The sequence below is a fragment of the Schistocerca cancellata genome, unplaced genomic scaffold (genome assembly GCF_023864275.1).
Source record: "Schistocerca cancellata isolate TAMUIC-IGC-003103 unplaced genomic scaffold, iqSchCanc2.1 HiC_scaffold_1151, whole genome shotgun sequence".
Lineage (NCBI taxonomy): Eukaryota > Metazoa > Arthropoda > Insecta > Orthoptera > Acrididae > Schistocerca > Schistocerca cancellata.
In genome coordinates, this window is record NW_026047150.1 from 5,753,248 (window position 1) to 5,825,336 (window position 72,089).

Consider the following 72,089-nt stretch of genomic DNA (forward strand, 5'->3'; position numbering starts at 1 on the left):
GTAGTGACTCTGCATACCGCATCACGCGACAAGGGCTTGCAGACGATAAATGTAACCGTTTCAGAGAGAAAAGCGACCACTGTGACGATCTGGCGTTATGTCGATTCGATAGTAAATGACGGAAACGGGAGATTTTCTTAGGTTTTTACTACATATTAACACTTTACACAATTTCTCGTGTTACCTGGCTGCCAGTCCTCGGTTCATGCAAAATCTTAAGCTCCTCGGTCTGGTCCAAGGCACCAAACCGCCCAATTATTCATTAATCGATAACTAAAACTTGAAATGTAGCTCTACTTACTGGGCGATTGCATAAACTTAGATGCTTCTTAAGTGTTCTGCTATGCCGCTTGTAGTGACTCTGCATACCGCATCACGCGACAAGGGCTTGCAGACGATAAATGTAACCGATTCAGAGAGAAAAGCGACCACTGTGACGATCTGGCGTTATGTCGATTCGATAGTAAATGACGGAAACGGGAGATTTTCTTAGGTTTTTACTACATATTAACACTTTACACAATTTCTCGTGTTACCTGGCTGCCAGTCCTCGGTTCATGCAAAATCTTAAGGTCCTCGGTCTGGACCAAGGCACCAAACCGCCCAATAATTCATTAATCGATAACTAAAACTTGAAATGTAGCTCTACTTACTGGGCGATTGCATAAACTTAGATGCTTCTTAAGTGTTCTGCTATGCCGCTTGTAGTGACTCTGCATACCGCATCACGCGACAAGGGCTTGCAGACGATAAATGTAACCTTTTCAGAGAGAAAAGCGACCACTGTGACGATCTGGCGTTATGTCGATTCGATAGTAAATGACGGAAACGGGAGATTTTCTTGGGTTTTTACTACATATTACAACTATACACAATTTCTCGTGTTACCTGGCTGCCAGTCCTCGGTTCATGCAAAATCTTAAGGTCCTCGGTCTGGTATAAGGCACCAAACCGCCCAATAATTCATTAATCGATAACTAAAACTTGAAATGTAGCTCATTTTCCTGGCCGATTGCATCAACGTAGATTCTTATTCTGTCTTCTAGTGTGCTGCTTGTACTGTGTCTGCATACCGCATCACGCGACAAGGGCTTGCAGATGATAAATGTAACCGTTTCAGAGAGAAAAGCGACCACTGTGACGATCTGGCGTTATGTCGATTCGATAGTAAATGACGGAAACGGGAGATTTTCTTAGGTTTTTACTACATATTAACACTATACACAATTTCTCGTGTTACCTGGCTGCCAGTCCTCGGTTCATGCAAAATCTTAAGGTCCTCGGTCTGGTCCAAGGCACCAAACCGCCCAATAATTCATTAATCGATAACTAAACCTTGAACTGCAGCTCTTCTTACTGGCCGATTGCGTCAACGTAGATTCTTATTCTGTGTTCTAGTGTGCTGCTTGTTCTGTGTCTGCATACCGCATCACGCGACAAGGGCTTGCAGACGATAAATGTAACCGTTTCAGAGAGAAAAGCGACCACTGTGACGATCTGGCGTTATGTCGATTCGATAGTAAATGACGGAAACGGGAGATTTTCTTAGGTTTTTACTACATATTAACACTTTACACAATTTCTCGTGTTACCTGGCTGCCAGTCCTCGGTTCATGCAAAATCTTAAGGTCCTCGGTCTGGTCCAAGGCACCAAACCGCCCAATAATTCATTAATCGATAACTAAAACTTGAATTGCAGCTCTTCTTACTGGGCGATTGCATAAACTTAGATGCTTCTTCAGTGTCCTACTATGCCGCTTGTAGTGACTCTGCATACCGCATCACGCGACAAGGGCTTGCAGATAATAAATGTAACCGTTTCAGAGAGAAAAGTGACCACTGTGACGATCTGGCGTTATGTCGATTCGATAGTAAATGACGGAAACGGTAGATTTTCTTGGGTTTTTACTACATATTAACACTTTACACAATTTCTCGTGTTACCTGGCTGCCAGTCCTCGGTTCATGCAAAATCTTAAGGTCCTCGGTCTGGTCCAAGGCACCAAACCGCCCAATAATTCATTACTCGATAACTAAAACTTGAAATGTAGCTCTTCTTCCTGGCCGATTGCATCAACGTAGATTCTTATTCTGTGTTCTAGTGTGCTGCTTGTACTGTGTCTGCATACCGCATCACGCGACAAGGGCTTGCAGACGATAAATGTAACCGTTTCAGAGAGGAAAGCGACCAATGTGACGATCTGGCGTTATGTCGATTCGATAGTAAATGACGGAAACGGGAGATTTTCTTAGGTTTTTACTACATATTAACACTTTACACAACTTCTCGTGTTACCTGGCTGCCAGTCCTCGGTTCATGCAAAATCTTAAGGTCCTCGGTCTGGTCCAAGGCACCAAACCGGCCAATAATTCATTAATCGATAACTAAAACTTGAAATGTAGCTCTTCATACTGGCCGATTGCATCAACGTAGATTCTTATTCTGTGTTCTAGTGTGCTGCTTGTACTGTGTCTGCATACCGCATCACGCGACAAGGGCTTGCAGACGATAAATGTAACCGTTTCAGAGAGAAAAGCGACCACTGTGACGATCTGGCGTTATGTCGATTCGATAGTAAATGACGGAAACGGGAGATTTTCTTAGGTTTTTACTACATATTAACACTTTACACAATTTCTCGTGTTACCTGGCTGCCAGTCCTCGGTTCATGCAAAATCTTAAGGTAATCGGTCTGGTCCAAGGCACCAAACCGCCCAATAATTCATTAATCGATAACTAAAACTTGAACTGCAGCTCTTCTTACTGGCAGATTGCATCAACGTAGATTCTTATTCTGTGTTCTAGTGTGCTGCTTGTACTGTGTCTGCATACCGCATCACGCGACAAGGGCTTGCAGACGATAAATGTAACCGATTCAGAGAGAAAAGCGACCACTGTGACGATCTGGCGTTATGTCGATTCGATAGTAAATGACGGACACGGGAGATTTTCTTAGGTTTTTACTACATATTAACACTTTACACAATTTCTCGTGTTACCTGGCTGCCAGTCCTCGGTTCATGCAAAATCTTAAGGTCCTCGGTCTGGTCCAAGGCACCAAACCGCCCAATAATTCATTAATCGATAACTAAAACTTGAAATGTAGCTCTTCTTACTGGCCGATTGCATCAACGTAGATTCTTATTCTGTGTTCTAGTGTGCTGCTTGTAATGTGTCTGCACACCGCATCACGCGACAAGGGCTTGAAGACGATAAATGTAACCGTTTCAGAGAGAAAAGCGACCAATGTGACGATCTGGCGTTATGTCGATTCGATAGTAAATGACGGAAACGGGAGATTTTCTTAGGTTTTTACTACATATTAACACTTTACACAATTTCTCGTGTTACCTGGCTGCCAGTCCTCGGTTCATGCAAAATCTTAAAGTCCTCGGTCTGGTCCAAGGAACCAAACCGCCCAATAATTCATTAATCGATAACTAAAACTTGAAATGCAGCTCTTCTTACTGGGCGATTGCATAAACTTAGATGCTTCTTCAGTGTTCTACTATGCCGCTTGTAGTGACTCTGCATACCGCATCATGCGACAAGGGCTTGCAGACGATAAATGTAACCGTTTCAGAGAGAAAAGCAACCATTTTGACTGTCTGGCGTTATGTCGATTCGATAGTAAATAACGGAAACAGGAGATTATCTTATATTTTTACTACATATTAACACATTCCACATTTTCTCGTGTTACGTGGCTGCCAGTCCTCGGTTCATGCAAAATCTTAAGGTCCTCGGTCATGTCAAAGGCATTAAACCGGCCATTAATTCAATTTTCGATAACTAAAATTTGAAGTGTAGCTCTTCTTTTTGGCCGGTTGCATCAACGTAGAATCTTATTCTGTGTTCTAGTGTGCTGCTTGTACTGTGTCTGCATACCGCATCACGCGACAAGGGCTTGCAGACGATAAATGTAACCGTTTCAGAGAGAAAAGCGACCAATGTGACGATCTGGCGTTATGTCGATTCGATAGTAAATGACGGAAACGGGAGATTTTCTTAGGTTTTTACTACATATTAACACTTTACACAATTTCTTGTGTTACCTGGCTGCCAGTCCTCGGTTCATGCAAAATCTTAAGGTCCTCGGTCTGGTCCAAGGCACCAAACCGCCCAATAATTCATTAATCGATAACTAAAACTTGTAATGTAGCTCTTCTTACTGGGCGATTGCATAAACTTAGATGCTTCTTCAGTGTTCTACTATGCCGCTTGTAGTGACTCCGCATACCGCATCACGCGACAAGGGCTTGCAGACGATAAATGTAACCGTTTCAGAGAGAAAAGCGACCACTGTGACGATCTGGCGTTATGTCGATTCGATAGTAAATGACGGAAACGGGAGATTTTCTTAGGTTTTTACTACATATTAACACTTTACACAATTTCTCGTGTTACCTGGCTGCCAGTCCTCGGTTCATGCAAAATCTTAAGGTCCTCGGTCTGGTCCAAGGCACCAAACCGCCCAATAATTCATTAATCGATAACTAAAACTTGAAATGTAGCTCTTCTTACTGGGCGATTTCATAAACTTAGATGCTTCTTCAGTGTTCTACTATGCCGCTTGTAGTGACTCTGCATACAGCATCACGCGACAAGGTCTTGCAGACGATAAATGTAACCGTTTCAGAGAGAAAAGCGACCACTGTGACGATCTGGCGTTATGTCGATTCGATAGTAAATGACGGAAACGGGAGATTTTCTTGGGTTTTTACTACATATTAACACTTTACACAATTTCTCGTGTTACCTGGCTGCCAGTCCTCGGTTCATGCAAAATCTTAAGGTCCTCGGTCTGGTCCAAGGCACCAAACCGCCCAATAATTCATTAATCGATAACTAAAACTTGAAATGTAGCTCTTCTTCCTGGCCGATTGCATCAACGTAGATTCTTATTCTGTGTTCTAGTGTGCTGCTTGTACTGTGTCTGCATACCGCATCACGCGACAAGGGCTTGCAGACGATAAATGTAACCGTTTCAGAGAGAAAAGCGACCACTGTGACGATCTGGCGTTATGTCGATTCGATAGTAAATGACGGAAACGGGAGATTTTCATAAGTTTTTACTACATATTAACACTTTACACAATTGCTAGTGTTACCTGGCTGCCAGTCCTCGGTTCATGCAAAATCTTAAGGTCCTCGGTCTGGTCCAAGGCACCAAACCGCACAATAATTCATTAATCGAAAACTAAAACTTGAACTGCAGCTCTTCTTACTGGGCGATTGCGTAAACTTAGATGCTTCTTCAGTGTTCTACTATGCCGCTTGTAGTGACTCTGCATACCGCATAACGCGACAAGGGCTTGCAGACGATAAATGTAACCGTTTCAGAGAGAAAAGCGACCACTGTGACGATCTGGCGTTATGTCGATTCGATAGTAAATGACGGAAACGGGAGATTTTCTTGGGTTTTTACTTCATATTAACACTTTACACAATTTCTCGTGTTACCTGGCTGCCAGTCCTCGGTTCATGCAAAATCTTAAGGTCCTCGGTCTGGTCCAAGGCACCAAACCGCCCAATAATTCATTAATCGATAACTAAAACTTGAAATGTAGCTCTTCTTACTGGGCGATTTCATAAACTTAGATGCTTCTTCAGTGTTCTACTATGCCGCTTGTAGTGACTCTGCATACCGCATCACGCGACAAGGTCTTGCAGACGATAAATGTAACCGTTTCAGAGAGAAAAGCGACCACTGTGACGATCTGGCGTTATGTCGATTCGATAGTAAATGACGGAAACGGGAGATTTTCTTGGGTTTTTACTACATATTAACACTTTACACAATTTCTCGTGTTACCTGGCTGCCAGTCCTCGGTTCATGCAAAATCTTAAGGTCCTCGGTCTGGTCCAAGGCACCAAACCGACCAATAATTCATTAATCGATAACTAAAACTTGAAATGTAGCTCTTCTTCCTGGCCGATTGCATCAACGTAGATTCTTATTCTGTGTTCTAGTGTGCTGCTTGTACTGTGTCTGCATACCGCATCACGCGACAAGGGCTTGCAGACGATAAATGTAACCGTTTCAGAGAGAAAAGCGACCACTGTGACGATCTGGCGTTATGTCGATTCGATAGTAAATGACGGAAACGGGAGATTTTCTTAGGTTTTTACAACATATTAACACTTTACAAAAATTCTCGTGTTACCTGGCTGCCAGTCCTCGGTTCATGCAAAATCTTAAGGTCCTTGGTCTGGTCCAAGGCACCAAACCGCCCAATAATTCATTAATCGATACCTAAAACTTGAACTGCAGCTCTTCTTACTGGGCGATTGCATAAACTTAGATGCTTCTTCAGTGTTCTACTATGCCGCTTGTAGTGACTCTGCATACCGCATCACGCGACAAGGGCTTGCAGACGATAAATGTAACCGTTTCAGAGAGAAAAGCGACCACTGTGACGATCTGGCGTTATGTCGATTCGATAGTAAATGACGGAAACGGGAGATTTTCTTGGGTTTTTACTACATATTAACACTTTACACAATTTCTCGTGTTACCTGGCTGCCAGTCCTCGGTTCATGCAAAATCTTAAGGTCCTCGGTCTGGTCCAAGGCACCAAACCGCCCAATAATTCATTAATCGATAACTAAAACTTGAAATGTAGCTCTACTTCTTGGCCGATTGCACTTCATTAATCGATAACTAAAACTTGAAATGTAGCTCTACTTCTTGGCCGATTGCATCAACGTAGATTCTTATTCTGTGTTCTAGTGTGCTGCTTGTACTGTGTCTGCATACCGCATCAGGCGACAAGGGCTTGCAGACGATAAATGTAACCGTTTCAGAGAGAAAAGCAACCATTTTGACTATCTGGAGTTATGTCGATTCGATAGTAAATAACGGAAACAGGAGATTATCTTATATTATTACTACATATTAACACTTTCCACATTTTCTCGTGTTACGTGGCTGCCAGTCCTCGGTTCATGCAAAATCTTAAGGTCCTCGGTCATGTCAAAGGCATTAAACCGGCCAATAATTCAATTTTCGATAACTAAAATTTGAAGTGTAGCTCTTCTTTTTGGCCGATTGCATCAACGTAGATTCTTATTCTGTGTTCTAGTGTGCTGCTTGTACTGTGTCTGCATACCGCAGCACGCGACAAGGGCTTGCAGACGATAAATGTAACCGTTTCAGAGAGAAAAGCGACCAATGTGACGATCTGGCGTTATGTCGATTCGATAGTAAATGACGGAAACGGGAGATTTTCTTAGGTTTTTACTACATATTAACACTTTACACAATTGCTCGTGTTACCTGGCTGCCAGTCCTCGGTTCATGCAAAATCTTAAGGTCCTCGGTCTGGTCCAAGGCACCAAACCGCCCAATAATTCATTAATCGATAACTAAAACTTGAAATGTAGCTCTTCTTACTGGCCGATTGCATCAACGTAGATTCTTATTCTGTGTTCTAGTGTGCTGCTTGTACTGTGTCTGCATACCGCATCACGCGACAAGGGCTTGCAGGCGATAAATGTAACCGTTTCAGAGAGAAAAGCGACCACTGTGACGATCTGGCGTTATGTCGATTCGATAGTAAATGACGGAAACGGGAGATTTTCTTAGGTTTTTACTACATATTAACACTTTACACAATTTCTCGTGTTACCTGGCTGCCAGTCCTCGGTTCATGCAAAATGTTAAGGTCCTCGGTCTGGTCCAAGGCACCAAACCGCCCAATAATTCATTAATCGATAACTAAAACTTGAAATGTAGCTCTTCTTACTGGGCGATTGCATAAACTTAGATGCTTCTTCAGTGTTCTACTATGCCGCTTGTAGTGACTCTGCATACCGCATCACGCGACAAGGGCTTGCAGACGATAAATGTAACCGTTTCAGAGAGAAAAGCGACCACTGTGACGATCTGGCGTTATGTCGATTCGATAGTAAATGACGGAAACGGGAGATTTTCTTAGGTTTTTACTACATATTAACACTTTACACAATTTCTCGTGTTACCTGGCTGCCAGTCCTCGGTTCATGCAAAATCTTAAGATCCTCGGTCTGGTCCAAGGCACCAAACCGCCTAATAATTCATTAATCGATAACTAAAACTTGAAATGTAGCTCTTCTTACTGGCCGATTGCATCAACGTAGATTCTTATTCTGTGTTCTAGTGTGCTGCTTGTACTGTGTCTGCATACCGCATCACGCGACAAGGGCTTGCAGACGATAAATGTAACCGTTTCAGAGAGAAAAGCGACCAATGTGACGATCTGGCGTTATGTCGATTCGATAGTAAATGACGGAAACGGGAGATTTTCTTAGGTTTTTACTACATATTAACACTTTACACAATTTCTCGTGTTACCTGGCTGCCAGTCCTCGGTTCATGCAAAATCTTAAGGTCCTCGGTCTGGTCCAAGGCACCAAACCGCCCAATAATTCATTAATCGATAACTAAACCTTGAAATGTAGCTCTTCTTCCTGGCCGATTGCATCAACGTAGATTCTTATTCTGTGTTTTAGTGTGCTGCTTGTACTGTGTCTGCATACCGCATCACGCGACAAGGGCTTGCAGACGATAAATGTAACCGTTTCAGAGAGAAAAGCAACCATTTTGACTATCTGGAGTTATGTCGATTGGATAGTAAATAACGGAAACAGGAGATTATCTTATAATTTTACTACATATTAACACTTTCCACATTTTCTCGTGTTACGTGGCTGCCAGTCCTCGGTTCATGCAAAATCTTAAGGTCCTCGGTCATGTCAAAGGCATTAAACCGGCCAATAATTCAATTTTCGATAACTAAAATTTGAAGTGTAGCTCTTCTTTTTGGCCGATTGCATCAACGTAGATTCTTATTCTGTGTTCTAGTGTGCTGCTTGTACTGTGTCTGCATACCGCAGCACGCGACAAGGGCTTGCAGACGATAAATGTAACCGTTTCAGAGAGAAAAGCGACCAATGTGACGATCTGGCGTTATGTCGATTCGATAGTAAATGACGGAAACGGGAGATTTTCTTAGGTTTTTACTACATATTAACACTTTACACAATTGCTCGTGTTACCTGGCTGCCAGTCCTCGGTTCATGCAAAATCTTAAGGTCCTCGGTCTGGTCCAAGGCACCAAACCGCCCAATAATTCATTAATCGATAACTAAAACTTGAAATGTAGCTCTTCTTACTGGCCGATTGCATCAACGTAGATTCTTATTCTGTGTTCTAGTGTGCTGCTTGTACTGTGTCTGCATACCGCATCACGCGACAAGGGCTTGCAGGCGATAAATGTAACCGTTTCAGAGAGAGAAAAGCGACCACTGTGACGATCTGGCGTTATGTCGATTCGATAGTAAATGACGGAAACGGGAGATTTTCTTAGGTTTTTACTACATATTAACACTTTACACAATTTCTCGTGTTACCTGGCTGCCAGTCCTCGGTTCATGCAAAATGTTAAGGTCCTCGGTCTGGTCCAAGGCACCAAACCGCCCAATAATTCATTAATCGATAACTAAAACTTGAAATGTAGCTCTTCTTACTGGGCGATTGCATAAACTTAGATGCTTCTTCAGTGTTCTACTATGCCGCTTGTAGTGACTCTGCATACCGCATCACGCGACAAGGGCTTGCAGACGATAAATGTAACCGTTTCAGAGAGAAAAGCGACCACTGTGACGATCTGGCGTTATGTCGATTCGATAGTAAATGACGGAAACGGGAGATTTTCTTAGGTTTTTACTACATATTAACACTTTACACAATTTCTCGTGTTACCTGGCTGCCAGTCCTCGGTTCATGCAAAATCTTAAGATCCTCGGTCTGGTCCAAGGCACCAAACCGCCTAATAATTCATTAATCGATAACTAAAACTTGAAATGTAGCTCTTCTTACTGGCCGATTGCATCAACGTAGATTCTTATTCTGTGTTCTAGTGTGCTGCTTGTACTGTGTCTGCATACCGCATCACGCGACAAGGGCTTGCAGACGATAAATGTAACCGTTTCAGAGAGAAAAGCGACCACTGTGACGATCTGGCGTTATGTCGATTCGATAGTAAATGACGGAAACGGGAGATTTTCTTAGGTTTTTACTACATATTAACACTTTACACAATTTCTCGTGTTACCTGGCTGCCAGTCCTCGGTTCATGCAAAATCTTAAGGTCCTCGGTCTGGTCCAAGGCACCAAACCGCCCAATAATTCATTAATCGATAACTAAACCTTGAAATGTAGCTCTTCTTCCTGGCCGATTGCATCAACGTAGATTCTTATTCTGTGTTTTAGTGTGCTGCTTGTACTGTGTCTGCATACCGCATCACGCGACAAGGGCTTGCAGACGATAAATGTAACCGTTTCAGAGAGAAAAGCAACCATTTTGACTATCTGGAGTTATGTCGATTGGATAGTAAATAACGGAAACAGGAGATTATCTTATAATTTTACTACATATTAACACTTTCCACATTTTCTCGTGTTACGTGGCTGCCAGTCCTCGGTTCATGCAAAATCTTAAGGTCCTCGGTCATGTCAAAGGCATTAAACCGGCCAATAATTCAATTTTCGATAACTAAAATTTGAAGTATAGCTCTTCTTTTTGGCCGATTGCATCAACGTAGATTCTTATTCTGTGTTCTAGTGTGCTGCTTGTACTGTGTCTGCATACCGCAGCACGCGACAAGGGCTTGCAGACGATAAATGTAACCGTTTCAGAGAGAAAAGCGACCAATGTGACGATCTGGCGTTATGTCGATTCGATAGTAAATGACGGAAATGGGAGATTTTCTTGGGTTTTTTCTACATATTAACACTTTACACAATTTCTCGTGTTACCTGGCTGCCAGTCCTCGGTTCATGCAAAATGTTAAGGTCCTCGGTCTGGTGCAAGGCACCAAACCGCCCAATAATTCATTAATCGATAACTAAAACTTGAAATGTAGCTCTTCTTCCTGGCCGATTGCATCAACGTAGATTCTTATTCTGTGTTTTAGTGTGCTGCTTGTACTGTGTCTGCATACCGCATCACGCGACAAGGGCTTGCAGACGATAAATGTAACCGTTTCAGAGAGAAAAGCAACCATTTTGACTATCTGGAGTTATGTCGATTGGATAGTAAATAACGGAAACAGGAGATTATCTTATAATTTTACTACATATTAACACTTTCCACATTTTCTCGTGTTACGTGGCTGCCAGTCCTCGGTTCATGCAAAATCTTAAGGTCCTCGGTCATGTCAAAGGCATTAAACCGGCCAATAATTCAATTTTCGATAACTAAAATTTGAAGTGTAGCTCTTCTTTTTGGCCGATTGCATCAACGTAGATTCTTATTCTGTGTTCTAGTGTGCTGCTTGTACTGTGTCTGCATACCGCATCACGCGACAAGGGCTTGCAGACGATAAATGTAACCGTTTCAGAGAGAAAAGCGACCACTGTGACGATCTGGCGTTATGTCGATTCGATAGTAAATGACGGAAACGGGAGATTTTCTTAGGTTTTTACTACATATTAACACTTTACACAATTTCTCGTGTTACCTGGCTGCCAGTCCTCGGTTCATGCAAAATCTTAGGGTCCTCGGTCTGGTCCAAGGCACCAAACCGCCCATTAATTCATTAATCGATAACTAAAACTTGAAATGTAGCTCTTCTTCCTGGCCGATTACATCAACGTAGATTCTTATTCTGTGTTCTAGTGTGCTGCTTGTACTGTGTCTGCATACCGCATCACGCGACAAGGGCTTGCAGACGATAAATGTAACCGTTTCAGAGAGAAAAGCGACCAATGTGACGATCTGGCGTTATGTCGATTCGATAGTAAATGACGGAAACGGGAGATTTTCTTAGGTTTTTACTACATATTAACACTTTACACAATTTCTCGTGTTACCTGGCTGCCAGTCCTCGGTTCATGCAAAATGTTAAGGTCCTCGGTCTGGTGCAAGGCACCAAACCGCCCAATAATTCATTAATCGATAACTAAAACTTGAAATGTAGCTCTTCTTACTGGGCGATTGCATAAACTTAGATGCTTCTTCAGTGTTCTACTATGCCGCTTGTAGTGACTCTGCATACCGCATCACGCGACAAGGGCTTGCAGACGATAAATGTAACCGTTTCAGAGAGAAAAGCGACCACTGTGACGATCTGGCGTTATGTCGATTCGATAGTAAATGACGGAAACGGGAGATTTTCTTAGGTTTTTACTACATATTAACACTTTCCACATTTTCTCGTGTTACGTGGCTGCCAGTCCTCGGTTCATGCAAAATCTTAAGGTCCTCGGTCATGTCAAAGGCATTAAACCGGCCAATAATTCAATTTTCGATAACTAAAATTTGAAGTGTAGCTCTTCTTTTTGGCCGATTGCATCAACGTAGATTCTTATTCTGTGTTCTAGTGTGCTGCTTGTACTGTGTCTGCATACCGCAGCACGCGACAAGGGCTTGCAGACGATAAATGTAACCGTTTCAGAGAGAAAAGCGACCAATGTGACGATCTGGCGTTATGTCGATTCGATAGTAAATGACGGAAACGGGAGATTTTCTTAGTTTTTACTACATATTAACACTTTACACAATTTCTCGTGTTACCTGGCTGCCAGTCCTCGGTTCATGCAAAATCTTAAGGTCCTCGGTCTGGTGCAAGGCACCAAACCGCCCAATAATTCATTAATCGATAACTAAAACTTGAAATGTAGCTCTTCTTCCTGGCCGATTGCATCAACATAGATTCTTATTCTGTGTTCTAGTGTGCTGCTTGTACTGTGTCTGCATACCGCATCACGCGACAAGGGCTTGCAGACGATAAATGTAACCGTTTCAGAGAGAAAAGCGACCACTGTGACGATCTGGCGTTATGTCGATTCGATAGTAAATGACGGAAACGGGAGATTTTCTTAGGTTTTTACTACATATTAACACTTCACACAATTTCTCGTGTTACCTGGCTGCCAGTCCTCGGTTCATGCAAAATGTTAAGGTCCTCGGTCTGGTCCAAGGCACCAAACCGCCCAATAATTCATTAATCGATAACTAAAACTTGAAATGTAGCTCTTCTTACTGGGCGATTGCATAAACTTAGATGCTTCTTCAGTGTTCTACTATGCCGCTTGTAGTGACTCTGCATACCGCATCACGCGACAAGGGCTTGCAGACGATAAATGTAACCGTTTCAGAGGGAAAAGCGACCACTGTGACGATCTGGCGTTATGTCGATTCGATAGTAAATGACGGAAACGGGAGATTTTCTTAGGTTTTTACTACATATTAACACTTTACACAATTTCTCGTGTTACCTGGCTGCCAGTCCTCGGTTCATGCAAAATGTTAAGGTCCTCGGTCTGGTGCAAGGCACCAAACCGCCCAATAATTCATTAATCGATAACTAAAACTTGAAATGTAGCTCTTCTTCCTGGCCGATTGCATCAACGTAGATTCTTATTCTGTGTTCTAGTGTGCTGCTTGTACTGTGTCTGCATACCGCATCACGCGACAAGGGCTTGCAGACGATAAATGTAACCGTTTCAGAGAGAAAAGCGACCACTGTGACGATCTGGCGTTATGTCGATTCGATAGTAAATGACGGAAACGGGAGATTTTCTTAGGTTTTTACTACATATTAACACTTTACACAATTTCTCGTGTTACCTGGCTGCCAGTCCTCGGTTCATGCAAAATCTTAAGGTCCTCGGTCTGGTCCAAGGCACCAAACCGCCCAATAATTCATTAATCGATAACTAAAACTTGAAATGTAGCTCTTCTTACTGGCCGATTGCATCAACGTAGATTCTTATTCTGTGTTCTAGTGTGCTGCTTGTACTGTGTCTGCATACCGCATCACGCGACAAGGGCTTGCAGACGATAAATGTAACCGTTTCAGAGAGAAAAGCGACCACTGTGACGATCTGGCGTTATGTCGATTCGATAGTAAATGACGGAAACGGGAGATTTTCTTAGGTTTTTACTACATATTAACACTTTACACAATTTCTCGTGTTACCTGGCTGCCAGTCCTCGGTTCATGCAAAATCTTAGGGTCCTCGGTCTGGTCCAAGGCACCAAACCGCCCATTAATTCATTAATCGATAACTAAAACTTGAAATGTAGCTCTTCTTCCTGGCCGATTGCATCAACGTAGATTCTTATTCTGTGTTCTAGTGTGCTGCTTGTACTGTGTCTGCATACCGCATCACGCGACAAGGGCTTGCAGACGATAAATGTAACCGTTTCAGAGAGAAAAGCGACCAATGTGACGATCTGGCGTTATGTCGATTCGATAGTAAATGACGGAAACGGGAGATTTTCTTAGGTTTTTACTACATATTAACACTTTACACAATTTCTCGTGTTACCTGGCTGCCAGTCCTCGGTTCATGCAAAATCTTAAGGTCCTCGGTCTGGTCCAAGGCACCAAACCGCCCAATAATTCATTAATCGATAACTAAAACTTGAAATGTAGCTCTTCTTCCTGGCCGATTGCATCAACGTAGATTCTTATACTGTGTTCTAGTGTGCTGCTTGTACTGGGTCTGCATACCGCATCACGCGACAAGGGCTTGCAGACGATAAATGTAACCGTTTCAGAGAGAAAAGCAACCATTTTGACTATCTGGAGTTATGTCGATTGGATAGTAAATAACGGAAACAGGAGATTATCTTATAATTTTACTACATATTAACACTTTCCACATTTTCTCGTGTTACGTGGCTGCCAGTCCTCGGTTCATGCAAAATCTTAAGGTCCTCGGTCATGTCAAAGGCATTAAACCGGCCAATAATTCAATTTTCGATAACTAAAATTTGAAGTGTAGCTCTTCTTTTTGGCCGATTGCATCAACGTAGATTCTTATTCTGTGTTCTAGTGTGCTGCTTGTACTGTGTCTGCATACCGCAGCACGCGACAAGGGCTTGCAGACGATAAATGTAACCGTTTCAGAGAGAAAAGCGACCAATGTGACTATCTGGCGTTATGTCGATTCGATAGTAAATGACGGAAATGGGAGATTTTCTTGGGTTTTTTCTACATATTAACACTTTACACAATTTCTCGTGTTACCTGGCTGCCAGTCCTCGTTTCATGCAAAATGTTAAGGTCCTCGGTCTGGTGCAAGGCACCAAACCGCCCAATAATTCATTAATCGATAACTAAAACTTGAAATGTAGCTCTTCTTCCTGGCCGATTGCATCAACGTAGATTCTTATTCTGTGTTCTAGTGTGCTGCTTGTACTGTGTCTGCATACCGCATCACGCGACAAGGGCTTGCAGACGATAAATGTAACCGTTTCAGAGAGAAAAGCGACCACTGTGACGATCTGGCGTTATGTCGATTCGATAGTAAATGACGGAAACGGGAGATTTTCTTAGGTTTTTACTACATATTAACACTTTACGCAATTTCTCGTGTTACCTGGCTGCCAGTCCTCGGTTCATGCAAAATCTTAAGGTCATCGGTCTGGTCCAAGGCACCAAACCGCCCAATAATTCATTAATCGATAACTAAAACTTGAAATGTAGCTCTTCTTACTGGGCGATTGCATAAACTTAGATGCTTCTTCAGTGTTCTACTATGCCGCTTGTAGTGACTCTGCATACCGCATCACGCGACAAGGGCTTGCAGACGATAAATGTAACCGTTTCAGAGAGAAAAGCGACCACTGTGACGATCTGGCGTTATGTCGATTCGATAGTAAATGACGGAAACGGGAGATTTTCTTAGGTTTTTACTACATATTAACACTTTCCACATTTTCTCGTGTTACGTGGCTGCCAGTCCTCGGTTCATGCAAAATCTTAAGGTCCTCGGTCATGTCAAAGGCATTAAACCGGCCAATAATTCAATTTTCGATAACTAAAATTTGAAGTGTAGCTCTTCTTTTTGGCCGATTGCATCAACGTAGATTCTTATTCTGTGTTCTAGTGTGCTGCTTGTACTGTGTCTGCATACCGCAGCACGCGACAAGGGCTTGCAGACGATAAATGTAACCGTTTCAGAGAGAAAAGCGACCAATGTGACGATCTGGCGTTATGTCGATTCGATAGTAAATGACGGAAACGGGAGATTTTCTTAGTTTTTACTACATATTAACACTTTACACAATTTCTCGTGTTACCTGGCTGCCAGTCCTCGGTTCATGCAAAATCTTAAGGTCCTCGGTCTGGTGCAAGGCACCAAACCGCCCAATAATTCATTAATCGATAACTAAAACTTGAAATGTAGCTCTTCTTCCTGGCCGATTGCATCAACGTAGATTCTTATTCTGTGTTCTAGTGTGCTGCTTGTACTGTGTCTGCATACCGCATCACGCGACAAGGGCTTGCAGACGATAAATGTAACCGTTTCAGAGAGAAAAGCGACCACTGTGACGATCTGGCGTTATGTCGATTCGATAGTAAATGACGGAAACGGGAGATTTTCTTAGGTTTTTACTACATATTAACACTTCACACAATTTCTCGTGTTACCTGGCTGCCAGTCCTCGGTTCATGCAAAATGTTAAGGTCCTCGGTCTGGTCCAAGGCACCAAACCGCCCAATAATTCATTAATCGATAACTAAAACTTGAAATGTTGCTCTTCTTACTGGGCGATTGCATAAACTTAGATGCTTCTTCAGTGTTCTACTATGCCGCTTGTAGTGACTCTGCATACCGCATCACGCGACAAGGGCTTGCAGACGATAAATGTAACCGTTTCAGAGGGAAAAGCGACCACTGTGACGATCTGGCGTTATGTCGATTCGATAGTAAATGACGGAAACGGGAGATTTTCTTAGGTTTTTACTACATATTAACACTTTACACAATTTCTCGTGTTACCTGGCTGCCAGTCCTCGGTTCATGCAAAATGTTAAGGTCCTCGGTCTGGTGCAAGGCACCAAACCGCCCAATAATTCATTAATCGATAACTAAAACTTGAAATGTAGCTCTTCTTCCTGGCCGATTGCATCAACGTAGATTCTTATTCTGTGTTCTAGTGTGCTGCTTGTACTGTGTCTGCATACCGCATCACGCGACAAGGGCTTGCAGACGATAAATGTAACCGTTTCAGAGAGAAAAGCGACCACTGTGACGATCTGGCGTTATGTCGATTCGATACTAAATGACGGAAACGGGAGATTTTCTTAGGTTTTTACTACATATTAACACTTTACACAATTTCTCGTGTTACCTGGCTGCCAGTCCTCGGTTCATGCAAAATCTTAAGGTCCTCGGTCTGGTCCAAGGCACCAAACCGCCCAATAATTCATTAATCGATAACTAAAACTTGAAATGTAGCTCTTCTTACTGGCCGATTGCATAACCTTAGATGCTTCTTCAGTGTTCTACTATGCCGCTTGTAGTGACTCTGCATACCGCATCACGCGACAAGGGCTTGCAGATGATAAATGTAACCGTTTCAGAGAGAAAAGCGACCAATGTGACGATCTGGCGTTATGACGATTCGATAGTAAATGACGGAAACGGGAGATTTTCTTAGGTTTTTACTACATATTAACACTTTACACAATTTCTCGTGTTACCTGGCTGCCAGTCCTCGGTTCATGCAAAATCTTAAGGTCCTCGGTCTTGTCCAAGGCACCAAACCGCCCAATAATTCATTAATCGATAACTAAAACTTGAAATGTAGCTCTTCTTACTGACCGATTGCATCAACGTAGATTCTTATTCTGTGTTCTAGTGTGCTGCTTGTAGTGACTCTGCATACCGCATCACGCGACAAGGGCTTGCAGACGATAAATGTAACCGTTTCAGAGAGAAAAGCGACCACTGTGACGATCTGGCGTTATGTCGATTCGATAGTAAATGACGGAAACGGGAGATTTTCTTAGGTTTTTACTACATATTAACACTTTACACAATTTCTCGTGTTACCTGGCTGCCAGTCCTCGGTTCATGCAAAATCTTAAGGTCCTCGGTCTGGTCCAAGGCACCAAACCGCCCAATAATTCATTAATCGATAACTAAAACTTGAAATGTAGCTCTTCTTACTGGGCGATTGCATAAACTTAGATGCTTCTTCAGTGTTCTACTATGCCGCTTGTAGTGACTCTGCATACCGCATCACGCGACAAGGGCTTGCAGACGATAAATGTAACCGTTTCAGAGAGAAAAGCGACCAATGTGACGATCTGGCGTTATGTCGATTCGATAGTAAATGACGGAAACGGGAGATTTTCTTAGGTCTTTACTACATATTAACACTTTACACAATTTCTCGTGTTACCTGGCTGCCAGTCCTCGGTTCATGCAAAATCTTAAGGTCCTCGGTCTGGTCCAAGGCACCAAACAGCCCAATAATTCATTAATCGATAACTAAAACTTGAAATGTAGCTCTTCTTACTGGGCGATTGCATAAACTTAGATGCTTCTTCAGTGTTCTACTATGCCGCTTGTAGTGACCCTGCATACCGCATCACGCGACAAGGACTTGCAGACGATAAATGTAACCGTTTCAGAGAGAAAAGCGACCACTGTGACGATCTGGCGTTATGTCGATTCGATAGTGAATGACGGAAACGGGAGATTTTCTTAGGTTTTTACTACATATTAACACTTTACACAATTTCTCGTGTTACCTGGCTGCCAGTCCTCGGTTCATGCAAAATCTTAAGGTCCTCGGTCTGGTCCAAGGCACCAAACCGCCCAATAATTCATTAATCGATAACTAAAACTTGAAATGTAGCTCTACTTACTGGGCGATTGCATAAACTTAGATGCTTCTTCAGTGTTCTACTATGCCGCTTGTAGTGACTCTGCATACCGCATCACGCGACATGGGCTTGCAGACGATAAATGTAACCGTTTCAGAGAGAAAAGCGACCACTGTGACGATCTGGCGTTATGTCGATTCGATAGTAAATGACGGAAACGGGAGATTTTCTTGGGTTTTTACTACATATTAACACTTTACACAATTTCTCGTGTTACCTGGCTGCCAGTCCTCGGTTCATGCAAAATCTTAAGGTCCTCGGTCTGGTCCAAAGCACCAAACAGCCCAATAATTCATTAATCGATAACTAAAACTTGAAATGTAGCTCTTCTTCCTGGCCGATTGCATCAACATAGATTCTTATTCTGTGTTCTAGTGTGCTGCTTGTACTGTGTCTGCATACCGCATCACGCGAGAAGGGCTTGCAGACGATAAATGTAACCGTTTCAGAGAGAAAAGCGACCAATGTGACGATCTGGCGTTATGTCGATTCGATAGTAAATGACGGGAGATTTTCTTAGGTTTTTACTACATATTAACACTTTACACAATTTCTCGTGTTACCTGGCTGCCAGTCCTCGGTTCATGCAAAATCTTAAGGTCCTCGGTCTGGTCCAAGGCACCAAACCGCCCAATAATTCATTAATCGATAACTAAAACTTGAAATGTAGCTCTTCTTACTGGGCGATTGCATAAACTTAGATGCTTCTTCAGTGTTCTACTATGCCGCTTGTAGTGACTCTGCATACCGCATCACGCGACAAGGGCTTGCAGACGATAAATGTAACCGTTTCAGAGAGAAAAGCGACCACTGTGACGATCTGGCGTTATGTCGATTCGATAGTAAATGACGGAAACGGGAGATTTTCTTAGGTTTTTACTACATATTAACACTTTACACAATTTCTCGTGTTACCTGGCTGCCAGTCCTCGGTTCATGCAAAATCTTAAGGTCCTCGGTCTGGTCCAAGGCACCAAACCGCCCAATAATTCATTAATCGATAACTAAAACTTGAAATGTAGCTCTTCTTACTGGGCGATTGCATAAACTTAGATGCTTCTTCAGTGTTCTACTATGCCGCTTGTAGTGACTCTGAATACCGCATCACGCGACAAGGGCTTGCAGACGATAAATGTAACCGTTTCAGAGAGAAAAGCGACCACTGTGACGATCTGGCGTTATGTCGATTCGATAGTAAATGACGGAAACGGGAGATTTTCTTAGGTTTTTACTACATATTAACACTTTACACAATTTCTCGTGTTACCTGGCTGCCAGTCCTCGGTTCATGCAAAATCTTAAGGTCCTCGGTCTTGTCCAAGGCACCAAACCGCCCAATAATTCATTAATCGATAACTAAAACTTGAAATGTAGCTCTTCTTACTGGCCGATTGCATCAACGTAGATTCTTATTCTGTGTTGTAGTGTGCTGCTTGTACTGTGTCTGCATACCGCATCATGCGACAAGGGCTTGCAGACAATAAATGTAACCGTTTCAGAGAGAAAAGCGACCAATGTGACGATCTGGCGTTATGTCGATTCGATAGTAAATGACGGAAACGGGAGATTTTCTTAGGTTTTTACTACATATTAACACTTTACACAATTTCTCGTGTTACCTGGCTGCCAGTCCTCGGTTCATGCAAAATCTTAAGGTCCTCGGTTTGGTCCAAGGCACCAAACCGCCCAATAATTCATTAATCGATAACTAAAACTTGAAATGTAGCTCTTCTTACTGGGCGATTGCATAAACTTAGATGCTTCTTCAGTGTTCTACTATGCCGCTTGTAGTGACTCTGCATACCGCATCACGCGACAAGGGCTTGCAGACGATAAATGTAACCGTTTCAGAGAGAAAAGCGACCACTGTGACGATCTGGCGTTATGTCGATTCGATAGTAAATGACGGAAACGGGAGATTTTCTTGGGTTTTTACTACATATTAACACTTTACACAATTTCTCGTGTTACCTGGCTGCCAGTCCTCGGTTCATGCAAAATCTTAAGGTCCTCGGTCTGGTCCAAGGCACCAAACCGCCCAATAATTCATTAATCGATAACTAAAACTTGAAATGTAGCTCTTCTTACTGGCCGATTGCATCAACGTAGATTCTTATTCTGTGTTCTAGTGTGCTGCTTGTACTGTGTCTGCATACCGCATCACGCGACAAGGGCTTGCAGACGATAAATGTAACCGTTTCAGAGAGAAAAGCGACCAATGTGACGATCTGGCGTTATGTCGATTCGATAGTAAATGACGGAAACGGGAGATTTTCTTAGGTTTTTACTACATATTAACATTTTACAATATATCTCGTGTTACCTGGCTGCCAGTCCTCGGTTCATGCAAAATCTTAAGGAACTCGGTCTGGTCCAAGGCACCAAACCGCCCAATAATTCATTAATCGATAACTAAAAGTTGAAATGTAGCTCTTCTTACTGGCCGATTGCATCAACGTAGATTCTTATTCTGTGTTCTAGTGTGCTGCTTGTACTGTGTCTGCATACCGCATCACGCGACAAGGGCTTGCAGACGATAAATGTAACCGTTTCAGAGAGAAAAGCGACCAATGTGACGATCTGGCGTTATGTCGATTCGATAGTAAATGACGGAAACGGGAGATTTTCTTAGGTTTTTACTACATATTAACACTTTACACAATTTCTCGTGTTACCTGGCTGCCAGTCCTCGGTTCATGCAAAATCTTAAGGTCCTCGGTCTGGTCCAAGGCACCAAACCGCCCAATAATTCATTAATCGATAACTAAAACTTGAAATGTAGCTCTTCTTACTGGGCGATTGCATAAACTTAGATGCTTCTTCAGTGTTCTACTATGCCGCTTGTAGTGACTCTGCATACCGCATCACGCGACAAGGGCTTGCAGACGATAAATGTAACCGTTTCAGAGAGAAAAGCGACCACTGTGACGATCTGGCGTTATGTCGATTCGATAGTAAATGACGGAAACGAGAGATTTTCTTGGGTTTTTACTACATATTAACACTTTACACAATTTCTCGTGTTACCTGGCTGCCAGTCCTCGGTTCATGCAAAATCTTAAGGTCCTCGTTCTGGTCCAAGGCACCAAACCGCCCAATAATTCATTAATCGATAACTAAAACTTGAAATGTAGCTCTTCTTACTGACCGATTGCATCAACGTAGATTCTTATTCTGTGTTCTAGTGTGCTGCTTGTAGTGACTCTGCATACCGCATCACGCGACAAGGGCTTGCAGACGATAAATGTAACCGTTTCAGAGAGAAAAGCGACCACTGTGACGATCTGGCGTTATGTCGATTCGATAGTAAATGACGGAAACGGGAGATTTTCTTAGGTTTTTACTACATATTAACACTTTACACAATTTCTCGTGTTACCTGGCTGCCAGTCCTCGGTTCATGCAAAATCTTAAGGTCCTCGGTCTGGTCCAAGGCACCAAACCGCCCAATAATTCATTAATCGATAACTAAAACTTGAAATGTAGCTCTTCTTACTGGGCGATTGCATAAACTTAGATGCTTCTTCAGTGTTCTACTATGCCGCTTGTAGTGACTCTGCATACCGCATCACGCGACAAGGGCTTGCAGACGATAAATGTAACCGTTTCAGAGAGAAAAGCGACCACTGTGACGATCTGGCGTTATGTCGATTCGATAGTAAATGACGGAAACGGGAGATTTTCCTAGGTCTTTACTACATATTAACAGTTTACACAATTTCTCGTGTTACCTGGCTGCCAGTCCTCGGTTCATGCAAAATCTTAAGGTCCTCGGTCTGGTCCAAGGCACCAAACAGCCCAATAATTCATTAATCGATAACTAAAACTTGAAATGTAGCTCTTCTTACTGGGCGATTGCATAAACTTAGATGCTTCTTCAGTGTTCTACTATGCCGCTTGTAGTGACCCTGCATACCGCATCACGCGACAAGGACTTGCAGACGATAAATGTAACCGTTTCAGAGAGAAAAGCGACCACTGTGACGATCTGGCGTTATTTCGATTCGATAGTAAATGACGGAAACGGGAGATTTTCTTAGGTTTTTACTACATATTAACACTTTACACAATTTCTCGTGTTACCTGGCTGCCAGTCCTCGGTTCATGCAAAATCTTAAGGTCCTCGGTCTGGTCCAAGGCACCAAACCGCCCAATAATTCATTAATCGATAACTAAAACTTGAAATGTAGCTCTTCTTACTGGGCGATTGCATAAACTTAGATGCTTCTTCAGTGTTCTACTATGCCGCTTGTAGTGACTCTGCATACCGCATCACGCGACATGGGCTTGCAGACGATAAATGTAACCGTTTCAGAGAGAAAAGCGACCAATGTGACGATCTGGCGTTATGTCGATTCGATAGTAAATGACGGGAGATTTTCTTAGGTTTTTACTACATATTAACACTTTACACAATTTCTCGTGTTACCTGGCTGCCAGTCCTCGGTTCATGCAAAATCTTAAGGTCCTCGGTCTGGTCCAAGGCACCAAACCGCCCAATAGTTCATTAATCGATAACTAAAACTTGAAATGTAGCTCTTCTTACTGGGCGATTGCATAAACTTAGATGCTTCTTCAGTGTTCTACTATGCCGCTTGTAGTGACTCTGCATACCGCATCACGCGACAAGGGCTTGCAGACGATAAATGTAACCGTTTCAGAGAGAAAAGCGACCACTGTGACGATCTGGCGTTATGTCGATTCGATAGTAAATGACGGAAACGGGAGATTTTCTTAGGTTTTTACTACATATTAACACTTTACACAATTTCTCGTGTTACCTGGCTGCCAGTCCTCGGTTCATGCAAAATCTTAAGGTCCTCGGTCTGGTCCAAGGCACCAAACCGCCCAATAATTCATTAATCGATAACTAAAACTTGAAATGTAGCTCTTCTTACTGGGCGATTGCATAAACTTAGATGCTTCTTCAGTGTTCTACTATGCCGCTTGTAGTGACTCTGCATACCGCATCACGCGACAAGGGCTTGCAGACGATAAATGTAACCGTTTCAGAGAGAAAAGCGACCACTGTGACGATCTGGCGTTATGTCGATTCGATAGTAAATGACGGAAACGGGAGATTTTCTTAGGTTTTTACTACATATTAACACTTTACACAATTTCTCGTGTTACCTGGCTGCCAGTCCTCGGTTCGTGCAAAATCTTAAGGTCCTCGGTCTTGTCCAAGGCACCAAACCGCCCAATAATTCATTAATCGATAACTAAAACTTGAAATGTAGCTCTACTTACTGGCCGATTGCATCAACGTAGATTCTTATTCTGTGTTGTAGTGTGCTGCTTGTACTGTGTCTGCATACCGCATCACGCGACAAGGGCTTGCAGACGATAAATGTAACCGTTTCAGAGAGAAAAGCGACCAATGTGACGATCTGGCGTTATGTCGATTCGATAGTAAATGACGGAAACGGGAGATTTTCTTAGGTTTTTACTACATATTAACACGTTACACAATTTCTCGTGTTACCTGGCTGCCAGTCCTCGGTTCATGCAAAATCTTAAGGTCCTCGGTCTGGTCCAAGGCACCAAACCGCCCAATAATTCATTAATCGATAACTAAAACTTGAAATGTAGCTCTTCTTACTGGGCGATTGCATAAACTTAGATGCTTCTTCAGTGTTCTACTATGCCGCTTGTAGTGACTCTGCATACCGCATCACGCGACAAGGGCTTGCAGACGATAAATGTAACCGTTTCAGAGAGAAAAGCGACCAATGTGACGATCTGGCGTTATGTCGATTCGATAGTAAATGACGGAAACGGGAGATTTTCTTAGGTTTTTACTACATATTAACACTTTACACAATTTCTCGTGTTACCTGGCTGCCAGTCCTCGGTTCATGCAAAATCTTAAGGTCCTCGGTCTGGTCCTAGGCACCAAACCGCCCAATAATTCATTAATCGATAACTAAAACTTGATATGTAGCTCTTCTTACTGGGCGATTGCATAAACTTAGATGCTTCTTCAGTGTTCTACTATGCCGCTTGTAGTGACTCTGCATACCGCATCACGCGACAAGGGCTTGGAGACGATAAATGTAACCGTTTCAGAGAGAAAAGCGACCACTGTGACGATCTGGCGTTATGTCGATTCGATAGTAAATGACGGAAACGGGAGATTTTCTTAGGTTTTTACTACATATTAACATTTTACAATATTTCTCGTGTTACCTGGCTGCCAGTCCTCGGTTCATGCAAAATCTTAAGGTCCTCGGTCTGGTCCAAGGCACCAAACCGCCCAATAATTCATTAATCGATAACTAAAAGTTGAAATGTAGCTCTACTTACTGGCCGATTGCATCAACGTAGATTCTTATTCTGTGTTCTAGTGTGCTGCTTGTACTGTGTCTGCATACCGCATCACGCGACAAGGGCTTGCAGACGATAAATGTAACCGTTTCAGAGAGAAAAGCGACCAATGTGACGATCTGGCGTTATGTCGATTCGATAGTAAATGACGGAAACGGGAGATTTTCTTAGGTTTTTACTACATATTAACACTTTACACAATTTCTCGTGTTACCTGGCTGCCAGTCCTCGGTTCATGCAAAATCTTAAGGTCCTCGGTCTGGTCCAAGGCACCAAACCGCCCAATAATTCATTAATCGATAACTAAAACTTGAAATGTAGCTCTTCTTACTGGGCGATTGCATAAACTTAGATGCTTCTTCAGTGTTCTACTATGCCGCTTGTAGTGACTCTGCATACCGCATCACGCGACAAGGGCTTGCAGACGATAAATGTAACCGTTTCAGAGAGAAAAGCGACCACTGTGACGATCTGGCGTTATGTCGATTCGATAGTAAATGACGGAAACGAGAGATTTTCTTGGGTTTTTACTACATATTAACACTTTACACAATTTCTCGTGTTACCTGGCTGCCAGTCCTCGGTTCATGCAAAATCTTAAGGTCCTCGGTCTGGTCCAAGGCACCAATCCGCCCAATAATTCATTAATCGATAACTAAAACTTGAAATGTAGCTCTTCTTCCTGGCCGATTGCATCAACGTAGATTCTTATTCTGTGTTCTAGTGTGCTGCTTGTACTGTGTCTGCATACCGCATCACGCGACAAGGGCTTGCAGACGATAAATGTAACCTTTTCAGAGAGAAAAGCGACCAATGTGACGATCTGGCGTTATGTCGATTCGATAGTAAATGACGGAAACGGGAGATTTTCTTAGGTTTTTACTACATATTAACACTTTACACAATTTCTCGTGTTACCTGGCTGCCAGTCCTCGGTTCATGCAAAATCTTAAGGTCCTCGGTCTGGTCCAAGGCACCAAACCGCCCAATAATTCATTAATCGAAAACTAAAACTTGAAATGTAGCTCTTCTTACTGGCCGATTGCATCAACGTAGATTCTTATTCTGTGTTCTAGTGTGCTGCTTGTACTGTGTCTGCATACAGCATCACGCGACAAGGGCTTGCAGACGATAAATGTAACCGTTTCAGAGAGAAAAGCGACCACTGTGACGATCTGGCGTTATGCCGATTCGATAGTAAATGACGGAAACGGGAGATTTTCTTGGGTTTTTGCTACATATTAACACTTTACACAATTTCTAGTGTTACCTGGCTGCCAGTCCTTGTTTCATGCAAAATCCTAAGGTCCTCGGTCTGGTCCAAGGCACCAAACCGCCCAATAATTCATTAATCGATAACTAAAACTTGAAATGTAGCTCTTCTTACTGGCCGATTGCATCAACGTATATTCTTATTCTGTGTTCTAGTGTGCTGCTTGTACTGTGTCTGCATACCGCATCACGCGACAAGGGCTTGCAGACGATAAATGTAACCGTTTCAGAGAGAAAAGCTACCAATGTGACGATCTGGCGTTATGTCGATTCGATAGTAAATGAAGGAAACGGGAGATTTTCTTAGGTTTTTACTACATATTAACACTTTACACAATTTCTCGTGTTACCTGGCTGCCAGTCCTCGGCTCATGCAAAATCTTAAGGTCCTCGGTCAGGTCCAAGGCACCAAACCGCCCAATAATTCATTAATCGATAACTAAAACTTGAAATGAAGCTCTTCTTACTGGCCGATTGCATCAACGTAGATTCTTATTCTGTGTTCTAGTGTGCTGCTTGTACTGTGTCTGCATACCGCATCACGCGACAAGGGCTTGCAGACGATAAATGTAACCGTTTCAGAGAGAAAAGCGACCACTGTGACGATCTGGCGTTGTGTCGATTCGATAGTAAATGACGGAAACGGGGGATTTTCTTAGGTTTTTACTACATATTAACACTTTCCACATTTTCTCGTGTTACGTGGCTGCCAGTCCTCGGTTGATGCAAAATCTTAAGGTCCTCGGTCTGGTCCAAGGCACCAAACCGCCCAATAATTCATTAATCGACAACTAAATCTTGAAATGTAGCTCTTCTTACTGGCCGATTGCATCAACGTATATTCTTATTCTGTGTTCTAGTGTGCTGCTTGTACTGTGTCTGCATACCGCATCACGCGACAAGGGCTTGCAGACGATAAATGTAACCGTTTCAGAGAGAAAAGCGACCACTGTGACGATCTGGCGTTATGTCGATTCGATAGTAAATGAAGGAAACGGGAGATTGTCTTGGGTTTTTACTACATATTAACACTTTACACAATTTCTCGTGTTACCTGGCTGCCAGTCCTCGGTTCATGCAAAATCTTAAGGTCCTCGGTCTGGTCCAAGGCACCAAACCGCCCAATAATTCATTAATCGATAACTAAAACTTGAAATGTAGCTCTTCTTACTGGGCGATTGCATAAACTTAGATGCTTCTTCAGTGTTCTACTATGCCGCTTATAGTGACTCTGCATACCGCATCACGCGACAATGGCTTGCAGACGATAAATGTAACCGTTTCAGAGAGAAAAGCGACCACTGTGACGATCTGGCGTTATGTCGATTCGATAGTAAATGACGGAGACGGGAGATTTTCTTAGGTTTTTACTACATATTAACACTTTACACAATTTCTCGTGTTACCTGGCTGCCAGTCCTCGGTTCATGCAAAATCTTAAGGTCCTCGGTCTGGTCCAAGGCACCAAACCGCAAAATAATTCATTAATCGATAACTAAAACTTGAAATGTAGCTCTTCTTACTGGGCGATTGCATGAACTTAGGTGCTTCTTCAGTGTTCTACTATGCCGCTTGTAGTGACTCTGCATACCGCATCACGCGACAAGGGCTTGCAGACGATAAATGTAACCGTTTCAGAGAGAAAAGCGACCTCTGTGACGATCTGGCGTTATGTCGATTCGATAGTAAATGACGGAAACGGGAGATTTTCTTAGGTTTTTACTACATATTAACACTTTACACAATTTCTCGTGTTACCTGGCTGCCAGTCCTCGGTTCATGCAAAATCTTAAGGTCCTCGGTCTGGTCCAAGGCACCAAACCGCCCAATAATTCATTAATCGATAACTAAAACTTGAAATGTAGCTCTCCTTACTGGCCGATTGCATCAACGTAGATTCTTATTCTGTGTTGTAGTGTGCTGCTTGTACTGTGTCTGCATACCGCATCACGCGACAAGGACTTGCAGACGATAAATGTAACCGTTTCAGAGAGAAAAGCGACCAATGTGACAATCTGGCGTTATGTCGATTCGATAGTAAATTACGGAAACGGGAGATTTTCTTAGGTTTTTACTACATATTAACACTTTACACAATTTCTCGTGTTACCTGGCTGCCAGTCCTCGGTTCATGCAAAATCTTAAGGTCCTCGGTCTGGTCCAAGGCACCAAACCGCCCAATAATTCATTAATCGATAACTAAAACTTGAAATGTAGCTCTTCTTTTGGCCGATTGTATCAACGTAGATTCTTATTCTGTGTTCTAGTGTGCTGCTTGTACTGTGTCTGCATACCGCATCACGCGACAAGGGCTTGCAGACGATAAATGTAACCGTTTCAGAGAGAAAAGCGACCACTGTGACGGTCTGGCGTTATGTCGATTCGATAGTAAATGACGGAAACGGGAGATTTTCTTAGGTTTTTACTACATATTAACACTTTACACAATTTCTCGTGTTACCTGGCTGCCAGTCCTCGGTTCATGCAAAATCTTAAGGTCCTCGGTCTGGTCCAAGGCACCAAACCGCCCAATAATTCATTAATCGATAACTAAAACTTGAAATGTAGCTCTTCTTACTGGGCGATTGCATAAACTTAGATGCTTCTTCAGTGTTCTACTATGCTGCTTGTAGTGACTCTGCATACCGCATCACGCGACAAGGGCTTGCAGACGATAAATGTAACCGTTTCAGAGAGAAAAGCGACCACTGTGACGATCTGGCGTTATGTCGATTCGATAGTAAATGACGGAAACGGGAGATTTTCTTAGGTTTTCACTACATATTAACACTTTACACAATTTCTCGTGTTACCTGGCTGCCAGTCCTCGGTTCATGCAAAATCTTAAGGTCCTCGGTCTGGTCCAAAGCACCAAACCGCCCAATAATTCATTAATCGATAACTAAAACTTGAAATGTAGCTCTTCTTACTGGGCGATTGCATAAACTTAGATGCTTCTTCAGTGTTCTACTTTGCCGCTTGTAGTGACTCTGCATACCGCATCACGCGACAAGGGCTTGCAGACGATAAATGTAACCGTTTCAGAGAGAAAAGCGACCACTGTGACGATCTGGCGTTATGTCGATTCGATAGTAAATGACGGAAACGGGAGATTTTCTTAGGTTTTTACTACATATTAACACTTTACACAATTTCTCGTGTTACCTGGCTGCCAGTCCTCGGTTCATGCAAAATCTTAAGGTCCTCGGTCTGGTCCAAGGCACCAAACCGCCCAATAATTCATTAATCGATAACTAAAACTTCAAATGTAGCTCTTCTTACTGGCCGATTGCATCAACGTAGATTCTTATTCTGTGTTCTAGTGTGCTGCTTGTACTGTGTCTGCATACCGCATCACGAGACAAGGGCTTGCAGACGATAAATGTAACCGTTTCAGAGAGAAAAGCCACCAATGTGACGATCTGGCGTTATGTCGATTCGATAGTAAATGACGGAAACGGGAGATTTTCTTAGGTTTTTACTACATATTAACACTTTACACAATTTCTCGTGTTACCTGGCTGCCAGTCCTCGGTTCATGCAAAATCTTAAGGTCCTCGGTCTGGTCCAAGGCACCAGACCGCCCAATAATTCATTAATCGATAACTAAAACTTGAAATGTAGCTCTTCTTACTGGCCGATTGCATCAACATAGATTCTTATTCAGTGTTCTAGTGTGCTGCTTGTACTGTGTCTGCATACCGCATCACGCGACAAGGGCTTGCAGACGATAAATGTAACCGTTTCAGAGAGAAAAGCGACCACTGTGACGATCTGGCGTTATGTCGATTCGATAGTAAATGACGGAAACGGGAGATTTTCTTAGGTTTTTACTACATATTAACACTTTACACAATTTCTCGTGTTACCTGGCTGCCAGTCCTCGGTTCATGCAAAATCTTAAGGTCCTCGGTCTGGTCCAAGGCACCAAACCGCCCAATAATTCATTAATCGGTAACTAAAACTTGAAATGTAGCTCATCTTACTGGGCGATTGCATAAACTTAGATGCTTCTTCAGTGTTCTACTATGCCGCTTGTAGTGACTCTGCATACCGCATCACGCGACAAGGGCTTGCAGACGATAAATGTAACCGTTTCAGAGAGAAAAGCGACCACTGTGACGATCTGGCGTTATGTCGATTCGATAGTAAATGACGGAAACGGGAGATTTTCTTAGGTTTTTACTACATATTAACACTTTACACAATTTCTCGTGTTACCTGGCTGCCAGTCCTCGGTTCATGCAAAATCTTAAGGTCCTCGGTCTGGTCCAAGGCACCAAACCGCCCAATAATTCATTAATCGATAACTAAAACTTGAAATGTAGCTCTTCTTACTGGCCGATTGCATCAACGTAGATTCTTATTCTGTGTTCTAGTGTGCTGCTTGTACTGTGTCTGCATACCGCATCACGCGACAAGGGCTTGCAGACGATAAATGTAACCGTTTCAGAGAGAAAAGCGACCACTGTGACGATCTGGCGTTATGCCGATTCGATAGTAAATGACGGAAACGGGAGATTTTCTTAGGTTTTTACTACATATTAACACTTTACACAATTTCTCGTGTTACCTGGCTGCCAGTCCTCGGTTCATGCAAAATCTTAAGGTCCTCGGTCTGGTCCAAGGCACCAAACCGACCAATAATTCATTAATCGATAACTAAAACTTGAAATGTAGCTCTTCTTACTGGGCGATTGCATCAACGTAGATTCTTATTCTGTGTTCTAGTGTGCTGCTTGTACTGTGTCTGCATACCGCATCACGCGACAAGGACTTGCAGACGATAAATGTAACCGTTTCAGAGAGAAAAGCGACCAATGTGACAATCTGGCGTTATGTCGATTCGATAGTAAATTACGGAAACGGGAGATTTTCTTAGGTTTTTACTACATATTAACACTTTACACAATTTCTCGTGTTACCTGGCTGCCAGTCCTCGGTTCATGCAAAATCTTAAGGTCCTCGGTCTGGTCCAAGGCACCAAACCGCCCAATAATTCATTAATCGATAACTAAAACTTGAAATGTAGCTCTTCTTTTGGCCGATTGTATCAACGTAGATTCTTATTCTGTGTTCTAGTGTGCTGCTTGTACTGTGTCTGCATACCGCATCACGCGACAAGGGCTTGCAGACGATAAATGTAACCGTTTCAGAGAGAAAAGCGACCACTGTGACGATCTGGCGTTATGTCGATTCGATAGTAAATGACGGAAACGGGAGATTTTCTTAGGTTTTTACTACATATTAACACTTTACACAATTTCTCGTGTTACCTGGCTGCCAGTCCTCGGTTCATGCAAAATCTTAAGGTCCTCGGTCTGGTCCAAGGCACCAAACCGCCCAATAATTCATTAATCGATAACTAAAACTTGAAATGTAGCTCTTCTTACTGGGCGATTGCATAAACTTAGATGCTTCTTCAGTGTTCTACTATGCTGCTTGTAGTGACTCTGCATACCGCATCACGCGACAAGGGCCTGCAGACGATAAATGTAACCGTTTCAGAGAGAAAAGCGACCACTGTGACGATCTGGCGTTATGTCGATTCGATAGTAAATGACGGAAACGGGAGATTTTCTTAGGTTTTCACTACATATTAACACTTTACACAATTTCTCGTGTTACCTGGCTGCCAGTCCTCGGTTCATGCAAAATCTTAAGGTCCTCGGTCTGGTCCAAAGCACCAAACCGCCCAATAATTCATTAATCGATAACTAAAACTTGAAATGTAGCTCTTCTTACTGGGCGATTGCATAAACTTAGATGCTTCTTCAGTGTTCTACTTTGCCGCTTGTAGTGACTCTGCATGCCGCATCACGCGACAAGGGCTTGCAGACGATAAATGTAACCGTTTCAGAGAGAAAAGCGACCACTGTGACGATCTGGCGTTATGTCGATTCGATAGTAAATGACGGAAACGGGAGATTTTCTTAGGTTTTTACTACATATTAACACTTTACACAATTTCTCGTGTTACCTGGCTGCCAGTCCTCGGTTCATGCAAAATCTTAAGGTCCTCGGTCTGGTCCAAGGCACCAAACCGCCCAATAATTCATTAATCGATAACTAAAACTTCAAATGTAGCTCTTCTTACTGGCCGATTGCATCAACGTAGATTCTTATTCTGTGTTCTAGTGTGCTGCTTGTACTGTGTCTGCATACCGCATCACGAGACAAGGGCTTGCAGACGATAAATGTAACCGTTTCAGAGAGAAAAGCCACCAATGTGACGATCTGGCGTTATGTCGATTCGATAGTAAATGACGGAAACGGGAGATTTTCTTAGGTTTTTACTACATATTAACACTTTACACAATTTCTCGTGTTACCTGGCTGCCAGTCCTCGGTTCATGCAAAATCTTAAGGTCCTCGGTCTGGTCCAAGGCACCAGACCGCCCAATAATTCATTAATCGATAACTAAAACTTGAAATGTAGCTCTTCTTACTGGCCGATTGCATCAACATAGATTCTTATTCAGTGTTCTAGTGTGCTGCTTGTACTGTGTCTGCATACCGCATCACGCGACAAGGGCTTGCAGACGATAAATGTAACCGTTTCAGAGAGAAAAGCGACCACTGTGACGATCTGGCGTTATGTCGATTCGATAGTAAATGACGGAAACGGGAGATTTTCTTAGGTTTTTACTACATATTAACACTTTACACAATTTCTCGTGTTACCTGGCTGCCAGTCCTCGGTTCATGCAAAATCTTAAGGTCCTCGGTCTGGTCCAAGGCACCAAACCGCCCAATAATTCATTAATCGGTAACTAAAACTTGAAATGTAGCTCATCTTACTGGGCGATTGCATAAACTTAGATGCTTCTTCAGTGTTCTACTATGCCGCTTGTAGTGACTCTGCATACCGCATCACGCGACAAGGGCTTGCAGACGATAAATGTAACCGTTTCAGAGAGAAAAGCGACCACTGTGACGATCTGGCGTTATGTCGATTCGATAGTAAATGACGGAAACGGGAGATTTTCTTAGGTTTTTACTACATATTAACACTTTACACAATTTCTCGTGTTACCTGGCTGCCAGTCCTCGGTTCATGCAAAATCTTAAGGTCCTCGGTCTGGTCCAAGGCACCAAACCGCCCAATAATTCATTAATCGATAACTAAAACTTGAAATGTAGCTCTTCTTACTGGCCGATTGCATCAACGTAGATTCTTATTCTGTGTTCTAGTGTGCTGCTTGTACTGTGTCTGCATACCGCATCACGCGACAAGGGCTTGCAGACGATAAATGTAACCGTTTCAGAGAGAAAAGCGACCACTGTGACGATCTGGCGTTATGTCGATTCGATAGTAAATGACGGAAACGAGAGATTTTCTTAGGTTTTTACTACATATTAACACTTTACACAATTTCTCGTGTTACCTGGCTGCCAGTCCTCGGTTCATGCAAAATCTTAAGGTCCTCGGTCTGGTCCAAGGCACCAAACCGCCCAATAATTCATTAATCGATAACTAAAACTTGAAATGTATCTCTTCTTCCTGGCCGATTGCATCAACGTAGATTCTTATTCTGTGTTCTAGTGTGCTGCTTGTACTGTGTCTGCATACCGCATCACGCGACAAGGGCTTGCAGACGACAAATGTAACCGTTTCAGAGAGAAAAGCGACCAATGTGACGATCTGGCGTTATATCGATTCGATAGTAAATGACGGAAACGGGAGATTTTCTTAGGTTTTTACTACATATTAACACTTTACACAATTTCTCGTGTTACCTGGCTGCCAGTCCTCGGTTCATGCAAAATCTTAAGGTCCTCGGTCTGGTCCAAGGCACCAAACCGCCCAATAATTCATTAATCGATAACTAAAACTTGAAATGTAGCTCTTCTTACTGGCCGATTGCATCAACGTAGATTCTTATTCTGTGTTCTAGTGTGCTGCTTGTACTGTGTCTGCATACCGCATCACGCGAGAAGGGCTTGCAGACGATAAATGTAACCGTTTCAGAGAGAAAAGCAACCACTGTGACGATCTGGCGTTATGTCGATTCGATAGTAAATGACGGAAACGGGAGATTTTCTTAGGTTTTTACTACATATTAACACTTTACACAATTTCTCGTGTTACCTGGCTGCCAGTCCTCGGTTCATGCAAAATCTTAAGGTCCTCGGTCTGGTCCAAGGCACCAAACCGCCCAAGAATTCATTAATCGATAACTAAAACTTGAAATGTAGCTCTTCTTACTGGGCGATTGTATAAACTTAGATGCTTCTTCAGTGTTCTACTATGCCGCTTGTAGTGACTCTGCATACCGCATCACGCGACAAGGGCTTGCAGACGATAAATGTAACCGTTTCAGAGAGAAAAGCGACGACTGTGACGATCTGGCGTTATGTCGATTCGATAGTAAATGACGGAAACGGGAGATTTTCTTAGGTTTTTACTACATATTAACACTTTACACAATTTCTCGTGTTACCTGGCTGCCAGTCCTCGGTTCATGCAAAATCTTAAGGTCCTCGGTCTGGTCCAAGGCACCAAACCGCCCAATAATTCATTAATCGATAACTAAAACTTGAAATGTAGCTCTTCTTCCTGGCCGATTGCATCAACATAGATTCTTATTCTGTGTTCTAGTGTGCTGCTTGTACTGTGTCTGCATACCGCATCACGCGAGAAGGGCTTGCAGACGATAAATGTAACCGTTTCAGAGAGAAAAGCGACCAATGTGACGATCTGGCGTTATGTCGATTCAATAGTAAATGACGGAAACGGGAGATTTTCTTAGGTTTTTACTACATATTAACACTTTACACAATTTCTCGTGTTACCTGGCTGCCAGTCCTCGGTTCATGCAAAGTCTTAAGGTTCTCGGTCTGGTCCAAGACACCAAACCGCCCAATAATTCATTAATCGATAACTAAAACTTGAAATGTAGCCCTTCTTACTGGGCGATTGCATAAACTTAGATGCTTCTTCAGTGTATACTATGCCGGTTGTAGTGACTCTGCATACCGCATCACGCGACAAGGGCTTGCAGACGATAAATGTAACCGTTTCAGAGAGAAAAGCGACCACTGTGACGATCTGGCGTTATGTCGATTCGATAGTAAATGACGGAAACGGGAGATTTTCTTAGGTTTTTACTACATATTAACACTTTACACAATTTCTCGTGTTACCTGGCTGCCAGTCCTCGGTTCATGCAAAATCTTAAGGTCCTCGGTCTGGTCCAAGGCACCAAACCGCCCAATAATTCATTAATCGATAACTAAAACTTGAAATGTAGCTCTCCTTACTGGGCGATTGCATAAACTTAGATGCTTCTTCAGTGTACTACTATGCCGCTTGTAGTGACTCTGCATACCGCATCACGCGACAAGGGCTTGCAGACGATAAATGTAACCGTTTCAGAGAGAAAAGCGACCACTGTGACGATCTGGCGTTATGTCGATTCGATAGTAAATGACGGAAACGGGAGATTTTCTTGGGTTTTTACTACATATTAACACTTTACACAATTTCTCGTGTTACCTGGCTGCCAGTCCTCGGTTCATGCAAAATCTTAAGGTCCTCGGTCTGGTCCAAGGCACCAAACCGCCCAATAATTCATTAATCGATAACTAAAACTTGAAATGTAGCTCTTCTTACTGGGCGATTGCATAAACTTAGACGCTTCTTCAGTGTTCTACTATGCCGCTTGTAGTGACTCTGCATACCGCATCACGCGACAAGGGCTTGCAGTCGATAAATGTAACCGTTTTAGAGAGAAAAGCGACCACTGTGACGATCTGGCGTTATGTCGATTCGATTGTAAATGACGGAAACGGGAGATTTTCTTAGGTTTTTACTACATATTAACACTTTACACAATTTCTCGTGTTATCTGGCTGCCAGTCCTCGGTTCATGCAAAATCTTAAGGTCCTCGGTCTGGTCCAAGGCACCAAACCGCCTAATAATTCATTAATCGATAACTAAAACTTGAAATGTAGCTCTTCTTACTGGGCGACTGCATAAACTTAGATGCTTCTTCAGTGTTCTACTATGCCGCTTGTAGTGACTCTGCATACCGCATCTCGCGACAAGGGCTTGCAGACGATAAATGTAACCGTTTCAGAGAGAAAAGCGACCACTGTGACGATCTGGCGTTATGTCGATTCGATAGTAAATGACGGAAACGGGAGATTTTCTTAGGTTTTTACTACATATTAACACTTTACACAATTTCTCGTGTTACCTGGCTACCAGTCCTCGGTTCATGCAAAATCTTAAGGTCCTCGGTCTGGTCCAAGGCACCAAACCGCCCAATAATTCATTAATCGATAACTAAAACTTGAAATGTAGCTCTTCTTACTGGCCGATTGCATCAACGTCGATTCTTATTCTGTGTTCTAGTGTGCTGCTTGTACTGTGTCTGCATACCGCATCACGCGACAAGGGCTTGCAGACGATAAATGTAATCGTTTCAGAGAGAAAAGCGACCAATGTGACGATCTGGCGTTATGTCGATTCGATAGTAAATGACGGAAACGGGAGATTTTCTTAGGTTTTTACTACATATTAACACTTTACACAATTTCTCGTGTTACCTGGCTGCCAGTCCTCGGTTCATGCAAAATCTTAAGGTCCTCGGTCTGGTCCAAGGCACCAAACCGCCCAATAATTCATTAATCGATAACTAAAACTTGAAATGTAGCTCTTCTTACTGGGCGATTGCATAAACTTAGATGCTTCTTCAGTGTTCTACTATGCCGCTTGTAGTGACTCTGCATACCGCATCACGCGACAAGGGCTTGCAGACGATAAATGTAACCGTTTCAGAGAGAAAAGCGACCAATGTGACGATCTGGCGTTATGTCGATTCCATAGTAAATGACGGAAACGGGAGATTTTCTTAGGTTTTAACTACATATTAACACTTTACACAATTTCTCGTGTTACCTGGCTGCCAGTCCTCGGTTCAAGCAAAATCTTAAGGTCCTCGGTCTGGTCCAAGGAACCAAACCGCCCAATAATTCATTAATCGATAACTAAAACTTGTAATCTAGCTCTTCATACTAGCCGATTGCATCAACGTAGAATCTTATTCTGTGTTCTAGTGCGCTGCCTGTACTGTGTCTGCATACCGCATCACGCGACAAGGGCTTGCAGACGATAAATGTAACCGTTTCAGAGAGAAAAGCGACCACTGTGACGATCTGGCGCTATGTCGATTCGATAGTAAATGACGGAAACGGGAGATTTTCTTAGGTTTTTACTACATATTAACACTTTACACAATTTCTCGTGTTACCTGGCTGCCAGTCCTCGGTTCATGCAAAATCTTAAGGTCCTCGGTCTGGTCCAAGGCACCAAACCGTCCAATAATTCATTAATCGATAACTAAAACTCGAAATGTAGCTCTTCTTCCTGGCCGATTGCATCAACGTAGATTCTTATTCTGTGTTCTAGTGTGCTGCTTGTACTGTGTCTGCATACCGCATCACGCGACAAGGGCTTGCAGACGATAAATGTAACCGTTTCAGAGAGAAAAGCGACCACTGTGACGATCTGGCGTTATGTCGATTCGATAGTAAATGACGGAAACGGGAGATTTTCTTAGGTTTTAACTACATATTAACACTTTACACAATTTCTCGTGTTACCTGGCTGCCAGTCCTCGGTTCATGCAAAATCTTAAGGTCCTCGGTCTGGTCCAAGGCACCAAACCGCCCAATAATTCATTAATCGATAACTAAAACTTGAAATGTAGCTCTTCTTACTGGGCGATTGCATAAACTTAGATACTTCTTCAGTGTTCTACTATGCCGCTTGTAGTGACTCTGCATACCGCATCACGCGACAAGGGCTTGCAGACGATCAATGTAACCGTTTAAGAGAGAAAAGCGACCACTGTGACGATCTGGCGTTATGTCGATTCGATAGTAAATGACGGAAACGGGAGATTTTCTTAGGTTTTTACTACATATTAACACTTTACACAATTTCTCGTGTTACCTGGCTGCCAGTCCTCGGTTCATGCAAAATCTTAAGGTCCTCGGTCTGGTCCAAGGCACCAAACCGCCCAATAATTCATTAATCGATAACTAAAACTTGAAATGTAGCTCTTCTTACTGGCCGATTGCATCAACGTAGATTCTTATTCTGTGTTCTAGTGTGCTGCTTGTACTGTGTCTGCATACCGCATCACGCGACAAGGGCTTGCAGACGATAAATGTAATCGTTTCAGAGAGAAAAGCGACCAATGTGACGATCTGGCGTTATGTCGATTCGATAGTAAATGACGGAAACGGGAGATTTTCTTAGGTTTTTACTACATATTAACACTTTACACAATTTCTCGTGTTACCTGGCTGCCAGTCCTCGGTTCATGCAAAATCTTAAGGTCCTCGGTCTGGTCCAAGGCACCAAACCGTCCAATAATTCATTAATCGATAACTAAAACTTGAAATGTAGCTCTTCTTACTGGGCGACTGCATAAACTTAGATGCTTCTTCAGTGTTCTACTATGCCGCTTGTAGTGACTCTGCATACCGCATCACGCGACAAGGGCTTGCAGACGATAAATGTAACCGTTTCAGAGAGAAAAGCGACCACTGTGACGATCTGGCGTTATGTCGATTCGATAGTAAATGACGGAAACGGGAGATTTTCTTAGGTTTTTACTACATATTAACACTTTACACAATTTCTCGTGTTACCTGGCTACCAGTCCTCGGTTCATGCAAAATCTTAAGGTCCTCGGTCTGGTCCAAGGCACCAAACCGCCCAATAATTCATTAATCGATAACTAAAACTTGAAATGTAGCTCTTCTTACTGGCCGATTGCATCAACGTCGATTCTTATTCTGTGTTCTAGTGTGCTGCTTGTACTGTGTCTGCATACCGCATCACGCGACAAGGGCTTGCAGACGATAAATGTAATCGTTTCAGAGAGAAAAGCGACCAATGTGACGATCTGGCGTTATGTCGATTCGATAGTAAATGACGGAAACGGGAGATTTTCTTAGGTTTTTACTACATATTAACACTTTACACAATTTCTCGTGTTACCTGGCTGCCAGTCCTCGGTTCATGCAAAATCTTAAGGTCCTCGGTCTGGTCCAAGGCACCAAACCGCCCAATAATTCATTAATCGATAACTAAAACTTGAAATGTAGCTCTTCTTACTGGGCGATTGCATAAACTTAGATGCTTCTTCAGTGTTCTACTATGCCGCTTGTAGTGACTCTGCATACCGCATCACGCGACAAGGGCTTGCAGACGATAAATGTAACCGTTTCAGAGAGAAAAGCGACCAATGTGACGATCTGGCGTTATGTCGATTCCATAGTAAATGACGGAAACGGGAGATTTTCTTAGGTTTTAACTACATATTAACACTTTACACAATTTCTCGTGTTACCTGGCTGCCAGTCCTCGGTTCAAGCAAAATCTTAAGGTCCTCGGTCTGGTCCAAGGAACCAAACCGCCCAATAATTCATTAATCGATAACTAAAACTTGTAATCTAGCTCTTCATACTAGCCGATTGCATCAACGTAGAATCTTATTCTGTGTTCCATTGCGCTGCCTGTACTGTGTCTGCATACCGCATCACGCGACAAGGGCTTGCAGACGATAAATGTAACCGTTTCAGAGAGAAAAGCGACCACTGTGACGATCTGGCGCTATGTCGATTCGATTGTAAATGACGGAAACGGGAGATTTTCTTAGGTTTTTACTACATATTAACACTTTACACAATTTCTCGTGTTACCTGGCTGCCAGTCCTCGGTTCATGCAAAATCTTAAGGTCCTCGGTCTGGTCCAAGGCACCAAACCGTCCAATAATTCATTAATCGATAACTAAAACTTGAAATGTAGCTCTTCTTCCTGGCCGATTGCATCAACGTAGATTCTTATTCTGTGTTCTAGTGTGCTGCTTGTACTGTGTCTGCATACCGCATCACGCGACAAGGGCTTGCAGACGATAAATGTAACCGTTTCAGAGAGAAAAGCGACCACTGTGACGATCTGGCGTTATGTCGATTCGATAGTAAATGACGGAAACGGGAGATTTTCTTAGGTTTTTACTACATATTAACACTTTACACAATTTCTCGTGTTACCTGGCTGCCAGTCCTCGGTTCATGCAAAATCTTAAGGTCCTCGGTCTGGTCCAAGGCACCAAACCGCCCAATAATTCATTAATCGATATCTAAAACTTGAAATGTAGCTCTTCTTACTGGGCGATTGCATAAACTTAGATACTTCTTCAGTGTTCTACTATGCCGCTTGTAGTGACTCTGCATACCGCATCACGCGACAAGGGCTTGCAGACGATAAATGTAACCGTTTAAGAGAGAAAAGCGACCACTGTGACGATCTGGCGTTATGTCGATTCGATAGTAAATGACGGAAACGGGAGATTATCTTAGGTTTTTACTACATATTAACACTTTACACAATTTCTCGTGTTACCTGGCTGCCAGTCCTCGGTTCATGCAAAATCTTAAGGTCCTCGGTCTGGTCCAAGGCACCAAACCGCCCAATAATTCATTAATCGATAACTAAAACTTGAAATGTAGCTCTTCTTACTGGCCGATTGCATCAACGTAGATTCTTATTCTGTGTTCTAGTGTGCTGCTTGTACTGTGTCTGCATACCGCATCACGCGACAAGGGCTTGCAGACGATAAATGTAATCGTTTCAGAGAGAAAAGCGACCAATGTGACGATCTGGCGTTATGTCGATTCGATAGTAAATGACGGAAACGGGAGATTTTCTTAGGTTTTTACTACATATTAACACTTTACACAATTTCTCGTGTTACCTGGCTGCCAGTCCTCGGTTCATGCAAAATCTTAAGGTCCTCGGTCTGGTCCAAGGCACCAAACCGTCCAATAATTCATTAATCGATAACTAAAACTTGAAATGTAGCTCTTCTTACTGGGCGATTGCATAAACTTAGATGCTTCTTCAGTGTTTCACTATGCCGCTTGTAGTGACTCTGCATACCGCATCACGCGACAAGGGCTTGCAGACGATAAATGTAACCGTTTCAGAGAGAAAAGCGACCACTGTGACGATCTGGCGTTATGTCGATTCGATAGTAAATGACGGAAACGGGAGTTTTCTTGGGTTTTTACTACATATTAACACTTTACACAATTTCTCGTGTTACCTGGCTGCCAGTCCTCGGTTCATGCAAAATCTTAAGGTCCTCGGTCTGGTCCAAGGCACCAAACCGCCCAATAATTCATTAATCGATAACTAAAACTTGAAATGTAGCTCTGCTTGCTGGCCGATTGCATCAACGTAGATTCTTATTCTGTGTTCTAGTGTGCTGCTTGTACTGTGTCTGCATACCGCATCACGCGACAAGGGCTTGCAGACGATAAATGTAACCGTTTCAGAGAGAAAAGCGACCAATGTGACGATCTGGCGTTATGTCGATTCGATAGTAAATGACGGAAACGGGAGATTTTCTTAGGTTTTTACTACATATTAACACTTTACACAATTTCTCGTGTTACCTGGCTGCCAGTCCTCGGTTCATGCAAAATCTTAAGGTCCTCGGTCTGGTCCAAGGCACCAAACCGTCCAATAATTCATTAATCGATAACTAAAACTTAAAATGTAGCTCTTCTTACTGGCCGATTGCATCAACGTAGATTCTTATTCTGTGTTCTAGTGTGCTGCTTGTACTGTGTCTGCATACCGCATCACGCGACAAGGGCTTGTAGACGATAAATGTAACCGTTTCAGAGAGAAAAGCGACCAATGTGACGATCTGGCGTTATGTCGATTCGATAGAAAATGACGGAAACGGGAGATTGTCTTGGGTTTTAACTACATATTAACACTTTACACAATTTCTCGTGTTACCTGGCTGCCAGTCCTCGGTTCAAGCAAAATCTTAAGGTCCTCGGTCTGGTCCAAGGCACCAAACCGCCCAATAATTCATTAATCGATAACTAAAACTTGAAATGTAGCTCTTCTTACTGGCCGATTGCATCAACGTAGATTCTTATTCTGTGTTCCAGTGCGCTGCTTGTACTGTGTCTGCATACCGCATCACGCGACAAGGGCTTGCAGACGATAAATGTAACCGTTTCAGAGAGAAAAGCGACCACTGTGACGATCTGGCGCTATGTCGATTCGATAGTAAATGACGGAAACGGTAGATTTTCTTAGGTTTTTACTACATATTAACACTTTACACAATTTCTCGTGTTACCTGGCTGCCAGTCCTCGGTTCATGCAAAACCTTAAGGTCCTCGGTCTGGTCCAAGGCACCAAACCGCCCAATAATTCATTAATCGATAACTAAAACTTGAAATGTAGCTCTTCTTACTGGGCGATTGCATAAACTTAGATGCTTCTTCAGTGTTCTACTATGCCGCTTGTAGTGACTCTGCATACCGCATCACGCGACAAGGGCTTGCAGACGATAAATGTAACCGTTTCAGAGAGAAAAGCGACCACTGTGACGATCTGGCGTTATGTCGATTCGATAGTAAATGACGGAAACGGGAGAATTTCTTAGGGTTTTACTACATATTAACACTTTACACAATTTCTCGTGTTACCTGGCTGCCAGTCCTCGGTTCATGCAAAATCTTAAGGTCCTCGGTCTGGTCCAAGGCACCAAACCGCCCAATAATTCATTAATCGATAACTAAACTTGAGATGTAGCTCTTCTTACTGGGCGATTGCATAAACTTAGATGCTTCTTCAGTGTTCTACTATGCCGCTTGTAGTGACTCTGCATACCGCATCACGCGACAAGGGCTTGCAGACGATAAATGTAACCGTTTCAGAGAGAAAAGCGACCACTGTGACGATCTGGCGTTATGTCGATTCGATAGTAAATGACGGAAACGGGAGATTTTCTTGGGTTTTTACTACATATTAACACTTTACACAATTTCTTGTGTTACCTGGCTGCCAGTCCTCGGTTCATGCAAAATATTAAGGTCCTCGGTCTGGTCCAAGGCACCAAACCGCCCAATAATTCATTAATCGATAACTAAAACTTGAAATGTAGCTCTTCTTACTGGCCGATTGCATCAACGTCGATTCTTATTCTGTGTTCTAGTGTGCTGCTTGTACTGTGTCTGCATACCGCATCACGCGACAAGGGCTTGCAGACGATAAATGTAACCGTTTCAGAGAGAAAAGCGACCAATGTGACGATCTGGCGTTATGTCGATTCGATAGTAAATGACGGAAACGGGAGATTTTCTTAGGTTTTTACTACATATTAACACTTTACACAATTTCTCGTGTTACCTGGATGCCAGTCCTCGGTTCATGCAAAATCTTAAGGTCCTCGGTCTGGTCCAAGGCACCAAACCGCCCAATAATTCATTAATCGATAACTAAAACTTGAAATGTAGCTCTTCTTACTGGCCGATTGCATCAACGTAGATTCTTATTCTGTGCTCTAGTGTGCTGCTTGTACTGTGTCTGCATACCGCATCACGCGACAAGGGCTTGCAGACGATAAATGTAACCGTTTCACAGAGAAAAGCGACCACTGTGACGATCTGGCGTTATGTCCATTCGATAGTAAATGACGGAAACGGGAGATTTTCTTGGGTTTTTACTACATATTAACACTTTACACAATTTCTCGTGTTACCTGGCTGCCAGTCCTCGGTTCATGCAAAATCTTAAGGTCCTCGGTCTGGTCCAAGGCACCAAACCGCCCAATAATTCATTAATCGATAACTAAAACTTAAAATGTAGCTCTTCTTACTGGCCGATTGAATCTACGTAGATTCTTATTCTGTGTTCTAGTGTGCTGCTTGTACTGTGTCTGCATACCGCATCACGCGACAAGGGCTTGCAGACGATAAATGTAACCGTTTCAGAGAGAAAAGCGACCAATGTGACGATCTGGCGTTATGTCGATTCGATAGTAAATGACGGAAACGGGTGATTTTCTTAGGTTTTTACTACATATTAACACTTTACACAATTTCTCGTGTTACCTGGCTGCCAGTCCTCGGTTCATGCAAAATCTTAAGGTCCTCGGTCTGGTCCAAGGCACCAAACCGCCCAATAATTCATTAATCGATAACTAAAACTCGAAATGTAGCTCTTCTTACTGGGCGATTGCATAAACTTAGATGCTTCCTCAGTGTTCTACTATGCCGCTTGTAGTGACTCTGCATACCGCATCACGCGACAAGGGCTTGCAGACAATAAATGTAACCGTTTCAGAGAGAAAAGCGACAAATGTGACGATCTGGCGTTTTGTCGATTCGATAGTAAATGACGGAAACGGCAGATTTTCTTAGGTTTTTACTACATATTAACACTTTACACAATTTCTCGTGTAACCTGGCTGCCAGTCCTCGGTTCATGCAAAATCTTAAGGTCCGCGGTCTGGTCCAAGGCACCAAACCACCCAATAATTCATTAATCGATAACTAAAACTTGAAATGTAGCTCTTCTTACTGGGCGATTGCATAAACTTAGATGCTTCTTCAGTGTTCCACTATGCCGCTTGTAGTGACTCTGCATACCGCATCACGCGACAAGGGCTTGCAGACGATAAATGTAATCGTTTCAGAGAGAAAAGGGACCACTGTGACGATCTGGCGTTATGTCGATTCGATAGTAAATGACGGAAACGGGAGATTTTCTTGGGTTTTTACTACATATTATCACTTTACACAATTTCTCGTGTTACCTGGCTGCCAGTCCTCGGTTCATGCAAAATCTTAAGGTCCTCGGTCTGGTCCAAGGCATCAAACCGCCCAATAATTAATTAATCGATAACTAAAACTTGAAATGTAGCTCTTCTTCCTGGCCGATTGCATCAACGTAGATTCTTATTCTGTGTTCTAGTGTGCTGCTTGTACTGTGTCTGCATACCGCATCACGCGACAAGGGCTTGCAGACGATAAATGTAACCGTTTCAGAGAGAAAAGCGACCAATGTGACGATCTGGCGTTATGTCGATTCGATAGTAAATGACGGAAACGGGAGATTTTCTTAGGTTTTTACTACATATTAACACTTTACTCAATTTCTCGTGTTACCTGGCAGCCAGTCCTCGGTTCATGCAAAATCTTAAGGTCCTCGGTCTGGTCCAAGGCACCAAACCGCCCAATAATTCATTAATCGATAACTAAAACTTGAAATGTAGCTCTTCTTACTGGCCGATTGCATAAACTTAGATGCTTCTTCAGTCTTCTACTATGCCGCTTGTAGTGACTCTGCATACCGCATCACGCGACAAGGGCTTGCAGACGATAAATGTAACCGTTTCAGAGAGAAAAGCGACCACTGTGACGATCTGGCGTTATGTCGATTCGATAGTAAATGACGGAAACGGGAGATTTTCTTGGGTTTTTACTACATATTAACACTTTACACAATTTCTCGTGTTACCTGGCTGCCAGTCCTCGGTTCATGCAAAATCTTAAGGTCCTCGGTCTGGTCCAAGGCACCAAACCGCCCAATAATTCATTAATCGATAACTAAAACTTAAAATGTAGCTCTTCTTACTGGCCGATTGCATCTACGTAGATTCTTATTCTGTGTTCTAGTGTGCTGCTTGTACTGTGTCTGCATACCGCATCACGCGACAAGGGCTTGCAGACGATAAATGTAACCGTTTCAGAGAGAAAAGCGACCAATGTGACGATCTGGTGTTATGTCGATTCGATAGTAAATGACGGAAACGGGAGATTTTCTTAGGTTTTTACTACATATTAACACTTTACACAATTTCTCGTGTTACCTGGCTGCCAGTCCTCGGTTCATGCAAAATCTTAAGATCCTCGGTCTGGTCCAAGGCACCAAACCGCCCAATAATTCATTAATCGATAACTAAAACTTGAAATGTAGCTCTTCTTACTGGGCGATTGCATAAACTTAGATGCTTCTTCAGTGTTCTACTATGCCGCTTGTAGTGACTCTGCATACCGCATCACGCGACAAGGGCTTGCAGACGATAAATGTAACCGTTTCAGAGAGAAAAGCGACCAATGTGACGATCTGGCGTTATGTCGATTCGATAGTAAATGACGGAAACGGGAGATTTTCTTAGGATTTTACTACATATTAACACTTTACACAATTTCTCGTGTTACCTGGCTGCCAGTCCTCGGTTCATGCAAAATCTTAAGGTCCGCGGTCTGGTCCAAGGCACCATACCGCCCAATAATTCATTAATCGATAACTAAAACTTGAAATGTAGCTCTTCTTACTGGGCGATTGCATAAACTTAGATGCTTCTTCAGTGTTCTACTATGCCGCTTGTAGTGACTCTGCATACCGCATCACGCGACAAGGGCTTGCAGACGATAAATGTAACCGTTTCAGAGAGAAAAGCGACCACTGTGACGATCTGGCGTTATGTCGATTCGATAGTAAATGTCGGAAACGGGAGATTTTCTTGGGTTTTTACTACATATTAACATTTTACACAATTTCTCGTGTTATCTGGCTGCCAGTCCTCGGTTCATGCAAAATCTTAAGGTCCTCGGTCTGGTCCAAGGCATCAAACCGCCCAATAATTCATTAATCGATAACTAAAACTTGAAATGTAGCTCTTCTTCCTGGCCGGTTGCATCAACGTAGATTCTTATTCTGTGTTCTAGTGTGCTGCTTCTACTGTGTCTGCATACCGCATCACGCGACAAGGGCTTGCAGACGATAAATGTAACCGTTTCAGAGAGAAAAGCGACCAATGTGACGATCTGGCGTTATGTCGATTCGATAGTAAATGACGGAAACGGGAGATTTTCTTGGGTTTTTACTACATATTAACACTTTACACAATTTCTCGTGTTACCTGGCTGCCAGTCCTCGGTTCATGCAAAATCTTAAGGTCCTCGGTCTGGTCCAAGGCATCAAACCGCCCAATAATTCATTAATCGATAACTAAAACTTGAAATGTAGCTCTTCTTCCTGGCCGATTGCTTCAACGTAGATTCTTATTGTGTTCTAGTGTGCTGCTTGTACTGTGTCTGTATACCGCATCACGCGACAAGGGCTTGCAGACGATAAATGTAACCGTTTCAGAGAGAAAAGCGACCACTGTGACGATCTGGCGTTATGTCGATTCGATAGTAAATGACGGAAACGGGAGATTTTCTTGGGTTTTTACTACATATTAACACTTTACACAATTTCTCGTGTTACCTGGCTGCCAGTCCTCGGTTCATGCAAAATCTTAAGGTCCTCGGTCTGGTCCAAGGCATCAAACCGCCCAATAATTCATTAATCGATAACTAAATCTTGAAATGTAGCTCTTCTTCCTGGCCGATTGCATCAACGTAGATTCTTATTCTGTGTTCTAGTGTGCTGCTTGTACTGTGTCTGCATACCGCATCACGCGACAAGGGCTTGCAGACGATAAATGTAACCGTTTCAGAGAGAAAAGCGACCAATGTGACGATCTGGCGTTATGTCGATTCGATAGTAAATGACGGAAACGGGAGATTTTCTTAGGTTTTTACTACATATTAACACTTTACACAATTTCTCGTGTTACCTGGCTGCCAGTCCTCGGTTCATGCAAAATCTTAAGGTCCTCAGTCTGGTCCAAGGCACCAAACCGCCCAATAATTCATTAATCGATAACTAAAACTTGAAATGTAGCTCTTCTTACTGGGCGATTGCATAAACTTAGATGCTTCTTCAGTGTTCTACTATGCCGCTTGTAGTGACTCTGCATACCGCATCACGCGACAAGGGCTTGCAGACGATAAATGTAACCGTTTCAGAGAGAAAAGCGACCACTGTGACGATCTGGCGTTATGTCGATTCGATAGTAAATGACGGAAACGGGAGATTTTCTTGGGTTTTTACTACATATTAACACTTTACACAATTTCTCGTGTTACCTGGCTGCCAGTCCTCGGTTCATGCAAAATCGTAAGGTCCTCGGTCTGGTCCAAGGCACCAAACCGCCCAATAATTCATTAATCGATAACTAAAACTTGAAATGTAGCTCTTCTTACTGGCCGATTGCATCAACGTAGATTCTTATTCTGTTTTCTAGTGTGCTGCTTGTACTGTGTCTGCATACCGCATCACGCGACAAGGGCTTGCAGACGATAAATGTAACCGTTTCAGAGAGAAAAGCGACCAATGTGACGATCTGGCGTTATGTCGATTCGATAGTAAATGACGGAAACGGGAGATTTTCTTAGGTTTTTACTACATATTAACACTTTACACAATTTCTCGTGTTACCTGGCTGCCAGTCCTCGGTTCATGCAAAATCTTAAGGTCCTCGGTCTGGTCCAAGGCACCAAACCGCCCAATAATTCATTAATCGATAACTAAAACTTGAAATGTAGCTCTTCTTACTGGGCGATTGCATAAACTTAGATGCTTCTTCAGTGTTCTACTATGCCGCTTGTAGTGACTCTGCATACCGCATCACGCGACAAGGGCATGCAGACGATAAATGTAACCGTTTCAGAGAGAAAAGCGACCACTGTGACGATCTGGCGTTATGTCGATTCGATAGTAAATGACGGAAACGGTAGATTTTCTTAGGTTTTTACTACATATTAACACTTTACACAATTTCTCGTGTTACGTGGCTGCCAGTCCTCGGTTCATGCAAAATCTTAAGGTCCGCGGTCTGGTCCAAGGCACCAAACCACCCAATAATTCATTAATCGATAACTAAAACTTGAAATGTAGCTCTTCTTACTGGGCGATTGCATAAACTTAGATGCTTCTTCAGTGTTCTACTATGCCGCTTGTAGTGACTCTGCATACCGCATCACGCGACAAGGGCTTGCAGACGATAAATGTAACCGTTTCAGAGAGAAAAGCGACCACTGTGACGATCTGGCGTTATGTCGATTCGATAGTAAATGTCGGAAACGGGAGATTTTCTTGGGTTTTTACTACATATTAACATTTTACACAATTTCTCGTGTTATCTGGCTGCCAGTCCTCGGTTCATGCAAAATCTTAAGGTCCTCGGTCTGGTCCAAGGCATCAAACCGCCCAATAATTCATTAATCGATAACTAAAACTTGAAATGTAGCTCTTCTTCCTGGCCGATTGCATCAACGTAGATTCTTATTCTGTGTTCTAGTGTGCTGCTTCTACTGTGTCTGCATACCGCATCACGCGACAAGGGCTTGCAGACGATAAATGTAACCGTTTCAGAGAGAAAAGCGACCAATGTGACGATCTGGCGTTATGTCGATTCGATAGTAAATGACGGAAACGGGAGATTTTCTTGGGTTTTTACTACATATTAACACTTTACACAATTTCTCGTGTTACCTGGCTGCCAGTCCTCGGTTCATGCAAAATCTTAAGGTCCTCGGTCTGGTCCAAGGCATCAAACCGCCCAATAATTCATTAATCGATAACTAAAACTTGAAATGTAGCTCTTCTTACTGGCCGATTGCATCAACGTAGATTCTTATTCTGTGTTCTAGTGTGCTGCTTGTACTGTGTCTGCATACCGCATCACGCGACAAGGGCTTGCAGACGATAAATGTAACCGTTTCAGAGAGAAATGCGACCAATGTGACGATCTGGCGTTATGTCGATTCGATAGTAAATGACGGAAACGGGAGATTTTCTTAGGTTTTTACTACATATTAACACTTTACACAATTTCTCGTGTTACCTGGCTGCCAGTCCTCGGTTCATGCAAAATCTTAAGGTCCTCGGTCTGGTCCAAGGCACCAAACCGCCCAATAATTCATTAATCGATAACTAAAACTTGAAATGTAGCTCTTCTTACTGGGCGATTGCATAAACTTAGATGCTTCTTCAGTGTTCTACTATGCCGCTTGTAGTGACTCTGCATACCGCATCACGCGACAAGGGCATGCAGACGATAAATGTAACCGTTTCAGAGAGAAAAGCGACCACTGTGACGATCTGGCGTTATGTCGATTCGATAGTAAATGACGGAAACGGAAGATTTTCTTAGGTTTTTACTACATATTAACACTTTACACAATTTCTCGTGTTACGTGGCTGCCAGTCCTCGGTTCATGCAAAATCTTAAGGTCCGCGGTCTGGTCCAAGGCACCAAACCACCCAATAATTCATTAATCGATAACTAAAACTTGAAATGTAGCTCTTCTTACTGGGCGATTGCATAAACTTAGATGCTTCTTCAGTGTTCTACTATGCCGCTTGTAGTGACTCTGCATACCGCATCACGCGACAAGGGCTTGCAGACGATAAATGTAACCGTTTCAGAGAGAAAAGCGACCACTGTGACGATCTGGCGTTATGTCGATTCGATAGTAAATGACGGAAACGGGAGATTTTCTTGGGTTTTTACTACATATTAACACTTTACACAATTTCTCGTGTTACCTGGCTGCCAGTCCTCGGTTCATGCAAAATCTTAAGGTCCTCGGTCTGGTCCAAGGCATCAAACCGCCCAATAATTCATCAATCGATAACTAAAACTTGAAATGTAGCTCTTCTTCCTGGCCGATTGCATCAACGTAGATTCTTATTCTGTGTTCTAGTGTGCTGCTTGTACTATGTCTGCATACCGCATCACGCGACAAGGGCTTGCAGACGATAAATGTAACCGTTTCAGAGAGAAAAGCGACCAATGTGACGATCTGGCGTTATGTCGATTCGATAGTAAATGAAGGAAACGGGAGATTTTCTTAGGTTTTTACTACATATTAACACTTTACACAATTTCTCGTGTTACCTGGCTGCCAGTCCTCGGTTCATGCAAAATCTTAAGGTCCTCGGTCTGGTCCAAGGCACCAAACCGCCCAATAATTCATTAATCGATAACTAAAACTTGAAATGTAGCTCTTCTTACTGGGCGATTGCATATACTTAGATGCTTCTTCAGTGTTCTACTATGCCGCTTGTAGTGACTCTGCATACCGAATCACGCGACAAGGGCTTGCAGACGATAAATGTAACCGTTTCAGAGAGAAAAGCGACCACTGTGACGATATGGCGTTATGTCGATTCGATAGTAAATGACGGAAACGGGAGATTTTCTTGGGTTTTTACTACATATTAACACTTTACACAATTTCTCGTGTTACCTGGCTGCCAGTCCTCGGTTCATGCAAAATCTTAAGGTCCTCGGTATGGTCCAAGGCACCAAACCGCCCAATAATTCATTAATCGATAACTAAAACTTGAAATGTAGCTCCTCTTACTGGCCGATTGCATTAACGTAGATTCTTATTCTGTGTTCTAGTGTGCTGCTTGGACTGTGTCTGCATACCGCATCACGCGACAAGGGCTTGCAGACGATAAATGTAACCGTTTCAGAGAGAAAAGCGACCAATGTGACGATCTGGCGTTATGTCGATTCGATAGTAAATGAAGGAAACGGGAGATTTTCTTAGGTTTTTACTACATATTAACACTTTACACAATTTCTCGTGTTACCTGGCTGCCAGTCCTCGGTTCATGCAAAATCTTAAGGTCCTCGGTCTGGTCCAAGGCACCAAACCGCCCAATAATTCATTAATCGATAACTAAAACTTGAAATGTAGCTCTTCTTACTGGGCGATTGCATAAACTTAGATGCTTCTTCAGTGTTCTACTATGCCGCTTGTAGTGACTCTGCATACCGCATCACGCGACAAGGGCTTGCAGACGATAAATGTAACCGTTTCAGAGAGAAAAGCGACCACTGTGACGATCTGGCGTTATGTCGATTCGATAGTAAATGACGGAAACGGAAGATTTTCTTGGGTTTTTACTACATATTAACACTTTACACAATTTCTCGTGTTACCTGGCTGCCAGTCCTCGGTTCATGCAAAATCTTAAGGTCCTCGGTCTGGTCCAAGGCACCAAACCGCCCAACAATTCATTAATCGATAACTAAAACTTGAAATGTAGCTCTTCTTACTGGCCGATTGCATCAACGTAGATTCTTATTCTGTGTTCTAGTGTGCTGCTTGTACTGTGTCTGCATACCGCATCACGCGACAAGGGCTTGCAGACGATAAATGTAACCGTTTCAGAGAGAAAAGCGACCAATGTGACGATCTGGCGTTATGTCGATTCGATAGTAAATGACGGAAACGGGAGATTTTCTTAGGTTTTTACTACATATTAGCACTTTACACAATTTCTCGTGTTACCTGGCTGCCAGTCCTCGGTTCATGCAAAATCTTAAGGTCCTCGGTCTGGTCCAAGGCACCAAACCGCCCAATAATTCATTAATCGATAACAAAAACTTGAAATGTAGCCCCTCTTACTGGGCGATTGCATAAACTTAGATGCTTCTTCAGTGTTCTACTATGCCGCTTGTAGTGACTCTGCATACCGCATCACGCGACAAGGGCTTGCAGACGATAAATGTAACCGTTTCAGAGAGAAAAGCGACCACTATGACGATCTGGCGTTATGTCGATTCGATAGTAAATGACGGAAACGGGAGATTTTCTTAGGTTTTTACTACATATTAACACTTTACACAATTTCTCGTGTTACCTGGCTGCCAGGCCTCGGATCATGCAAAATCTTAAGGTCATCGGTCTGGTCCAAGGCACCAAACCGCCCAATAATTCATTAATCGATAACTAAAACTTGAAATGTAGCTCTTCTTACTGGCCGATTGCATAAACTTAGATGCTTCTTCAGTGTTCTACTATGCCGCTTGTAGTGACTCTGCATACCGCATCACGCGACAAGGGCTTGCAGACGATAAATGTAACCGTCTCAGAGAGAAAAGCGACCAATGGGACGATCTGGCGTTATGTCGATTCGATAGTAAATGTCGGAAACGGGAGATTTTCTTGGGTTTTTACTACATATTAACATTTTACACAATTTCTCGTGTTATCTGGCTGCCAGTCCTCAGTTCATGCAAAATCTTAAGGTCCTCGGTCTGGTCCAAGGCATCAAACCGCCCAATAATTCATTAATCGATAACTAAAACTTGAAATGTAGCTCTTCTTCCTGGCCGATTGCATCAACGTAGATTCTTATTCTGTGTTCTAGTGTGCTGCTTCTACTGTGTCTGCATACCGCATCACGCGACAAGGGCTTGCAGACGATAAATGTAACCGTTTCAGAGAGAAAAGCGACCAATGTGACGATCTGGCGTTATGTCGATTCGATAGTAAATGACGGAAAGGGGAGATTTTCTTGGGTTTTTACTACATATTAACACTTTACACAATTTCTCGTGTTACCTGGCTGCCAGTCCTCGGTTCATGCAAAATCTTAAGGTCCTCGGTCTGGTCCAAGGCATCAAACCGCCCAATAATTCATTAATCGATAACTAAAACTTGAAATGTAGCTCTTCTTCCTGGCCGATTGCTTCAACGTAGATTCTTATTGTGTTCTAGTGTGCTGCTTGTACTGTGTCTGTATACCGCATCACGCGACAAGGGCTTGCAGACGATAAATGTAACCGTTTCAGAGAGAAAAGCGACCACTGTGACGATCTGGCGTTATGTCGATTCGATAGTAAATGACGGAAACGGGAGATTTTCTTGGGTTTTTACTACATATTAACACTTTACACAATTTCTCGTGTTACCTGGCTGCCAGTCCTCGGTTCATGCAAAATCTTAAGGTCCTCGGTCTGGTCCAAGGCATCAAACCGCCCAATAATTCATTAATCGATAACTAAAACTTGAAATGTAGCTCTTCTTCCTGGCCGATTGCATCAACGTAGATTCTTATTCTGTGTTCTAGTGTGCTGCTTGTACTGTGTCTGCATACCGCATCACGCGACAAGGGCTTGCAGACGATAAATGTAACCGTTTCAGAGAGAAAAGCGACCAATGTGACGATCTGGCGTTATGTCGATTCGATAGTAAATGACGGAAACGGGAGATTTTCTTAGGTTTTTACTACATATTAACACTTTACACAATTTCTCGTGTTACCTGGCTGCCAGTCCTCGGTTCATGCAAAATCTTAAGGTCCTCAGTCTGGTCCAAGGCACCAAACCGCCCAATAATTCATTAATCGATAACTAAAACTTGAAATGTAGCTCTTCTTACTGGGCGATTGCATAAACTTAGATGCTTCTTCAGTGTTCTACTATGCCGCTTGTAGTGACTCTGCATACCGCATCACGCGACAAGGGCTTGCAGACGATAAATGTAACCGTTTCAGAGAGAAAAGCGACCACTGTGACGATCTGGCGTTATGTCGATTCGATAGTAAATGACGGAAACGGGAGATTTTCTTAGGTTTTTACTACATATTAACACTTTACACAATTTCTCGTGTTACCTGGCTGCCAGTCCTCGGTTCATGCAAAATCTTAAGGTCCTCGGTCTGGTCCAAGGCACCAAACCGCCCAATAATTCATTAATCGATAACTAAAACTTGAAATGTAGCTCTTCTTACTGGCCGATTGCATCAACGTAGATTCTTATTCTGTTTTCTAGTGTGCTGCTTGTACTGTGTCTGCATACCGCATCACGCGACAAGGGCTTGCAGACGATAAATGTAACCGTTTCAGAGAGAAAAGCGACCAATGTGACGATCTGGCGTTATGTCGATTCGATAGTAAATGACGGAAACGGGAGATTTTCTTAGGTTTTTACTACATATTAACACTTTACACAATTTCTCGTGTTACCTGGCTGCCAGTCCTCGGTTCATGCAAAATCTTAAGGTCCTCGGTCTGGTCCAAGGCACCAAACCGCCCAATAATTCATTAATCGATAACTAAAACTTGAAATGTAGCTCTTCTTACTGGGCGATTGCATAAACTTAGATGCTTCTTCAGTGTTCTACTATGCCGCTTGTAGTGACTCTGCATACCGCATCACGCGACAAGGGCATGCAGACGATAAATGTAACCGTTTCAGAGAGAAAAGCGACCACTGTGACGATCTGGCGTTATGTCGATTCGATAGTAAATGACGGAAACGGGAGATTTTCTTAGGTTTTTACTACATATTAACACTTTACACAATTTCTCGTGTTACGTGGCTGCCAGTCCTCGGTTCATGCAAAATCTTAAGGTCCGCGGTCTGGTCCAAGGCACCAAACCACCCAATAATTCATTAATCGATAACTAAAACTTGAAATGTAGCTCTTCTTACTGGGCGATTGCATAAACTTAGATGCTTCTTCAGTGTTCTACTATGCCGCTTGTAGTGACTCTGCATACCGCATCACGCGACAAGGGCTTGCAGACGATAAATGTAACCGTTTCAGAGAGAAAAGCGACCACTGTGACGATCTGGCGTTATGTCGATTCGATAGTAAATGACGGAAACGGGAGATTTTCTTGGGTTTTTACTACATATTAACACTTTACACAATTTCTCGTGTTACCTGGCTGCCAGTCCTCGGTTCATGCAAAATCTTAAGGTCCTCGGTCTTGTCCAAGGCATCAAACCGCCCAATAATTCATCAATCGATAACTAAAACTTGAAATGTAGCTCTTCTTCCTGGCCGATTGCATCAACGTAGATTCTTATTCTGTGTTGTAGTGTGCTGCTTGTACTGTGTCTGCATACCGCATCACGCGACAAGGGCTTGCAGACGATAAATGTAACCGTTTCAGAGAGAAAAGCGACCAATGTGACGATCTGGCGTTATGTCGATTCGATAGTAAATGAAGGAAACGGGAGATTTTCTTAGGTTTTTACTACATATTAACACTTTACACAATTTCTCGTGTTACCTGGCTGCCAGTCCTCGGTTCATGCAAAATCTTAAGGTCCTCGGTCTGGTCCAAGGCACCAAACCGCCCAATAATTCATTAATCGATAACTAAAACTTGAAATGTAGCTCTTCTTACTGGGCGATTGCATATACTTAGATGCTTCTTCAGTGTTCTACTATGCCGCTTGTAGTGACTCTGCATACCGAATCACGCGACAAGGGCTTGCAGACGATAAATGTAACCGTTTCAGAGAGAAAAGCGACCACTGTGACGATATGGCGTTATGTCGATTCGATAGTAAATGACGGAAACGGGAGATTTTCTTGGGTTTTTACTACATATTAGCACTTTACACAATTTCTCGTGTTACCTGGCTGCCAGTCCTCGGTTCATGCAAAATCTTAAGGTCCTCGGTATGGTCCAAGGCACCAAACCGCCCAATAATTCATTAATCGATAACTAAAACTTGAAATGTAGCTCTTCTTACTGGCCGATTGCATTAACGTAGATTCTTATTCTGTGTTCTAGTGTGCTGCTTGGACTGTGTCTGCATACCGCATCACGCGACAAGGGCTTGCAGACGATAAATGTAACCGTTTCAGAGAGAAAAGCGACCAATGTGACGATCTGGCGTTATGTCGATTCGATAGTAAATTAAGGAAACGGGAGATTTTCTTAGGTTTTTACTACATATTAACACTTTACACAATTTCTCGTGTTACCTGGCTGCCAGTCCTCGGTTCATGCAAAATCTTAAGGTCCTCGGTCTGGTCCAAGGCACCAAACCGCCCAATAATTCATTAATCGATAACTAAAACTTGAAATGTAGCTCTTCTTACTGGGCGATTGCATAAACTTAGATGCTTCTTCAGTGTTCTACTATGCCGCTTGTAGTGACTCTGCATACCGCATCACGCGACAAGGGCTTGCAGACGATAAATGTAACCGTTTCAGAGAGAAAAGCGACCACTGTGACGATCTGGCGTTATGTCGATTCGATAGTAAATGACGGAAACGGAAGATTTTCTTGGGTTTTTACTACATATTAACACTTTACACAATTTCTCGTGTTACCTGGCTGCCAGTCCTCGGTTCATGCAAAATCTTAAGGTCCTCGGTCTGGTCCAAGGCATCAAACCGCCCAATAATTCATTAATCGATAACTAAAACTTGAAATGTAGCTCTTCTTACTGGCCGATTGCATCAACGTAGATTCTTATTATGTGTTCTAGTGTGCTGCTTGTACTGTGTCTGCATACCGCATCACGCGACAAGGGCTTGCAGACGATAAATGTAACCGTTTCAGAGAGAAAAGCGACCAATGTGACGATCTGGCGTTATGTCGATTCGATAGTAAATGACGGAAACGGGAGATTTTCTTAGGTTTTTACTACATATTAGCACTTTACACAATTTCTCGTGTTACCTGGCTGCCAGTCCTCGGTTCATGCAAAATCTTAAGGTCCTCGGTCTGGTCCAAGGCACCAAACCGCCCAATAATTCATTAATCGATAACAAAAACTTGAAATGTAGCCCCTCTTACTGGGCGATTGCATAAACTTAGATGCTTCTTCAGTGTTCTACTATGCCGCTTGTAGTGACTCTGCATACCGCATCACGCGACAAGGGCTTGCAGACGATAAATGTAACCGTTTCAGAGAGAAAAGCGACCACTATGACGATCTGGCGTTATGTCGATTCGATAGTAAATGACGGAAACGGGAGATTTTCTTAGGTTTTTACTACATATTAACACTTTACACAATTTCTCGTGTTACCTGGCTGCCAGGCCTCGGATCATGCAAAATCTTAAGGTCATCGGTCTGGTCCAAGGCACCAAACCGCCCAATAATTCATTAATCGATAACTAAAACTTGAAATGTAGCTCTTCTTACTGGCCGATTGCATAAACTTAGATGCTTCTTCAGTGTTCTACTATGCCGCTTGTAGTGACTCTGCATACCGCATCACGCGACAAGGGCTTGCAGACGATAAATGTAACCGTCTCAGAGAGAAAAGCGACCAATGGGACGATCTGGCGTTATGTCGATTCGATAGTAAATGACGGAAACGGGAGATTTTCTTAGGTTTTTACTACATATTAACACTTTACACAATTTCTCGTGTTACCTGGCTGCCAGTCCTCGGTTCATGCAAAATCTTAAGGTCCGCGGTCTGGTCCAAGGCACCAAACCGCCCAATAATTCATTAATCGATAACTAAAACTTGAAATGTAGCTCTTCTTCCTGTCCGATTGCATCAACGTAGATTCTTATTCTGTGTTCTAGTGTGCTGCTTCTACTGTGTCTGCATACCGCATCACGCGATAAGGGCTTGCAGACGATAAATGTAACCGTTTCAGAGAGAAAAGCGACCAATGTGACGATCTGGCGTTATGTCGATTCGATAGTAAATGACGGAAACGGGAGATTTTCTTAGGTTTTTACTACATATTAACACTTTACACAATTTCTCGTGTTACCTGGCTGCCAGTCCTCGGTTCATGCAAAATCTTAAGGTCCTCGGTCTGGTCCAAGGCACCAAACCGCCCAATAATTCATTAATCGATAACTAAAACTTGAAATGTAGCTCTTCTTACTGGCCGATTGCATCAACGTAGATTCTTATTCTGTGTTCTAGTGTGCTGCTTGTACTGTGTCTGTATACCGCATCACGCGACAAGGGCTTGCAGACGATAAATGTAACCGTTTCAGAGAGAAAAGCGACCACTGTGACGATCTGGCGTTATGTCGATTCGATAGTAAATGACGGAAACGGGAGATTTTCTTGGGTTTTTAATACATATTAACATTTTACACAATTTCTCGTGTTACCTGGCTGCCAGTCCTCGGTTCATGCAAAATCTTAAGGTCCTCGGCCTGGTCCAAGGCATCAAACCGCCCAATAATTCATTAATCGATAACTAAAACTTGAAATGTAGCTCTTCTTCCTGGCCGATTGCATCAACGTAGATTCTTATTCTGTGTTCTAGTGTGCTGCTTGTACTGTGTCTGCATACCGCATCACGCGACATGGGCTTGCAGACGATAAATGTAACCGTTTCAGAGAGAAAAGCGACCAATGTGACGATCTGGCGTTATGTCGATTCGATAGTAAATGACGGAAACGGGAGATTTTCTTAGGTTTTTACTACATATTAACACTTTACACAATTTCACGTGTTACCTGGCTGCCAGGCCTCGGATCATGCAAAATCTTAAGGTCCTCGGTCTGGTCCATGGCACCAAACCGCCCAATAATTCATTAATCGATAACTAAAACTTGAAATGTAGCTCTTCTTACTGGCCGATTGCATAAACTTAGATGCTTCTTCAGTGTTCTACTATGCCGCTTGTAGTGACTCTGCGTACCGCATCACGCGACAAGGGCTTGCAGACGATAAATGTAACTGTTTCAGAGAGAAAAGCGACCACTGTGACGATCTGGTGTTATGTCGATTCGATAGTAAATGACGGAAACGGGAGATTTTCTTAGGTTTTTACTACATATTAACACTTTACACAATTTCTCGTGTTACCTGGCTGCCAGTCCTCGGTTCATGCAAAATCTTAAGGTCCTCGGTCTGGTCCAAGGCACCAAACCGCCCAATAATTCATTAATCGATAACTAAAACTTGAAATGTAGCTCTTCTTCCTGGCCGATTGCATCAACGTAGATTCTTATTCTGTGTTGTAGTGTGCTGCTTGTACTGTGTCTGCATACCGCATCACGCGACAAGGGCTTGCAGACGATAAATGTAACCGTTTCAGAGAGAAAAGCGACCAATGTGACGATCTGGCGTTATGTCGATTCGATAGTAAATGAAGGAAACGGGAGATTTTCTTAGGTTTTTACTACATATTAACACTTTACACAATTTCTCGTGTTACCTGGCTGCCAGTCCTCGGTTCATGCAAAATCTTAAGGTCCTCGGTCTGGTCCAAGGCACCAAACCGCCCAATAATTCATTAATCGATAACTAAAACTTGAAATGTAGCTCTTCTTACTGGGCGATTGCATATACTTAGATGCTTCTTCAGTGTTCTACTATGCCGCTTGTAGTGACTCTGCATACCGAATCACGCGACAAGGGCTTGCAGACGATAAATGTAACCGTTTCAGAGAGAAAAGCGACCACTGTGACGATATGGCGTTATGTCGATTCGATAGTAAATGACGGAAACGGGAGATTTTCTTGGGTTTTTACTACATATTAACACTTTACACAATTTCTCGTGTTACCTGGCTGCCAGTCCTCGGTTCATGCAAAATCTTAAGGTCCTCGGTATGGTCCAAGGCATCAAACCGCCCAATAATTCATTAATCGATAACTAAAACTTGAAATGTAGCTCTTCTTACTGGCCGATTGCATTAACGTAGATTCTTATTCTGTGTTCTAGTGTGCTGCTTGGACTGTGTCTGCATACCGCATCACGCGACAAGGGCTTGCAGACGATAAATGTAACCGTTTCAGAGAGAAAAGCGACCAATGTGACGATCTGGCGTTATGTCGATTCGATAGTAAATGAAGGAAACGGGAGATTTTCTTAGGTTTTTACTACATATTAACACTTTACACAATTTCTCGTGTTACCTGGCTGCCAGTCCTCGGTTCATGCAAAATCTTAAGGTCCTCGGTCTGGTCCAAGGCACCAAACCGCCCAATAATTCATTAATCGATAACTAAAACTTGAAATGTAGCTCTTCTTACTGGGCGATTGCATAAACTTAGATGCTTCTTCAGTGTTCTACTATGCCGCTTGTAGTGACTCTGCATACCGCATCATGCGACAAGGGCTTGCAGACGATAAATGTAACCGTTTCAGAGAGAAAAGCGACCACTGTGACGATCTGGCGTTATGTCGATTCGATAGTAAATGACGGAAACGGAAGATTTTCTTGGGTTTTTACTACATATTAACACTTTACACAATTTCTCGTGTTACCTGGCTGCCAGTCCTCGGTTCATGCAAAATCTTAAGGTCCTCGGTCTGGTCCAAGGCATCAAACCGCCCAATAATTCATTAATCGATAACTAAAACTTGAAATGTAGCTCTTCTTACTGGCCGATTGCATCAACGTAGATTCTTATTCTGTGTTCTAGTGTGCTGCTTGTACTGTGTCTGCATACCGCATCACGCGACAAGGGCTTGCAGACGATAAATGTAACCGTTTCAGAGAGAAAAGCGACCAATGTGACGATCTGGCGTTATGTCGATTCGATAGTAAATGACGGAAACGGGAGATTTTCTTAGGTTTTTACTACATATTAGCACTTTACACAATTTCTCGTGTTACCTGGCTGCCAGTCCTCGGTTCATGCAAAATCTTAAGGTCCTCGGTCTGGTCCAAGGCACCAAACCGCCCAATAATTCATTAATCGATAACAAAAACTTGAAATGTAGCCCCTCTTACTGGGCGATTGCATAAACTTAGATGCTTCTTCAGTGTTCTACTATGCCGCTTGTAGTGACTCTGCATACCGCATCACGCGACAAGGGCTTGCAGACGATAAATGTAACCGTTTCAGAGAGAAAAGCGACCACTATGACGATCTGGCGTTATGTCGATTCGATAGTAAATGACGGAAACGGGAGATTTTCTTAGGTTTTTACTACATATTAACACTTTACACAATTTCTCGTGTTACCTGGCTGCCAGGCCTCGGATCATGCAAAATCTTAAGGTCATCGGTCTGGTCCAAGGCACCAAACCGCCCAATAATTCATTAATCGATAACTAAAACTTGAAATGTAGCTCTTCTTACTGGCCGATTGCATAAACTTAGATGCTTCTTCAGTGTTCTACTATGCCGCTTGTAGTGACTCTGCATACCGCATCACGCGACAAGGGCTTGCAGACGATAAATGTAACCGTCTCAGAGAGAAAAGCGACCAATGGGACGATCTGGCGTTATGTCGATTCGATAGTAAATGACGGAAACGGGAGATTTTCTTAGGTTTTTACTACATATTAACACTTTACACAATTTCTCGTGTTACCTGGCTGCCAGTCCTCGGTTCATGCAAAATCTTAAGGTCCGCGGTCTGGTCCAAGGCACCAAACCGCCCAATAATTCATTAATCGATAACTAAAACTTGAAATGTAGCTCTTCTTCCTGTCCGATTGCATCAACGTAGATTCTTATTCTGTGTTCTAGTGTGCTGCTTCTACTGTGTCTGCATACCGCATCACGCGATAAGGGCTTGCAGACGATAAATGTAACCGTTTCAGAGAGAAAAGCGACCAATGTGACGATCTGGCGTTATGTCGATTCGATAGTAAATGACGGAAACGGGAGATTTTCTTAGGTTTTTACTACATATTAACACTTTACACAATTTCTCGTGTTACCTGGCTGCCAGTCCTCGGTTCATGCAAAATCTTAAGGTCCTCGGTCTGGTCCAAGGCACCAAACCGCCCAATAATTCATTAATCGATAACTAAAACTTGAAATGTAGCTCTTCTTACTGGCCGATTGCATCAACGTAGATTCTTATTCTGTGTTCTAGTGTGCTGCTTGTACTGTGTCTGTATACCGCATCACGCGACAAGGGCTTGCAGACGATAAATGTAACCGTTTCAGAGAGAAAAGCGACCACTGTGACGATCTGGCGTTATGTCGATTCGATAGTAAATGACGGAAACGGGAGATTTTCTTAGGTTTTTACTACATATTAACACTTTCCACATTTTCTCGTGTTACGTGGCTGCCAGTCCTCGGTTCATGCAAAATCTTAAGGTCCTCGGTCGTGTCAAGGGCATTAAACCGGCCAATAATTCAATTTTCGATAACTAAAATTTGAAGTGTAGCTCTTCTTTTTGGCCGATTGCATCAACGTAGATTCTTATTCTGTGTTCTAGTGTGCTGCTTGTACTGTGTCTGCATACCGCAGCACGCGACAAGGGCTTGCAGACGATAAATGTAACCGTTTCAGAGAGAAAAGCGACCAATGTGACGATCTGGCGTTATGTCGATTCGATAGTAAATGACGGAAACGGGAGATTTTCTTAGGTTTTTACTACATATTAACACTTTACACAATTTCTCGTGTTACCTGGCTGCCAGTCCTCGGTTCATGCAAAATCTTAAGGTCCTCGGTCTGGTCCAAGGCACCAAACCGCCCAATAATTCATTAATCGATAACTAAAACTTGAAATGTAGCTCTTCTTACAGGCCGATTGCATCAACGTAGATTCTTATTCTGTGTTCTAGTGTGCTGCTTGTACTGTGTCTGCATACCGCATCACGCGACAAGGGCTTGCAGACGATAAATGTAACCGTTTCAGTGAGAAAAGCGACCACTGTGACGATCTGGCGTTATGTCGATTCGATAGTAAATGACGGAAACGGGACATTTTCTTAGGTTTTTACTACATATTAACGCTTTACACAATTTCTCGTGTTACCTGGCTGCCAGTTCTCGGTTCATGCAAAATCTTAAGGTCCTCGGTCTGGTCCAAGGCACCAAACCGCCCAATAATTCATTAATCGATAACTAAAACTTGAATGTAGCTCTTCTTACTGGCCGATTGCATCAACGTAGATTCTTATTCTGTGTTCTAGTTGCTGCTTGTACTGTGTCTGCATACCGCATCACGCGACAAGGGCTTGCAGACGATAAATGTAACCGTTTCAGAGAGAAAAGCGACCACTGTGACGATCTGGCGTTATGTCGATTCGATAGTAAATGACGGAAACGGGAGATTTTCTTGGGTTTTTACTACATATTAACACTTTACACAATTTCTCGTGTTACCTGGCTGCCAGTCCTCGGTTCATGCAAAATCTTAAGATCCTCGGTCTGGTCCAAGGCACCAAACCGCCCAATAATTCATTAATCGATAACTAAAACTTGAAATGTAGCTCTTCTTACTGGGCGATTGCATAAACTGAGATGCTTCTTCAGTGTTCTACTATGCCGCTTGTAGTGACTCTGCATACCGCATCACGCGACAAGGGCTTGCAGACGATAAATGTAACCGTTTCAGAGAGAAAAGCGACGAATGTGACGATCTGGCGTTATGTCGATTCGATAGTAAATGACGGAAACGGGAGATTTTCATAGGTTTTTACTACATATTAACACTTTACACAATTTCTCGTGTTACCTGGCTGCCAGTCCTCGGTTCATGCAAAATCTTAAGGTCCTCGGTCTGGTCCAAGGCACCAAACCGCCCAATAATTCATTAATCGATAACAAAAACTTGAAATGTAGCCCCTCTTACTGGGCGATTGCATAATCTTAGATGCTTCTTCAGTGCTCTACTATGCCGCTTGTAGTGACTCTGCATACCGCATCACGCGACAAGGGCTTGCAGACGATAAATGTAACCGTTTCAGAGAGAAAAGCGACCACTGTGACGATCTGGCGTTATGTCGATTCGATAGTAAATGACGGAAACGGGAGATTTTCTTAGGTTTTTACTACATATTAACACTTTACACAATTTCACGTGTTACCTGGCTGCCAGGCCTCGGATCATGCAAAATCTTAAGGTCCTCGGTCTGGTCCATGGCACCAAACCGCCCAATAATTCATTAATCGATAACTAAAACTTGAAATGTAGCTCTTCTTACTGGCCGATTGCATAAACTTAGATGCTTCTTCAGTGTTCTACTATGCCGCTTGTAGTGACTCTGCGTACCGCATCACGCGACAAGGGCTTGCAGACGATAAATGTAACTGTTTCAGAGAGAAAAGCGACCACTGTGACGATCTGGTGTTATGTCGATTCGATAGTAAATGACGGAAACGGGAGATTTTCTTAGGTTTTTACTACATATTAACACTTTACACAATTTCTCGTGTTACCTGGCTGCCAGTCCTCGGTTCATGCAAAATCTTAAGGTCCTCGGTCTGGTCCAAGGCACCAAACCGCCCAATAATTCATTAATCGATAACTAAAACTTGAAATGTAGCTCTTTTTACTGGGCGGTTGCATAATCTTAGATGCTTCTTCAGTGTTCTACTATGCCGCTTGTAGTGACTCTGCATACCGCATCACGCGACAAGGGCTTGCAGACGATAAATGTAACCGTTTCAGAGAGAAAAGCGACCACTGTGACGATCTGGAGTTATGTCGATTCGATAGTAAATGACGGAAACGGGAGATTTTCTTATGTTTTTACTACATATTAACACTTTCCACATTTTCTCGTGTTACGTGGCTGCCAGTCCTCGGTTCATGCAAAATCTTAAGGTCCTCGGTCGTGTCAAGGGCATTAAACCGGCCAATAATTCAATTTTCGATAACTAAAATTTGAAGTGTAGCTCTTCTTTTTGGCCGATTGCATCAACGTAGATTCTTATTCTGTGTTCTAGTGTGCTGCTTGTACTGTGTCTGCATACCGCAGCACGCGACAAGGGCTTGCAGACGATAAATGTAACCGTTTCAGAGAGAAAAGCGACCAATGTGACGATCTGGCGTTATGTCGATTCGATAGTAAATGACGGAAACGGGACATTTTCTTAGGTTTTTACTACATATTAACACTTTACACAATTTCTCGTGTTACCTGGCTGCCAGTCCTCGGTTCATGCATAATCTTAAGGTCCTCGGTCTGGTCCAAGGCACCAAACCGCCCAATAATTCATTAATCGATAACTAAAACTTGAAATGTAGCTCTTCTTACTGGGCGATTGCATAAACTTAGATGCTTCTTCAGTGTTCTACTATGCCGCTTGTAGTGACTCTGCATACCGCATCACGCGACAAGGGCTTGCAGACGATAAATGTAACCGTTTCAGAGAGAAAAGCGACCACTGTGACGATCTGGCGTTATGTCGATTCGATAGTAAATGACGGAAACGGGAGATTTTCTTAGGTTTTTACTACATATTAACACTTTACACAATTTCTCGTGTTACCTGGCTGCCAGTCCTCGGTTCATGCAAAATCTTAAGGTCCTCGGTCTGGTCCAAGGCACCAAACCGCCCAATAATTCATTAATCGATAACTAAAACTTGAATGTAGCTCTTCTTACTGGCCGATTGCATCAACTTAGATTCTTATTCTGTGTTCTAGTGTGCTGCTTGTACTGTGTCTGCATACCGCATCACGCGACAAGGGCTTGCAGACGATAAATGTAACCGTTTCAGAGAGAAAAGCGACCAATGTGACGATCTGGCGTTATGTCGATTCGATAGTGAATGACGGAAACGGAAGATTTTCTTAGGTTTTTACTACATATTAGCACTTTACACAATTTCTCGTGTTACCTGGCTGCCAGTCCTCGGTTCATGCAAAATCTTAAGGTCCTCGGCCTGGTCCAAGGCACCAAACCGCCCAATAATTCATTAATCGATAACAAAAACTTGAAATGTAGCTCTTCTTACTGGGCGATTGCATAAACTTAGATGCTTCTTCAGTGTTCTACTATGCCGCTTGTAGTGACTCTGCATACCGCATCACGCAACAAGGGCTTGCAGACGATAAATGTAACCGTTTCAGAGAGAAAAGCGACCACTGTGACGATCTGGCGTTATGTCGATTCGATAGTAAATGACGGAAACGGGAGATTTTCTTAGGTTTTTACTACATATTAATACTTTACACAATTTCTCGTGTTACCTGGCTGCCAGTCCTCGGTTCATGCAAAATCTTATGGTCCTCGGTCTGGTCCAAGGCACCAAACCGCCCAATAATTCATTAATCGATAACAAAAACTTGAAATGTAGCTCTTCTTACTGGGCGATTGCATAAACTTAGATGCTTCTTCAGTGTTCTACTATGCCGCTTGTAGTGACTCTGCATACCGCATCACGCGACAAGGGCTTGCAGACGATAAATGTAACCGTTTCAGAGAGAAAAGCGACCAAAGTGACGATCTGGCGTTATGTCGATTGGATAGTAAATGAAGGAAACGGGAGATTTTCTTAGGTTTTTACTACATATTAGCACTTTACACAATTTCTCGTGTTACCTGGCTGCCAGTCCTCGGTTCATGCAAAATCTTAAGGTCCTCGGTCTGGTCCAAGGCACCAAACCGCCCAATAATTCATTAATCGATAACAAAAACTTGAAATGAAGCTCTTCTTACTGGGCGATTGCATAAACTTAGATGCTTCTTCAGTGTTCTACTATGCCGCTTGTAGTGACTCTGCATACCGCATCACGCGACAAGGGCTTGCAGACGATAAATGTAACCGTTTCAGAGAGAAAAGCGACCACTGTGACGAACTGGCGTTATGTCGATTCGATAGTAAATGCCGGAAACGGGAGATTTTCTTAGGTTTTTACTACATATTAACACTTTACACAATTTCTCGTGTTACCTGGCTGCCAGTCCTCGGATCATGCAAAATCTTAAGGTCCACGGTCTGGTCCAAGGCACCAAACCGCCCAATAATTCATTAATCGATAACTAAAACTTGAAATGTAGCTTTTCTTACTGGGCGATTGCATAAACTTAGATGCTTCTTCAGTGTTCTACTATGCCGCTTGTAGTGACTCTGCGTACCGCATCACGCGACAAGGGCTTGCAGACGATAAATGTAACCGTTTCAGAGAGAAAAGCGACCACTGTGACGATCTGGCGTTATGTCGATTCGATAGTAAATGACGGAAACGGGAGATTTTCTTAGGTTTTTACTACATATTAACACTTTACACAATTTCTCGTGTTACCTGGCTGCCAGTCCTCGGTTCATGCAAAATCTTAAGGTCCTCGGTCTGGTCCAAGGCACCAAACCGCCCAATAATTCATTAATCGATAACTAAAACTTGAAATGTAGCTCTTCTTACTGGGCGATTGCATAAACTTAGATGCTTCTTCAGTGTTCTACTATGCCGCTTGTAGTGACTCGGCATACCGCATCACGCGACAAGGGCTTGCAGACGATAAATGTAACCGTTTCAGAGAGAAAAGCGACCACTGTGGCGATCTGGCGTTATGTCGATTCGATAGTAAATGACGGAAACGGGAGATTTTGTTAGGTTTTTACTACATATTAACACTTTACACAATTTCTCGTGTTACCTGGCTGCCAGTCCTCGGTTCATGCAAAATCTTAAGGTCCTCGGTCTGGTCCAAGGCACCAAACCGCCCAATAATTCATTAATCGATAACTAAAACTTGAATGTAGCTCTTCTTACTGGCCGATTGCATCAACGTAGATTCTTATTCTGTGTTCTAGTGTGCTGCTTGTACTGTGTCTGCATACCGCTTCACGCGACAAGGGCTTGCAGACGATAATTGTAACCGTTTCAGAGAGAAAAGCGACCAATGTGACGATCTGGCGTTATGTCGATTCGATAGTAAATGACGGAAACAGGAGATTTTCTTAGGTTTTTACTACATATTAATACTTTACACAATTTCTCGTGTTACCTGGCTGCCAGTCCTCGGTTCATGCAAAATCTTAAGGTCCTCGGTCTGGTCCAAGGCACCAAACCGCCCAATAATTCATTAATCGATAACTAAAACTTGAAATGTAGCTCTTCTTACTGGGCGATTGCATAAACTTTGATGCTTCTTCAGTGTTCTACTATGCCGCTTGTGGTGACTCTGCATACCGCATCCCGCGACAAGGGCTTGCAGACGATAAATGTAACCGTTTCAGAGAGAAAAGCGACCACTGTGACGATCTGGCGTTATGTCGATTCGATAGTAAATGACGGAAACGGGAGATTTTCTTAGGTTTTTACTACATATTAACACTTTACACAATTTCTCGTGTTACCTGGCTGCCAGTCCTCGGTTCATGCAAAATCTCAAGGTCCTCGGTCTGGTCCAAGGCACCAAACCGCCCAATAATTCATTAATCGATAACTAAAACTTGAAATGTAGCTCTTCTTACTGGGCGATTGCATAAACTTAGATGCTTCTTCAGTGTTCTACTATTCCGCTTGTAGTGACTCTGCATACCGCATCACGCGACAAGGGCTTGCAGACGATAAATGTAACCGTTTCAGAGAGAAAAACGACCACTGTGACGATCTGGCGTTATGGCGATTCGATAGTAAATGACGGAAACGGGAGATTTTCTTAGGTTTTTACTACATATTAACACTTTACAAAATTTCTCGGGTTACCTGGCTGCCAGTCCTCGGATCATGCAAAATCTTAAGGTCCTCGGTCTGGTCCAAGGCACCAAACCGCCCAATAATTCATTATTCGATAACTAAAACTTGAAATGTAGCTCTTCTTACTGGGCGATTGCATAGACTTAGATGCTTCTTCAGTGTTCTACTATGCCGCTTGTTGTGACTCTGCATACCGCATCACGCGACAAGGGCTTGCAGACGATAAATGTAACCGTTTCAGAGAGAAAAGCGACCACTGTGACGATCTGGCGTTATGTCGATTCGATAGTAAATGACGGAAACGGGAGATTTTCTTAGGTTTTTACTACATATTAACACTTTACACAATTTCTCGTGTTACCTGGCTGCCAGTCCTCGGTTCATGCAAAATCTTAAGGTCCTCAGTCTGGTCCAAGGCACCAAACCGCCCAATAATTCATTAATCGGTAACTAAAGCTTGAAATGTAGCTCTTCTTACTGGGCGATTGCATAAACTTAGATGCTTCTTCAGTGTTCTACTATGCCGCTTGTAGTGACTCTGCATACCGCATCACGCGACAAGGGCTTGCAGCCGATAAATGTAACCGTTTCAGAGAGAAAAGCGACCACTGTGACGATCTGGCGTTATGTCGATTCGATAGTAAATGACGGAAACGGGAGATTTTCTTAGGTTTTTACTACATATTAACACTTTACACAATTTCTCGTGTTACCTGGCTGCCAGTCCTCGGTTCATGCAAAATCTTAAGGTCCTCGGTCTGGTCCAAGGCACCAAACCGCCCAATAATTCATTAATCGATAACTAAAACTTGAAATGTAGCTCTTCTTACTGGCCGATTGCATCAACGTAGATTCTTATTCTGTGTTCTAGTGTGCTGCTTGTACTGTGTCTGCATACCGCATCACGCGACAAGGGCTTGCAGACGATAAATGTAACCGTTTCAGAGAGAAAAGCGACCAATGTGACGATCTGGCGTTATGTCGATTCGATAGTAAATGACTGAAACGGGAGATTTTCTTAGGTTTTTACTACATATTAACACTTTACACAATTTCTCGTGTTACCTGGCTGCCAGTCCTCGGTTCATTCAAAATCTTAAGGTCCTCGGTCTGGTCCAAGGCACCAAACCGCCCAATAATTCATTAATCGATACTAAAACTTGAAATGTAGCTCTTCTTCCTGGCCGATTGCATCAACGTAGATTCTTATTCTGTGTTCTAGTGTGCTGCTTGTACTGTGTCTGCATACCGCATCACGCGACAAGGGCTTGCAGACGATAAATGTAACCGTTTCAGAGAGAAAAGCGACCACTGTGGCGATCTGGCGTTATGTCGATTCGATAGTAAATGACGGAAACGGGAGATTTTCTTAGGTTTTTACTACATATTAACACTTTACACAATTTCTCGTGTTACCTGGCTGCCAGTCCTCGGTTCATGCAAAATCTTAAGGACCTCGGTCTGGTCCAAGGCACCGAACCGCCCAATAATTCATTAATCGATAACTAAAACTTGAAATGTAGCTCTTCTTACTGGGCGATTGCATAAACTTAGATGCTTCTTCAGTGTTCTACTATGCCGCTTGTAGTGACTCTGCATACCGCATCACGCGACAAGGGCTTGCAGACGATAAATGTAACCGTTTCAGAGAGAAAAGCGACCACTGTGACGATCTGGCGTTATGTCGATTCGATAGTAAATGACGGAAACGGGAGATTTTCTTAGGTTTTTACTACATATTAACACTTTACACAATTTCTCGTGTTACCTGGCTGCCAGTCCTCGGTTCATGCAAAATCTTAAGGTCCTCGGTCTGGTCCAAGGCACCAAACCGCCCAATAATTCATTAATCGATAACTAAAACTTGAAATGTAGCTCTTCTTACTGGGCGATTGCGCAAACTTAGATGCTTCTTCAGTGTTCTGCTATGCCGCTTGTAGTGACTCTGCATACCGCATCACGCGACAAGGGCTTGCAGACGATAAATGTAACCGTTTCAGAGAGAAAAGCGACCACTGTGACGATCTGGCGTTATGTCGATTCGATAGTAAATGACGGAAACGGGAGATTTTCTTAGGTTTTTACTACATATTAACACTTTACACAATTTCTCGTGTTACCTGGCTGCCAGTCCTCGGTTCATGCAAAATCTTAAGGTCCTCGGTCTGGTCCAAGGCACCAAACCGCCCAATAATTCATTAATCGATAACTAAAACTTGAAATGTGGCTCTTCTTACTGGCCGATTGCATCAACGTAGATTCTTATTCTGTATTCTAGTGTGCTGCTTGTACTGTGTCTGCATACCGCATCACGCGACAAGGGCTTGCAGACGATAAATGTAACCGTTTCTGAGAGGAAAACGACGAATGTGACGATCTGGCGTTATGTCGATTCGATAGTAAATGACGGAAACGGGAGATTTTCTTAGGTTTTTACTACATATTAACACTTTACACAATTTCTCATGTTACCTGGCTGCCAGTCCTCGGTTCATGCAAAATCTTAAGGTCCTCGGTCTGGTCCAAGGCACCAAACCGCCCAATAATTCATTAATCGATAACTAAAACTTGAAATGTAGCTCTTCTTACTGGGCGATTGCATAAATTTAGATGCTTCTTCAGTGTTCTACTATGCCGCTTGTAGTGACTCTGCATACCGCATCACGCGACAAGGGCTTGCAGCCGATAAATGTAACCGTTTCAGAGAGAAAAGCGACCACTGTGACGATCTGGCGTTATGTCGATTCGATAGTAAATGACGGAAACGGGAGATTTTCTTAGGTTTTTACTACATATTAACACTTTACACAATTTCTCGTGTTACCTGGCTGCCAGTCCTCGGTTCATGCAAAATCTTAAGGTCCTCGGTCTGGTCCAAGGCACCAAACCGCCCAATAATTCATTAATCGATAACTAAAACTTGAAATGTAGCTCTTCTTACTGGGCGATTGCATAAACTTAGATGCTTCTTCAGTGTTCTACTATGCCGCTTGTAGTGACTCTGCATACCGCATCACGCGACAAGGGCTTGCAGACGATAAATGTAACTGTTTCAGAGAGAAAAGCGACCACTGTGACGATCTCGCGTTATGTCGATTCGATAGTAAATGACGGAAACGGGAGATTTTCTTAGGTTTTTACTACATATTAACACTTTACACAATTTCTCGTGTTACCTGGCTGCCAGTCCTCGGTTCATGCAAAATCTTAAGGTCCTCGGTCTGGTCCAAGGCACCAAACCGC